Raw genomic sequence first — 72089 nt, 5'->3', positions numbered from 1 at the left:
TACTTAATTTAAGTATTGTTCACAACTTCTAAGTCCTACACTACGTAATCTTTAACCTAAGATACTCACGAGCGTGAGAGAAAGTACTCACTGAAGTGAGTTTATAATTTAAAGACGATTGTAATATTTGATATCAAATAAAAGCGAAGTTTCACAAATGTGTACAAGATCGTCCAATGAAGAGATTTTTCAAATAGAGTTTACATTCAATCTTGATTCGCTAAAAGTTTTTTTTTTCTAACTTCTTCAAGTATTCATTATATAAACTTGAGTGAAAAATCTATTGAGATTTTTCTTCTCGTTTGAAGTGCATTAAAGAATAGATGAATCTTTACATAACTTTTGAGGAAAGAGAGTCTAACACAACAACTTTATGCCTAAAAAGTATTCTTTCTCTTGATTTGCAGAAAACATGTCTATTCTTTTAATACAATTTGCTTATTTTTCTCTATAGATGATAGGCATTTTTGAACATTGTGCTTTAAGGTTAGCAAACTTATTCTTCTCGATAAATGCACAAATATTTTAAAATATATTACACGTAAATTTGTGAGTATATCTTAGAGAATTTGACTAATACTATATAAATGTTTTCCAAAGATAAAAACATTGCCTGATTGATACGAAGTAAACTACTTATTACAACAAAACTTATATATATATATATATATATATATATATATAAAGAATATTCATTGAATTACATTAGAAACTTTATCTATAAAAGATGTTTGGGAGTTTGAACATTTTGATTTTATTATGAAGTAATTATATGTTAGACTCTTGAGATTAAGGAGACATTTGTTTATTTTTTTTGGAAATCACATACTTAAGAATATTATAATTTGAATATTATTTTGAGAATATTTAAAAATGTATTTGTGGAATTTTAACATTCTTAAGAATATTATAAAATTTTAAATTGATTAAAATTGAGTTAAAAAAGTGGGTTAAAATATAACTTTTCACATTTTCATGGAAATACAACTTTCCCATCTTCCATTAAGAGAATCAAAATGAAACAAATTTTGTTGTGACTACTTTCTTGAAAATGAATTAATACAACTTTCCCATCTTCCATTAAGAGAATCAAAATGAAACAAATTTTGTTGTGACTACTTTCTTGAAAATGAATTATAGTGTGTGTGTGTGTGTGTGTGTGTGTGTGTGTGTGTGTGTGTGTGTGTGTGTGTGTGTGTGTGTGTGTGTGTGTGTGTGTGTGTGTGTGTGTGTGTGTGTGTGTGTGTGTGTGTGTGTGTGTGTGTGTGTGTGTGTGTGTGTGTGTGTGTGTGTGTGTGTGTGTGTGTGTGTGTGTGTGTGTGTGTGTGTGTGTGTGTGTGTGTGTGTGTGTGTGTGTGTGTGTGTGTGTGTGTGTGTGTGTGTGTGTGTGTGTGTGTGTGTGTGTGTGTGTGTGTGTGTGTGTGTGTGTGTGTGTGTGTGTGTGTGTGTGTGTGTGTGTGTGTGTGTGTGTGTGTGTGTGTGTGTGTGTGTGTGTGTGTGTGTGTGTGTGTGTGTGTGTGTGTGTGTGTGTGTGTGTAAACATGATTTTCTCGGAACATGTTGTCTCTAGTAAAACAAGTTGTGTCATCGAGATCAGTGGTTGAGGAGGCAATGCCTCGTTTGATGGCACAACTAATGCTTCAGCTCCATCTTGTTGGGATAAAATTTCTTAAGCCAAATAGAAATTTTCCATTAATCAAAAATTAAGAACCGTTATCTTAGATTCCAGAGTTAATGATAATAACACGTACCTATATCCATTGACGGTGATCAAAAGGTTGCAGCGGAATAGTCTTTTGGTGCAATGATCTTCCTCAGCCAAATCACTGGATTCCTTGATGAGACTTGATGTTACTCTTCTGATGGGAAGACAGAGAGACATGTGTTTCTGATTTGGCATATTGGGGACCATGACCATCTTTATGATTTTAAACCTATTAGGGTTCCCATTAACTCCTAACGGGCCAAATCTGGTTTCCACTTATTTGGGCCCATATCAGTTTTTCCTGTTGGCAGTCTAAAGGCTCACTAAAATTAGATCACTTTTATTGAGCCCAACCAAATGTAAATAACTAATATAAATACTACAAATAATATATATAGCCCACAATAATTATTAGAAATAAAATTTCTAACAATCTCCCACTTGAGCTTCATATTCATTTAAGTATTTATATTACAAAATTCTTTAGGCGCGCAACCGTATGCTATTTACTTTTAGACTCCCCTTAAACAATCTGGTCCATCTCATACAACAACAAGGAACCACTGCAGCTTTCATCATTATCTAATGTGACTAAACCACAATGATCACCACAATTGTATGCACTCAATGACATAGATCAAATATGGATAAGTGGCATGGAAATTACATGCAACGTGATCTTAATCATGTCTATTTCCAACTGGTCCAAATTTTATTCTTTATAGAGATCCATTCAAAACGCAATATATATATATTGCACAAAAACAAGCTCAGAATAAAATTATGAACATCAACTTTATTTCTGTAGAAAATCCAAATAATACAAATATCTGGAAAAATTAAAAAAAATAAAGAAGACACAAAACATAAATGAGACTCCCACTAAACTAAGGTACTATAAGGAATTACACCCATATGAGCAGTGTGCTCATGAAAGACTTTAGGCACCAAACCCTTAGTAAGTGGATCAGCTAGCATAAAATTAGTCCATATATGTTCTATAGAAATTTGCTTATTCTGAACTCTTTCCTTAACAACCAGAAACTTTATATCAATGAATTTTGACTTGGTTGTACTCCTATTGTTATTGGAATAAAGAACTGCAGAGTTATTATCACAATAGATTTTCAATGGCCTTTCAATGCCATTAACCACACGTAAATTAGTGATAAAATTTCGCAGCCATATCCCATGGTTGGATGCCTCAAAATAAGCAATGAACTCCGCAGCCATGGTTGATGAAGCTATAATAGTCTGTTTAATAGACTTCCAAGAGATAGCTCCTCCAGCCAACATAAAGATGTATCCAGATGTGGAGCGTTTACTGTCTTGACATTTGGCAAAATCAAAGTCTGAGTATCCAATGATCTCTAAACTGTCAGACTTCTGATAAGTGAGCATATATCCTTTTGTTCTCTTCAAATAGCGCATTACACGCTTTACTGCTTTCCCATGTTGCATCCCAGGATTACTTAAGTATCTTCCCAAAACTCCAACTATAAATGCAATATCGGGACGAGTACAAACTTGAGCATACATTAGACTTCCCACAGCTGAAGCATAGGGAATCTTTTGCATCTCATTTCTTTCAAGGTCATTATTAGGGCATTGTTTGAGGCTAAATGTGTCTCCCTTGGCTATAGGGGTATCTCCTGGTTTACTATCTTTCATGCCGAATCTATCTAAAACTTTATCGATATAGTTCTCTTGTGATAACCTTATGATACCATGAGAACGATCTCTTAGTATCTTAATACCTAATACAAAAGAGGCTTCACCAAGATCTTTCATTTCAAAATTCTTTGTTAAAAATCTCTTGGTTTCGTGCAATAAGCCTATATCGCTGCTGGCAAGCAGTATATCATCGACATATAACACCAATAATATATATTTACTCCCACTAAACTTATGATAAACACAATCATCAACTATATTTGCCTCAAAACCATATGAGGTAATAACTTGATGGAACTTGTGATACCATTGACGGGAAGCTTGTTTGAGACCATAAATGGATTTCTTTAGTTTGCATACCATGGACTTTGAGTCACCAGACACAAAATTTTCTGGTTGCATCATATAAATCGTTTCTTCAATATCACCATTTAGAAACGCAGTTTTAACATCCATCTGATGGAGCTCTAAATCATAATGAGCTACGAGTGCCATTATTATTCTAAAAGAATCCTTTGAAGAAACTGGAGAAAAGGTTTCTTTGTAATCAATGTCTTCCTTTTGAGTGAAACCTTTAGCAACTAAACGAGCCTTATATCTCTCAATATTACCTTTTGAATCCCTCTTGGTTTTAAATATCCATTTACAACCAATAGGTTTCACACCTTCAGGTAATTCAACGAGATCCCAAATATCGTTGTCTTGCATAGATTTCATCTCATCCTTCATGGCATCAATCCACTTTTGAGAGCTAGAACTTTGCATAGTTTGACAGAAGTTGATTGGATCATCCTCTGTTAAGCCAATACCATCCTCATGTTCTTGAAGAAACACAATGTAATAATCTGGAATTGCACTTTTCCTTACTCTAGTGGATCTCCTTAATGGTACTTCTTGAGATTGTTGAGCTTGCTCTATAGTTTGAGGGAGAACCTCAATATTGTCTTGTGTAGGGACAATGTCAGGAATAACTCCATGATTGTCACCTATTACTGGGGTAGGTACTGGAATAGTAATAGGCACGAGGACTTGATCACTGTTAATCACAGGTTCTTCCTCAAAGACAACATTTCTTATGTTCTCTTCCTTCCCAAACTCAACATCCTCAAGGAATCTCGCATTCCCCGTCTCAAAGAATGATCTAGTAGTGGGATTGTAAAATTTATAGCCTCGAGAGCGTTCAGGATAACCAACAAAATAACAGCTAACAGTCCTTGACTCCAACTTACTTTCATGCGGCCTATAAGGACGCACTTCAGCCGGACAACCCCAAATGTGTAAATGTTTTAGACTTGGCCTTTTACCCGTCCATAGCTCATAAGGAGTTTTGTTAACTGCTTTACTTGGTACCCTATTTAGGATGTAGACTGCAGTCTTAAGCGCTTCTCCCCACAATGACTCTGGTAAGGAAGAATGACTAATCATACTTCTCACCATATCCTTAAGAGTCCTGTTTCTACGTTCTGCAACACCGTTCATGCTTGGTTTCCCAGGCATAGTATACTGAGGAACGATGCCACATTCCCTTAGGAAAAGCGCAAAAGGCCCTGGACGTTGTTCACCTGATCCGTCATATCTACCGTAATATTCACCACCACGATCAGATTTGACGACCTTAATTTTCTTTCCAAGTTGAAGCTCAACTTCAGTTTTAAAAGATTTGAAAACATCTAGGGATTGAGACTTCTCATGAATTAAAAATAGGTAGCCGTACCTTGAATAATTATCTATAAACGTAATGAAATATTGTTGCCCATTCCAAGATGCCGTAGGGAATGGTCCACAAATATCTGTGTGAATTAATTCCAAAACGTCCTTAGCCCTTTCGACACCTAATTTTCTAGAATTTGTTTGTTTACCCTTAATACATTCAACGCAAACCTCAAAGTTTGACAAGTCAAAGGGTTCAAGAATCTCATCCGACACAAGCCTCTGAATTCTCTGTTTAGAGATATGGCCTAAACGCTTATGCCATAAAGTGGCTGAGTTCTCATTTATTTTACGCTTCGTACCACGAGAATCAATGTGAAAATTTTCTTTATTGGAACTAACTACATCTAGTAAGTATAAATTATCAATTAAAGAACCAGAACCAACAACATTTGAATTTTGATAGAGGCTAAATTTATTATTTCCAAATGAACAAGAAAAACCAAATTTGTCCAAACTAGAAATAAAAATTAAATTCGGCCTAAAAGACGGTACAACAAAAGTCTCAAATAAATCCAAATGAAATCCAGTTTTTAACTGTAATCTAAATGTTCCAATAGCCTCCACTGTGACCTTGTTGCCATCACCCACATATATAAATCTTTCATTATCACTTGGTGGTCGGCTCCAAAGGCAACCCTACATGGATACACTAATGTGAGTAGTAGCACCAGAATCTACCCACCAAGTATCACGTGGTACAAAAGCTAAATTAACTTCAGAACAAACAAAAGAGAGAAAATTACCTTTCTTTACACGCCAAGAGGCGTACTTGGGACACTTTTTCTTCATGTGCCCAGGCTTCTTGCAGAAGAAGCAAGTAGGTGTGTTCTCATCCTTTTTGACTTTCTTTGGCTGAGAAGTCCTTTCTACAACATCCTTATTATTCTTTCTCTTCCTACTCTGAGAGCTTGACGCTAAATGAGCACTTTCAGTCTTTTCTCTTTGTTGTCTTTCCTCCTCTTGCACACAGTGAGAAATCAAGTCATTCAAGGTCCATTTATCTTTCTGAGTATTATAACTCACCTTGAATTGTCCAAAGTGTGAAGGAAGGGAAATCAAAACTAGATGCACGAGCAAGTCATCAAACAGCTCTAACTTTAGTGCTTTTAGTTTTGACGCGAGATTAGACATTTCTATAATGTACTCCCTTATGTTTCCTTTACCTTTGTATCTCATAGAGGTAAGTTTAGCAAGCAAACTGCTTGCATCAGCTTTCTCATTACTGGTGAAATACTGCTCAACAGCATCAAGGAAACCTTTAGCATTTTGGCTTTTAGAAATAGAGCCCCAAAAAACTTCTGGAACAGATCGCTTCATGATCATCAAACACATTCGGTTTGAGCGTTCCCACTTTTCAACCTTATCCTCATCCGGGTTTTCCGGATTTGGAGTGGGTTTCTCAGCCCGAAGTGCAAGATCAAGATCCATGCAGCCAAGAATTATCTCAACTACTTCCTTCCAGGCCTTAAAGTTTGTCCCATTAAGCATAGGTATACAATTAATGTGAGCAGATAAGTTAACAGCACTAGCAACAGCAACTGTAATAGAACATAAAAAAAAATTAATTTAATTACATGCTCATAAAGTAAAATAAAATAAATAAAACATGCAAATTATTTACATAATAGACCCATTACAAGATACCGAGCACAACATTAATTCTTTGTCTTTGGACATACAAATCAACTTGTTAGTGGTACTCTCAATGCAACGATCAAATATTGACAATTAATTCTGTCAAATAATAGCCTTTCTTTGGACCGACTATTATTCACATGATTGTAACTTTATAATTGTCACATATTTATCATCACAGACATGTTATTATTTGGCCAAATTGTGTCTTCCTTTGGGATGAGCACAAATCGCATAAATAATCTCATACTAACATCTATCGTAATTTTTAATCAAATTAATTTCTATAATAGGGATTGCTTTGACAATATATTACATCAATTTATTTAATTAAAAATTACCAGACAAATTAATTAATAAAGAGGGTCTATAATCTGCCAACATTCGCACTCAAATTTGATATAAAAAAAATATCAATTTAAATTTGAACATAATATCAATCAAATTTCAAGAAAATAATTCTTACGCGAATGCCATTAAAATTCGATAATGTGGAATTCAATATATTAATCATATAATTTTCCCCAAATATCATTTAATATAACAACAATGATTTTGACAAAAACAAAAAAAAAATCCCACTTCTGGTGGTACTCAAAGGATCAACCATAATATTATTTTCCCACTTCCGGTGAGAAAAATATTCTTTTATTTCATTGTTGCACAATTAACTCACTTCTGGTGAGAAAATATTTCTTTATTGCATTGTCGCACAATTAACTCACTTCTGGTGAGAGAATATTTCTTTATTGCATTGTTGCACAATTAACTCTGGTGAGAAAATATTCCTTTATTGCATTGTTGCACAATTAACTCACTTCTGGTGAGAAAATATTCTTTTACTGCATTGTTGCACAATTATCTCACTTCCGGTGAGAAAATTAAAAAAAATTCAAAAAATTTCTACATTTGACAATGTCTTCAGGATCATTGCAAAATTGTTACATATACAAATCTATAACATTCACAGAAAATTATACAATTTCACAAAAATTCTCTTTAATAAAAATTCAATTTTTAATCGATCTCTTTATCCGTATAATCAATTAAACCAAATTGAAGAGAGAAAAAATGACCAACGCATTCAAATACACGTATTATCAATGAAGAGAAAAAAAAATTGTAACAATACGCTTTAGAACCCCATAACCTAATAACAACGGCGACTCTGATACCACTTGTTGGGATAAAATTTCTTAAGCTAAATAGAAATTTTTCATTAATCAAAAATTAAGAACCGTTGTCTCAGATTACAGAGTTAATGATAATAACACGTACCTGTATCCATTGATGGTGATCAAAAGGTTACAGCGGAATAGTCTTTTGGTGCAATGATCTTCCTCAGCCAAATCATTGGATTCCTTGATGGGACTTGATGTTACTCTTCTGATGGGGAGACAGAGAGACGTGTATTTCTGATTTGACATATTGGGGACCATGACCATCTTTATGATTTTAAACCTATTAGGGTTCCCATTAACCCCTAACGGGCCAAATCTGGTTTCCACTTATTTGGGCCCATATCAGTAGAAATAAAATTTCTAACACATCAATCTATGTTGAAGCTAGTTTTGGTTAACAAGTTTATGATTCCTACCCTCTACTTCACATCCTTAATTCTTCATTATTGAAATTTTTTTTATTTATTATATTTACAGTATTATGATTACCAGCTCTGATCCAATTTTTAACATTGGAATGCAAGTATTTAACAATTAGACTCATCAAATTAGTTAAATAATTTATTATTATAAACTCTTTTATAACAACAATAATAAAATTTAAGCATAAAATCTTGTATATATTATGACAGACAGTCTTATATGTCGATATGATAGATTTGCAAACATAGTGTTAAAACTATACGTAGTAAAGTCATTAAATGGATGCACTAAGTTATTTATTTATTTTAACGCGCTAAATCTTGATCTGTCATTTGTGTCTCTTACATGGTGTCTTAGTCATTAGTTCATTGATAAAGATCAAGATCTAAGTTGTTCAATTGTTTCCATTTGTCTTAAATTAATGAATTTGAAGGAACACCCAGAAAATAGTTTTGCTGCCTCTATGTGGCTCTGTCATGTGATTGAACTTTTGGAAGTGTTTATACAACCATAATCTCGATCACAAGCTTCAAGTACAATATATGCTCTTTTTTATTATTCATTTCAGCCGGAGTTTTGGCCCTATTCTAGTGGACACTCACAAACATGTCCCTTCTTTATTCATAAAACAGCTGTATTAATTGGCAAAAATATTCTCTTCATTATATATATACTCAAAAGTGGTTATACATATATAGGAAGCCTTAACGGACCCCTAATATTTAAATACAAAAGGAAATTATAATCCTTAATACAACTCAAACAAGTTTACCCTCACAATAACAATTTTTTTTTTAAATTCAATTACATAATAAACAAAGATTAGATAATTAAAGAATATATAAGTAAAGAATAATATTTATTTTACAAATTAATTTTATAGAATTGAATTAGGTTTATAATCTACATTTTAATAACAGTTTATTAATTAATGTGTTATTATTATTATAATTGTTGCAATTAAGGTTAAAGAATTAAAAATAAATTCTTTTTATGTAATATATATATATATATATATATATCATTTATACAATTTTCTTATTTTTAATTAAATTTTTATTTATAAATTTCTCAACCATTACAATAATGAAGAATTAAGGTTGTGAAGTAGAGGGTAGGAATCACAAACTTGTTAATTATAATAGGGGGAAAAATAGTCACTAAAAACTAAATTTGCATTTTATTTTCTCTAATAAGGATGTGATTTTATATTTTGGTTTGCACGCGAAGAGAGTGAAAGCAAAAAGGGGAACGTGCAATGTTAAGTATGTAAGCATAGAATAAAATTAAAGAAGGAAAAGATATAATTTGCAGGAGGAAGAGATTGAAAGAGAAGTGGTAAAAGGCTGCATATTTTGCTCTTCTGTGATGGGGATTACGTATATCTGAGCTGTTGTTAATTTGTGCAAGTATTGACAAGTGGGGTTCAATATTCCAACCACACAGATTTCGTGTAACAATATACCTAACCCCAATTTCAAACGAAATTTCACGTACTAGCTGTACCATATATATATTGTTCAAAACGATTTGCATATATAATTTCTTCAACTCGGGGTTGTATAATTTTGTATGTCAATTAAAGATTATATGCCACTTTTGTCAAGTATAAAAGGGTATATAAATATAACTATATAAAGTTGTTACGAAAAATAGTTTGATATATGTGTTTTTTAATTAAGATGAGGGTTCGATTCTCAATTTGAGAATGAAATGGTAATTGTAAGTATTATTTTATTTCTATGAGAATCAATTAAGTGAAAAGAAATTACACTTTCTTTTATTAGATAAAAAAGTATATAACTTGTTATATATATGGATCTCACATGTTTATTTTTTATTTTATTTTTTTAATTATGACATTAATATAAAATATCTATTTTAAAAAATAATACTAATTTCTATAAAAAATTGTGAATGTATTAAGATGAGTATTTTATTCTCAGCATAATTTATTTTATATTCAAAATCAAAATTCAAACTCTAAACAACTTAATTAAAATATACAAGAAATATCAGGCTTCTGTGAGGCAAATCATCAGCTAAAAATAAGAAGATTTTACTTAATTTAGAGGGTTACTGTTGTGTATCTGTATGTGAAAAACAAATTATTTTCTCCTCCTATTGCATAATATTGTACAATGCCCTTTAAAACAAGTTATTGACTTGAAGCATTTTAGCTATTTTATGGTGGAAGGGGCTATTGAATTGGCATATATAGTATATATTGAGATCATACCCTTAACATATAATTCTGCAAGTACTTTGAAGGATTGATTCCACCCAATGACACTGGCGGGTGTTGGTGGCTGGATTTCAAGATGAAAGAACAATTTAACAACGAAGCCTATGTACCTTATTATATATATATATATATATATATATATATATATATATATATATATATATATATATATATATATATATATATATATATATATAATATGGCTTACTAAGGATGAATATTTACTTGATAAATTAATTAGTCTCACGCTACAGTAATGATAACTTAATCCCACTGGTTAATTAATCACACTATATGTTGTAAAAAAGACTAAATTATTTATATAAATTTATTAATATCTGAATATTATGTTAAATATTTAACTAATCTAATCTATTAATTTTTTAAATTAATTATATAATAATGAATGGTTTTCATTAGACTCTCATGGTGGCAGCTGGATTTTAGATAGTCTTTTAATTTATTTATTTTTTTATACAATTTTAGCTATTGCTAAGATATACAACTCACAGTAATAATAGGGATATTAATTTACACATTTTTTATTAATTACATTATTTTTATATCATTTCCATTTCCACGGTAAAACTGGAAAATTAAGTACATCTCCAGAACTTTAGCCTCAAAACATGTAATAATTTATAACCCTTTCCTCCCTCAATAATACAGCTAGTTATCCGACAGATTATGGAGAGAAAAATCAATTTGTCTTTTCCTATATTCATTCTTGACCCACTATTTTTATCTATTTTCCATCTTAGAATTAAATTAGTATCTTCATCGAGTTGATAATCATTAAAAAAATAATAATAATTATGATTGATAGTACAAGTAATTTAATTTTCTTTAATTCAAGAGTAACATTTGCATCTACGCGGAATGCTATGGTCATTTCAGGGAAGGCAATTGATTAGGAAAAAATGTGTCCACATCCATTCTCCCTCCCTCAAGGTACGATATACATAAACAAATAAAATAAAGTCATTCATTCAATTTAAATTAATTTAAATCGATAGGAATCATATTCTAGCTACTTAATTAAGTAGTTAATCAAGTAGTTGAATTTCAAATCATAACTTTTAAATATATTTAAAAAAACTCAAACTAAAATAGAATGTCTATCTATTCTGTATATGTCAAATTTTGAATGAAGATTAATTTTTAAAGAAGATATTTTTTAATAAAAAAAAAAAAAAAACATATACATAGTCATGATTGTATAATAATGAAAAGTGGGAGATAAGGGGACCATTACCATTGAGTTCCGATTACTTTATTGACTCTCTCTATGCATTTGTCAGACCAGGATTCATCTAATCCTTGCTCCCAACAGACACCTTCATATTATTGTTTTGTTCCCTTTTTCATTTGTTTTCTCTGTCCTTTCAAATCCCCTATAAATATGTGATTCTCTTTCTTCTTTCATTTTAACAATCACACAAATTATTAACCAAACCCCACTTCCAATTTCTCTAGTATCTATGTGCCTCTTGTTTTGATTTGACATGGAAAACATGATGAGGCTAAGGAAGCAACACACACACCACTCATCATCATGCATAGCCAAATCACACACACCTTCCCTAGCCATGCACAAAGATTCCCACATGGTGGCCAAGGCCAAACCCAAGATTCGCATAATCCACATATTCGCACCCGAGATCATAAAGACCGACGTGGAGAATTTCAGAGAACTTGTGCAGAAGCTAACTGGGAAACCAAGTGGAGAAAGGTGTTGCAATAAGAAGAAGAACAAGAAGAAGGAGAAATATTCAAGCAGCACTAGTGGGAGTGGCATGTCAGAGGATCACACAGTGATGAAGACAATCAAAAGTAGTAATAATAATAACTTTTGGGGGTTGGATGTGATGATGACAAGGGATCACAAAGTCAAAGAAGAGGTTGTTGGGGTTTGTAGCAGTGATGAAAGTTCTGGTGGCTACTTGGGGGGGTTCTCTGATTTGGAAGGGTTTATTTCTGAGATTGGTGGCTTTCCACTGCTTCCTATGGATGGAAATCACATGATCATGCAAGGGTTTGAGGAACCTCAACTTTTATAGGATAGATATTATTATGTGTTAATTAGATCATATCATATATATAGAGAGATATCTTTCTTCAATTTGCTGGTTCATATATAGCTTTGTGTTTGATAATGAAATGTTTTGGGTTTCTTATGATGACATAAAGAATGACTGACTTATTAGTTTCATTTCCATCTTCTTCTCCAAAGTTTGATCTCTCCCATGCTTATACTTATTTCAATTTTGTGAGATAGAAAAATCAAAAGTTGCAAAATTCGATTCTCTTAAATAATATCTCGAATTATTCAAGTCTTGTAAATAGAAAATATGTGATTAAGAAAAGAAATTGGAGTAAAGATATATTTTAGTCTAATAACAATGTTAATATCATTAACATTAATTTGATTCAATTTTCTGAGGAAGAAGAATACTAATGAGTGAAATTGTACTGTTTTGTGTTATCTTGAGCATCGGAGCCTGCTCAGGCATTGAACGACACCAGCACATATACTAGCTAGACTTTCCTCTAATTAATTAAGATTTAAAGGATTCACAACATTAATTCGAATTCATTTCTACTCAAAATCTCTCCTCTGATGAAAAGAAAACAAAATAGTGAGATCCCCAACAATTTTTAATATTATTGCACATTAGAAATCTCTAATCTTCATTGAACTTTTCTGGGTCACACATCTTTCCATTTAAAATTCTTGAAAGAAAACAATGGATAAGATTTGGATTAATTACTTAGCAAGCTAAAGAAGGAGGAACGACAAATATTTGGTACATATGTATTTTTATATTGCTTTTCTTGCTAGAATTAATAATGATTATTAGGGATAATATTACGTTATTTTTACACTCTACTTATTAGAGGGCAAAAGAAATAGGAAAAAGTTAAATATTATTAAGAAAAAACTCAAGTCTCACATCGACTAGAGATTAGATAATAATATAAGTGAAAAGTAATTAATTCTCACCTTACAAGCTAGTTTTGTAAGTTGAGTTAGATTCAAATCCATTAGAAATGGTATCAAATTTATCCTAAATTATTAAAAAATGTTACTCACTATTTATTCACGTACCAAACCCAGCCCAATAGTACTAGACGTGAGAGAGTGTATTGAAAAAAAATTCAAGTTCCACAAATCCACTATTCTAAGAAACATACACCCAAATTTATAAAATATTACAATGTTTTGGGGGTGTATGGGGGAAAGGAAAAGAGATAAAAGAAAAAATAAATAATTAAAAGAAGAAAGGAAAAAACTGATGAGTGCAGCAAATAATATGATAAGAAATTAATGAAGAGAAAATTGGAAGAAAAAAATATAGGTTAAAATAAGATGGAAGAGAAGCTGAATGTACGAGGAAAATATAATAATCCAAAAAAAAGTAACAGAGTGCAGTAATGTATTTTTTTTTAGGTGTTTCCTTATTTTATTATCTAAAGAATAATATAAGAAAGATTTGAAAGTTCTTATGAACAAATATCATTTCTAAATTAAAAAACTAGACATGTACCTCTGGTAAGCAAGCTATTCCAGTTAAGTAAGCATTCTCTAATCGTACGCATCTATATCCAATCGTAACCAAGTTAAAATATTAGAATTTTGAAACACCAACTAGGGTTTTAAAACTTAAAAGGAGTGTATATGGCTGAAGTACATCACATCGATCATTTTTAAATGACTTTGTTCTAAAGCCTTCTTAATATATGTTAATATAGCACATTGGGAGGGCGTTGAATTTGATTTTTCTAAAATAAGAAAGTATGTACAAAAGAGAGCTAAAGATATATCTATTTTAATTTAAAGTGAGTTAAACTAATGAAGTGTTTTAATTAAAAAATGCATTAAATTTCTTTTTTATTGAATGCATTTCTTCACCATATAGAAGTTAAAAATCTGAAGAGATATATGTTGTACAAAAACAACATTAAAAGGGATGGTTTTAGATTGATATCATGTCGTTATCTAACTTGCTCCTAGGATCAAATTTCATTAATAAATTGGTATAAATGAAGGAAAGTATTCGTTGTCTTCCGATTAATAAATGATCGATCGAAGCCGAATATTACCAATTTACCATGAATCTTCAATACAAATGAAGTATTCGTTGTCTTCCGATTAATAAATGATCGAAGCCAAATATTACCAATTTACCATGAATCTTCAATATCTATACTATCTATATTAATATATAAAAAAATAACTTTTTTAATAATTATCTTTATCTCCATCCTTTTATTATTTAAAAAATATATATAAAAAGATAATATATTTATAAAATTTAAGACTTGAACTCAAAATCTTAAACTTTTAAGATCAATCACAATACTAATTAAACTAACATACTTTTATTATTTAATTTCATTTTTATTTTATTTTTAATAGAGACAAGAAATGTCTCAATTCCACTAGTATATATACACACATATATATAGAGAAAGAGAGAGGAGGGATCCACTTACTCTACTCAATAACTCTTATTCTACAACAAATTTCAATGGTTTAACCTTTGAATTAAAAATTCTTAACAAATAGATCAAATTTGTAAAGTTTTAAAATTTTGAAAACTTTTTACTACTTCATTTCATTAATTTAAATCAATGAATAATCGTAAAAATATTTTATATGTTGATTTAAATTAATAAAATAAGTACAAAATAATTTTTAAATTTTTAAAAATTTTGCAGACTTAATTTATGTATTAATAAGAATTTTTAATTCAACAATTGAAACGTTAAAATTTGATGTGGAATATGAGTTATTGAGTAGAGTAAAGAGATTTATCCCCATAATATGTGTATGTATGTATATATATATATAGAGAGAGAGAGAGAGAGAGAGAGAGAGACAGAGAGACAAAGAGAGAGGAGGAATCTCTGTTTACTCTAGGAGTAAGTTTACCTAGACTTATTTCGTTCAATAATTCATGTTCTACATCAAATTTTAACGATCCAATCGTTGAAATTAAAGTTTTTAATGCAAAGATCGAATTTGTAAATTTTTAAAATATTTGAAAATTATTTGATACTTCATTTCATCAATTCAAAATGACGGATAATCATAAAATCATTTTATACATTGATTTACATTAATGAAACAAAGTATCAAATGATTTTCAAATTTTTTAAAAATTTACAGACTTGATCTATCCATTAAGAACTTTAAATTCAACGATCGGTAAAATTTGATGTAAAACATAAGTTATTGAACAAAGTAAGTCTAGGTAAATTTGTGATATCAATTTAGCGCTCAAATAATAATTACTCTTCGTCTCATAATAAGTGTTGTTCTATATTATTTTACATAAATTAAGAGAAACTAATATAATTAATATATGATTAACTTTCTTCATTAGAAACAACACTATACAATAATCATATGATTAACCTTATTTACTAGAAACAATACAATACAATAACCATTTTAAAAGAATATATTACAAAAAAAATGAAAAAAAAGGAAATTAATATTATATTAAAAAGCTAACATGACACTTATTTTAAGACTTAATTTTTCTTCAAACATAATACTTATTATGGGATGAAGGAAATATTTATTATCAAATAAAATCAATTTAGTTTCATTAAACAGTAACTTTAAATCTTTTTTATGTAAGAACTACATTTTGATGGGTAAACTAATGTAATAATCTAACATGTTGACATAATAGTTAGACATTATGTGCTCATACATGGAGGCAATGGTTATTTAGCAAGAAGTTAGTGTTTGATCACGGCTATGTGCAAAAACTCGTCAAGTTAGCAACAATCACAATATTAAGGATGTGTTGGATTTCAAGTGTGAAGTAAATCTCACATCGATTATGATTGGGTATATTGAGTACTATATAAGTGAGAAAGATCTATCAACCTAATGCTTATTTTGGATTATGATATGGTGTTAAAGTCACTTGTATATTACTCAACATGTCCAATTTTTATGCATGTGGGACTCAATTCACGCTTGAGGGATTGGACTTCAAGTGTGAAGTGAGTTCCTTGTCGGTTAGAATTAGGTATATTAAATAATATATAAGTGAGAAAGACCTACCAATCTAATGCCTTAAGATTTTAAGTTATGATGTGATGTCAGGCTCACTTATACATTACTAAACATGTAATCATAACTACTAATATAAGAAATATTACATACAACATACAAAAAAGTGTCCTATAGGTATATATCTATTTGATATATAGTTACACATAATTTTAGTATTGATTTTGAATGAGATTTAACAACATAATGTATATTACTATAGCCTATACCCACACTTTTTTAATAATATATCAACATATATTATATTTTTTTATATAGGTAAAAGTAGTTTTTAGTGACAATTTTTGTATCACTATATATAGGGTACGTGTCACTCAATGATAATTTTCTTGTAGTGTGTTATGTAAATAAATTGTTGTGAGATTGTTACATGCATGTCATTTGATTTATCCCCTATATACATATATATATATATATATATATATGGGAGTCTAGCTAGGAACTTTTCTTTCCGGAATGGTTGGTTACTGTCATCTCGGGTGTAGACCCTAGTGAGAAAGGTGTCCTTATACCACCTAAAATCCCCTAACGTTCTACACTTAAGATTGGATAGGAGCTCACCAAATCTGTCTTTCCAAATACTAGGATCTCCGATAAAATGTTTAACAATGGCCATGATAAGGGTATTAATAGCATCAGGGATGGGAGCTGCAGGGATAGAACCTTCTTTCATGTTCAGCCCATGCAATCTGATGTTTAAAAATAATGAATCTAAGACATTTCTGTCTAAAAGACTCATAGTTTTGTTTGGAAAACAATTGAAATAAACAGGTTCTGGATCTATTAACTATGCTTTCCCCTTTTTTATCTAGCCCTTCAGGATTGTGGGCTTTATGGCTGGATCTAAGTTTACCTTTACTATTAAAATTATTATATAAGGATGTTATGTTCTGGATCTATTAACTATGCTTTCCCCTTTTTTATCTGTCTTTCAATTCTGTTTTGTAATTATTTTGTGAACTTTTTGTTCTGATTAAGTAAGGATTCATGGTGTTTCTGGAATGGGGCGTGAGGCAGTAAGACCTAGTGAGAGGCAGTAAGTCCAGGAGTTTAAACGCTAACCGTAGATCACCATGAATAGTTGCTTGATCTGGAAAACTTTGTAAAGATCGCTTAAATGGTTTATTGGCTGGAAAACTCTGGATCTTCTGGTTCAGAAGAGTGTATTTCGAACACACCCAGAGAGACTTGTCACTAAGTCACCAACAACGCCACGAACTAAAAAAAAAGAGTTTTTTTCCGGAAAAAATGGTTCATAGACCTTAACTTTTGAATAACCTTATATGATGGTTTTGTAGTAATCCTGACTTAGATCCTACTATAACTTCTTATGAACCCAAGTGAGGGTAATGATACTGGATTTTATTAAACCATGAGTTTCCTTCGCTCCCTTTCCCGACGCCTTGCTGTTAAAGCATCCTCTTCCTCCTCCTCATCTTCCAAAAATCTGCTCACTAAGCAAAGCCAATCAATGGAAGAAATTCCTCCCAAAAACAACATCTTCGAAGAAGAAGTTTGCTTTGAAGATATCAATCAAGCTATCGATAACTGGGAAATCCCCAAAATCCCTCAGGATGAGCTCTGCATCCCTGATGAAAACAAACATGTCCGCAGTTCTGACTATATTATCAAGACTGCTGAAAACAACATCCCTCTAGACCCCCAAGCTGGTGAAGAATTCCACTTTCTCACTAAACAATTTGTTACTGAACATTCTAGGAAGTACAAATACCTCCATATAGGATGTGTTCAAGTAGCTGTCAAACCCCTTATTAGGGAAAGTCTAAATGCCTCAATCCTTATGTGTCTTAGAAATATTCGACACAACGAATTCCACGACTCCCTATGAGGAATGTTAAATCTTTGAAATCGTAGATGCTGAATTATCTTATGAACATTAAAATTTGATAATATTAAATTAAATTATTCTTTTATATTAAATTAGTCTGAAGTCAAAAGATTATTTGATATGCAGATTTTGAGGATGTAGCTTTTCTCTAATCAAATTGATAGTTAGAGTACTTTATACCATATCATTAATAATTTTTAAATTATATTTATATAATTTTTAAACAATATATTTATATTTCATAAGTACTTTTTAAATATTATATTATAATTTAAATATATGCCAAGTCATAAACATATAAATTTAGAATAGTTATAAATACAATAGCTAAATATATATGTCATATCATTATTAAATAATATCAAAACTAATGAAATTATCTTATAAAAAATTAAAATATATTTAACTATTTTTAAAAAAAAAATATTTTAATCAACTTTAATACCTATAATATTTAATGATTTTGTACAATTTGATAAAATATCAATTATTTGAATCAAGTCAATAAATTAGTCGGTAGTTTTATTTTAATGTATAATATAACATTTAAAATATATGTAAATATTTATTTTTTTTATAACATATCTTGAAAAGTTTACATCATGTGGAAGTTGATATACATGATATTAAACATAATATTATACAATTCAATAATTGTAATAGAGAAATTGTTATTATACAAAAAATTATTGAAAGTATAAGATTTTAGTCTTACACATGGTGTTAAAAGATGACTATATATATATATATATATATATATATATATATATATATAGAGAGAGAGAGAGAGAGAGAGAGAGAGAGAGGAGGGTTCAAACGACACCGGTGTAACTTTAACTAAGCGTTGCACCGCTCAATAACTTTATATTAAATGTGAATTTTGTAAATCCAACCGTTAGATTGAAAGTTCATATCTCTTAGATCATATCTATCAAATTTTATATTAATCTAAGATGATTTGATACTTCATTCTCATAAAACAAAATTGACGTAATATATACATTTCAAAATATACTAAAATATGAACACTTTGATTACCTTCAAGTTGTTGTTCAATTTTAACAAAATTTGACATATATGATCTAAGAGATATGAACTTTCCATCTAACGGCTAGATTTACAAAATTCACATTTAATATAAAGTTATTGAGCGGTGTAACACTTAGTAAAAGTTACACCGGTGTCGTTTGAACCTTCCTCATATATATATATATATATATATATATATATATATATATATATATATATATATATATATATATATATATATATATATATATATATATATATATATTCCAAACAAAACTGTGAGTCTTTTAGACAGAAATGTCTTAGATTCATTATTTTTAAACATTAGATTGCATGGGCTGAACATGAAAGAAGGTTCTATCCCTGCAGCTCTCCTTTATAGGATTCAATACAAAGTCATGAACACCTGCAACTCAAGGGTTTTACTCAAAACTACTGATAGGGAAACCACCTTGTTTGTCACGGACATGACAAAAGCCGATGTGGTTGTTCCCAAACTCATCAAGTGGGATGAGGTTGAATTACCTACATCTTGGCAAATCGACAGGGCAACACCAACCCTTCCTAGACAAGCCCCTGAATTCCAAGAAATCAGGCAATCTGAGGCTGGCAAAGTTGAAATCATTTTTGATCGAAGAAATTCTTTCTCTTCAAGATCAGAAGCTACTAGATCTGAGTATACTAGTGCTAGGAGATCTTTTTCTGTAGCATCTCACTCTAGTACGAATTTTGTTCCTAGGATCATTATTCCAGAAACCAATCTTCATGGATTAGACAACTCATCGTTCATTCCTAGAACTATTTATAGTAGGGCTGAAGAAGAAACTTTATCCGAGATTCACTCCCCTACTCAATCAGAAATGCAGTATGGTCACTTATGAATAGTTACACCATAGAAAAGCCCTCCCTTCAAAAGGAATTCTACTTTGACGTTTGGACACCTTAGAGAAAGTGGTTCCTTAGCAATTTTAAGAGTGATCATAGATCAAAAATCATAGATTTATTCTATACTTTCCTTAACAATGTTCAAACCCATGTTTGTTTCTTTGACTGGCTTAATGCATACCTTCTCAGAAACAAAATCGTAAAGATGGTAAGTTAATTAAATCTGATCTTCCTCCGAACAGTAGTTATTTCATCCCAAACTTAGAAGACAAATATCTAGCCTCGCCCTTTAAGTACAAATCGGACGAAACCATAGGAGCTCAGGATATTAAAGCCCTTATGGAACAAAACAACTATACCAACAAGTATCTCCAAGTTTTAGGAGAAAGCCTTGTAGGAAAAGCTTCATCCTCTGAAACCAAGGATGATGAAACTCAATCGATGACCAAACCTTTATTCAAGCCTTTTAGTCTAACTAGCCAGACTAGAAACAAGTTTAGAGCCATCCACCAAAATTGGAAAAAGACCTTAGAAGACTCCAATAAGGTTAAAGATAGCTCAATCATTATCCCTGATACCCCTAGTTCTTCTCATGTTGGATCTGTTAAAACAGGACCGATTACTAGGAGTATCTCCCAGAAAGATCAATCCCTTAGGATTAACAAATTAGGAACTTCCTCTATAGGTCCTGATTCTGAAGAAACTGAGCCTAGTAGTAAATCTGTTCTTCAAGTTAATCCTGTTATCAATAAGGCTCTTAATTGGAGGCAGCCTTCTAAGCTCTATTATAATCGGGCCACTGCCCCTGATCTCTTGCTAGAAGAAAAGAATGATCAAAGTTTTCGGTCATTCAACGCTACTAACATCTATGAATGGAACATAGATGGTTTAACGGAGTATAACATTCTCAATACTCTCCAACATATGACAATGGTTTCTACAGCTTATCAAACTGCTCTTGATAGTGCTGACGAGGCTATTATTGAAATCTTGACGTCTAGATTTTCTAGACAACTCAAAGGTTGGTGGGATAATTATGTTTTTGAAGAAGAGAAACATGAAATCCTTACGGCTGTCAAAACTGATACTGAGGGTAACATCATCACCACTGCCAAAGGAGAATCCATCCCTGATGCTGTTAATACCCTTATCATGGCCATTGTTAAACATTTTATCGGAGATCCTAGTATTTGGAAAGACAGATCTGGTGAGCTCCTATCCAATCTTAAGTGTAGAACGTTAGGGGATTTTAGGTGGTATAAGGACACCTTTCTCACTAGGGTCTACACCCGAGATGACAGTAACCAACCATTCTGGAAAGAAAAGTTCCTAGCTGGACTCCCAAAATCTTTAGGAGATAAAGTTAGGGAAAAAATCAGATCCCAGTTTAATGGCGATATCCCTTACAACCAGTTAAGTTATGGAAATCTCATAGCCTATGTTCAAAGGGTAGCCCTCAAAATCTGTCAGGATGACAAAATCCAGAAACAATTAGCCAAAGAAAAGGCACAGAATCGCAAAGATTTAGGAAACTTTTGCCATCAATTCGGTCTTCCCTGTTCTAAGGAACCTGTTAAAACTAAACATAGGAAATCTTCTCAGCCACAGCTGAAGAAACACCAAAAACCTAGAACCAGGATCTCTATATTTAAGCCTAGGCGAATCACCACTAGGCCTCCTGCAACGAAGACCACTCCTTCGGGCCCTAATCCTGTTAACAATTCTAGAGAAACTAGGACTTGTTTCAAATGTGGCCACCGTGGTCACCTAGCCAAATTCTGTAGAATCTCCTCTAAGGTTAGAGAACTCAATCTGGATCCTACCATTCAGGATCAGCTTAATAATCTTCTGATAAATTCTTCTGGCAGTAGCGATGAAGAAGAAGAAGAGCAAATGTCTTTTGAAGACATTCAAGCAGATGACGATCTTTCCTCCTCTAGTGAAGAAAGCTCTGATTCTCCTCTCATCAATGTCATTCACAATGATGAGCAAAATCTTCTTCTTGATGCCCTTAAAACTATTCAGGATCCTCATGAAAGGGAAGAGTATCTGGAAAAACTCAAAACAATCCTTCACAAGCCTAACAAGTCACAACTTAATAATAGGTTTGTTAGTAACAAGTTTGACCTTACTCAAACCCTTAAACGACTTGAAAAATCTGCAGCTAAACCTGTTACTATTCAGGACCTGCAGGTTGAAATCAACTCCCTTAAATCTGAGGTCCGAGACCTCAAAAAGAAGCAGCAGTTGCATGAGACTTTTATATCCCAGATAACTGAAGCTTTTTCTGATAACATGGTTCAGCATGACCATGACAATCATAGTGATGACCATGATTCCGATCATAATTCTATTGATGAGGACGCTCTCTTCAATGCCTTGATTAATCAGTGTAGCATCCAGAAATTCTATATTGATGTTACCATTCTTATCGAAGACTTTGTCTTAAATACAATTGCTCTTTTTGATACTGGAGCTGATTCCAACTGTATATTGGAAGGAATTATTCCGACCAAATACTTTCATAAAACCTCTGAGAAGCTTAGGACTGCCAATGGTTCACGGCTTGAGATCCAGTATAAGCTTCCTTCGGCAATCATCAAAAATGAAAACCTCCAGGTTGAAACTCCATTTCTCTTGGTAAAAAATCTTAAGAATGAAGTAATCTTAGGAACACCATTCATCAAATCTATTTTCCCTATTAATATTTCTAGTGAGGGCATCTCTACCCAGCACTTAGGGAAAACAGTTACCTTTAGATTCCTCAACAAACCTCTCCATCGGAGTCTCAATCAAATCGACCAAAAACTCAATCAGATCAATTTTCTTAAAGAAGAAATATCCTTCAAACACATCGAAAGTCAGCTTTCCCAAACTCAAATCAAACAAAGAATTATGAGTCTTCATGATCGTTTTCAGAATAACGTATGCTCTGACCTCCCTAATGCCTTCTGGGATAGGAAAAGGCATATGGTTAGTCTTCCTTACGAAAAGGATTTTACCGATAGACAGATCCCGACCAAAGCTCGGCCTATCCAGATGAGTCATGAACTTGTCAACCATTGCCAAAAGGAGATTAAAGATCTTCTTTCTAAAGGATTAATTATAAAGAGCAAGAGTCCTTGGTCTTGTGCAGCCTTTTATGTCAATAAGGCTTCTAAAATCGAACGAGGTGCCCCAAGGTTGGTCATCAACTACAAACCACTCAATCAAGCTCTTCAATGGATTAGATATCCAATCCCCAATAAGAAAGATCTGCTTGCCCGTTTGCACACTGCAAAGATCTTTTCAAAATTTGATATGAAGTCTGGATTCTGGCAAATCCAAATCAACCCTAGTGATCGCTATAAGACAGCTTTCACTGTTCCTTTTGGGCAATACGAGTGGAATGTAATGCCCTTCGGTCTTAAAAATGCTCCTTCAGAGTTTCAGAATATCATGAATGATATTTTCAATCCTTATTCAAATTATTTCATTGTCTATATTGATGATGTTCTTATTTTTTCTACATCCATTGATCAACATTTCAAACATCTTGAAATATTTTTCAATGTTATCAAACGTAACGGTCTTGCTGTTTCTAAAACCAAAATCTGTCTCTTTCAAACGAAGATCAAATTTCTTGGTCATATCATCTTTCAGGGGACTATCCGGCCTATTTGTAGAGTCATCGAGTTTGCTGATAAATTTCCTAACCAAATTCTTGAAAAAACGCAACTCCAGAGATTTTTAGGTTGCCTTGATTATGTTGTTGATTTCTTCCCCCCAGCTCAATAACCTTATTCAACCCCTTCATGAAAGGCTTAAAAAATCTCCCCCTCCATGGACCGATGTCCATACCAATATTGTCAAACAAATTAGACAGCAGGTTAAAGTTTTACCCTGTCTTTATCTGCCTAATCCCAATCTCCCAAAGATTGTTGAAACGGACGCCTCTGACATTGGTTATGGTGGTGTCCTTAAACAACGCATGCATAATACAGAAAATTGCATTTCATTTACATCAAAGCATTGGAACAAGGCACAACAAAACTATTCTACTATCAAAAAGGAAGTTTTGGCCATTGTTCTATGTATTTCGAAATTTCAATCTGATTTACTAAATCAAAAATTTTTAGTAAGGGTTGATTGTAAATCAGCCAAAGAAATTTTACAAAAGGATGTTAAAAATTTAGCATCAAAACAAATTTTTGTCAGATGGCAAGCAATCTTAAGTGTTTTTGATTTTGAAATAGAATACATCAATGGCTACCCTTTGAACATAGGCTATGAGATTTCCATAACTTAACTGGTTGTAAGGGATATCGCCATTAAACTGGGATCTGATTTTTTCCCTAACTTTATCTCCTAAAGATTTTGGGAGTCCAGCTAGGAACTTTTCTTTCCAGAATGGTTGGTTACTGTCATCTCGGGTGTAGACCCTAGTGAGAAAGGTGTCCTTATACCACCTAAAATCCCCTAACGTTCTACACTTAAGATTGGATAGGAGCTCACCAGATCTGTCTTTCCAAATACTAGGATCTCCGATAAAATGTTTAACAATGGCCATGATAAGGGTATTAACAGCATCAGGGATGGATTCTCCTTTGGCAGTGGTGATGATGTTACCCTCAGTATTAGTTTTGACAGCCGTAAGGATTTCATGTTTCTCTTCTTCAAAAACATAATTATCCCACCAACCTTTGAGTTGTCTAGAAAATCTAGACGTCTGGATTTCAATAATAGCCTCGTCAGCACTATCAAGAGCAGTTTGATAAGCTGTAGAAACCATTGTCATATGTTGGAGAGTATTGAGAATGTTATACTCCGTTAAACCATCTATGTTCCATTCATAGATGTTAGTGGCGTTGAATGACCGAAAACTTTGATCATTCTTTTCTTCTAGCAAGAGATCAGGGGCAGTGGCCCAATTATAATAGAGCTTAGAAGGCTGCCTCCAATTAAGAGCCTTATTGATAATAGGATTAACTTGAAGAACAGATTTACTACTAGGCTCAGTTTCTTCAGAATCAGGACCTATAGAGGAAGTTCCTAATTTGTTAATCCTAAGGGATTGATCTTTCTGGGAGATACTCCTAGTAATCGGTCCTGTTTTAACAGATCCAACATGAGAAGAACTAGGGGTATCAGGGATAATGATTGAGCTATCTTTAACCTTATTGGAGTCTTCTAAGGTCTTTGTCCAATTTTGGTGGATGGCTCTAAACTTGTTTCTAGTTTGGCTAGTTAGACTAAAAGGCTTGAATAAAGGTTTGGTCATCGATTGAGTTTCATCATCCTTGGTTTCAGAGGATGAAGCTTTTCCTACAAGGCTTTCTCCTAAAACTTGGAGATACTTGTTGGTATAGTTGTTTTGTTCCATAAGGGCTTTAATATCCTGAGCTCCTATGGTTTCGTCCGATTTGTACTTAAAGGGCGAGGCTAGATATTTGTCTTCTAAGTTTGGGATGAAATAACCACTGTTCGGAGGAAGATCAGATTTAATTAACTTACCATCTTTACAATTTTGTTTCTGAGAAGGTATGCATTAAGCCAGTCAAAGAAACAAACATGGGTTTGAACATTGTTAAGGAAAGTATAGAATAAATCTATGATTTTTGATCTATCATCACTCTTAAAATTGCTAAGGAACCACTTTCTCTAAGGTGTCCAAACGTCAAAGTAGAATTCCTTTTGAAGGGAGGGCTTGTCTATGGTGTAACTATTCATAAGTGACCATACTGCATTTCTGATTGAGTAGGGGAGTGAATCTCGGATAAAGTTTCTTCTTCAGCCCTACTATAGATAGTTCTAGGAATGGACGATGAGTTGTCTAATCCTTGAAGATTGGTTTCTGGAATAATGATCCTAGGAACAAAATTCGTACTAGAGTGAGATGCTACAGAAAAAGATCTCCTAGCACTAGTATACTCAGATCTAGTAGCTTCTGATCTTGAAGAGAAAGAATTTCTCCGATCAAAAATGATTTCAACTTTGCCAGCCTCAGATTGCCTGATTTCTTGGAATTCAGGGGCTTGTCTAGGAAGGGTTGGTGTTGCCCTGTCGATTTGCCAAGATGTAGGTAATTCAACCTCATCCCACTTGATGAGTTTGGGAACAACCACATTGGCTTTTGTCATGTCCGTGACAAACAAGGTGGTTTCCCTATCAGTAGTTTTGAGTAGAACCCTTGAGTTGCAGGTGTTCATGACTTTGTATTGAATCCTATAAAGGAGAGCTGCAGGGATAGAACCTTCTTTCATGTTCAGCCCATGCAATCTGATGTTTAAAAATAATGAATCTAAGACATTTCTGTCTAAAAGACTCACAGTTTTGTTTGGAATATATATATATATATATATATATATATATATAGTCATCTTTTAACAGCATGTGTAAGACTAAAATCTTATACTTTCAATAATTTTTTGTATAATAACAATTTCTCTATTACAATTATTGAATTGTATAATATTATGTTTAATATCATGTATATCAACTTCCACATGATGTAAACTTTTCAAGATATGTTATAAAAAAAAAATTACATATATTTTAAATGTTATATTATACATTAAAATAAAACTACCGACTAATCTATTGACTTGATTCAAATAATTGATATTTTATCAAATTGTACAAAATCATTAAATATTATAGGTATTAAAGTTGATTAAAATATTTTTTCTTTAAAAATAGTTAAATATATTTTAATTTTTTATAAGATAATTTCATTAGTTTTGATATTATTTAATAATGATATGACATATATATTTAGCTATTGTATTTATAACTATTCTAAATTTATATGTTTATGACTTGGCATATATTTAAATTATAATATAATATTTAAAAAGTACTTATGAAATATAAATATATTGTTTAAAAATTATATAAATATAATTTAAAAATTATTAATGATATGGTATAAAGTACTCTAACTATCAATTTGATTAGAGAAAAGCTACATCCTCAAAATCTGCATATCAAATAATCTTTTGACTTCAGACTAATTTAATATAAAAGAATAATTTAATTTAATATTATCAAATTTAAATGTTCATAAGATAATTCAGCATCTACGATTTCAAAGATTTAACATTCCTCATTTGAGTATAAAATTGAACTGTAACTAGTTAATTAAGTATCTTATTCATGATGGATCAACTTTTCACAGTATCCAATATGATGCTTTTTGTTGAATAATAATAATAATAATAATAGTTTGACCTTCAAAACAACTGTATTTTATTGTTGAAAATATTTTCAAAGAAAAAAATTTCTAAAATTCAATCAAACATATTTTTCACATTATTTTGAGTTTTCACTAAAAATAAAAATAGGAAAAGAGTAAACCAAACAAGCCCTAACATGACACTTATTTTGCGACTTAGTTTTTCTTAAATTACTACTTATTATGGGATAGGAGAAATATTTATTATTACATAAAATCAATTTAATTTTATTAAACAGTAACTTTAAAACTTTTTTATGTAAGAACTAGATTTTGATGGTTAAACTAATGTAATAATCTAACATGTTAGCCTAATAGTTAGACATTCTTGGCTTATACATTGTGGAGGCAGTTATTTAGCAAGAAATTAGTGTTTGATTACCGTTGTGTGCAAAAACTCATCAAGTTAGCAATAGTCACAATACTAAAAATGAGATTAGTCTCAAACACAATGAACTGTAAATGCTTGTAACTGTTGGAGTTAACTTGAGTGTGAAGTGAATCCCTCATTGGTTAGAATTGGGCTTATTGAGTAATATATAAGTCTCTCCAGGCTCAAACTCAAGTATTCTTTCACCAAGCCTCTCCAAGCTCAAAACTAAGTATTCTTTTAAACAAGTCTCTCCAAGCTCAACCTTTACAAATACAATTAATAAGAGTCACTAAAATAGCTCTGTCTCTTCTAGATGTGATGCTATACAAATACAACACAAAAAGTCTACAAAGAACTAGATACAAGATTTGCAAATGAGATCTTCTTTGTAGTGCTTCAGCTTTGCTCTTTTATGTATAGCGTTTTTCTTCGTGTATGTTATTCTATTGCTTTTTGATTCTCTCTTTTGTAGTGTGAAGGCTTAATCCTTATATAGTAGCTTTAGAGAAGATGATCATTGCAACAACGTTCAAATTTAAACGTTCATATTCTTCATATGTTGTTTCGTTTGTCTTCCTAACTGATCTTAGAGAGTACTATTGGTGAATTTAATGTGAGCATTAAATGCTTATCAGGATGTGTGTACCTCTTATTTGATCCAGACAACTACTTATCATCATTTCCTTCAACTTTTGAATGCAATAGAAAATGCTAGCACAAAGCAATCTTTTTCAGTCTCTATTTTTTGATATCTAGGATTGTGCTTTTTGGCTATTTACGGAGATTTTGTCTTTTTTCTCATTAATGCTCTTCGAGACTTTTTTGTTCAATTTGCTAAGGAATAATACATTAAATTAAAACTTAAGGGTCCGTCTATTGTATTAAAGATGATATTTTTTATTTAATAATTTGAAATATAATTATTTGTTTGTTGACATCAATTGTCCTGTGGTAGAGGTCTATAGGTTGGTCAAGTCACAATTGACACATGACACTTGGGTTGCTACGGTTAAGTAAAAAGAACGCTTGATCCAACAATTGGTATTGGAGTCAAGGTCGCATACTCGATTCCTAGTGGCAGCAATTGCTAAGAGAGATAATTCAACCTCCATGATTTAGAGGTTGTAGCATTCCTCATTTGATTATAAAATTGAACCATAACTAGTTAATTAAGTATCTAATTCATGATGGAACAACTTTTAGCAATATGCAATATGGTGTCATTTATTTGAAAGAAAAAGGTATAACAATAATAGTTTGGCCTTTAAAACAACTATTTAAAGTGATCAATGAAATCAATAGGTTTGGTAATATCTTTAATTGTTTATTGTCAATTACATTATTGGCTTATATGGTCTCTTGTACTATTCAGATGAAGCTTGAAAGTGTTACATAAATACTATAATTGAAATAAATGGCAAATAGTTTCAACGTTTATTGATAAAAGTTGTAACAAATTGTATCCTTTAATCATGTTGTTGAGAGCAGAATATTTATCTTGTGTACATTTATGATCTCTAGCGAATATTAATCACTATTTTCAATGATAAGTATTTTATACCAATACTATAATTAAAAAAATGAAAAATAGCATAGCATATGGGAATTTTTCTTTTAAAAGTCATTCTTTTCCTATAATCAACTATTAGTTTTGTTGTCTAGATACTTTAGAGCAACAATTATCGTATATTTAGAAAGTGATTTGTAATTATCAAGTTAATGCTCAAAATATAATTACTCTTCGTCTCATAATAAGTATTGTTCTATATTATTTTATATAAACTAAGAAAAACTAATATAATTAACATATGATTAACCTTTTTTATTAGAAATAATATAATACGATAATCATATGATTAACCTTCTTTAATAGAAACAATGCAATACAATAACCATTTTAAAAAATAATATTACGAAAGAATCAAATGAAAAATAGATAATTAATATTATATTGAAAAACTAACATGACACTTATTTTGGGACTTAATTTTTCTTTAAACACAATATTTGTTATGGAACGGAGGAAATATTTATTATCAAATAAAATCAATTTAATTTCGATAAACAATAACTTTAAAATCTTTATTACATCATAACTAGATTTTGATGGTTAAACTAATGTAATAATCTAACATGTTGGTATAGTAGTTGGACATTCTAGACTCATACATTGCAGAGGTGGTTATTTAGCAAGAAATTAGTATTTGATCATCGATGTGTACAAAAACTCGTCAAGTCAACAATAGTCACAATACCAAGAATGAGATTAATCTTAGACAAAATGAATTGTAATTGCTTGTAACTATTGGAGTTCGAGTATGAAGTGAATCCCTCATCCGTTAAAATTAGACATGTTGAGTAATATATAAGTAAGAAAAACCTACCAACCTTAATGGCTTAAGATTTTAGGTTATGATGTAGTGTCAAACTCAATATTACTCAACATGCCTAATTCTAATTGATGTGGGACTCACTTCATACTTGAGGGGGAGTGTTGGAGTTCAAGTGTGAAGTGAGTCCCTCATGAGTTAGTATTTGGCATCTTGAGTAATGTAGAAGTGAGAAAAACCTACCAATGTTGTGAGATTGTTACATCCATGTCATTTGATTTATTCCTTATATCATATCATTTGATTTCTCCTCTATAGTTATCTTTTAACACAGGTGTAAGTTTAAAAACTTGTACCCTTAATAACTTTTTGTATAATAAAAATTTAACTTTTTTAACTATTGAATTATATAATATTATACTCAAGATCATGTATATCAAATTTTATATGACTTAAACATTTCTGGATATGTTATCCAAAATTAAATATTTACATATATTTTAAAAGTTATATCATACATTAATATAAAACTACTAACCAATTAATTGATTTGATATGGACAATTGATATTTTTTTGAATTGTTCAAAATCATCATAGTTGAGTAAATATATAAGTAAAAAAGACTTACCAACTTAATGTCTCCAAGTTTTGGATTATAATGTAAGATTAAGTTTACTTGTATATTACTTAGCATGTCTAATTATAATCAATGTGAGACTTACTTCACACTTAAACTCCAACACTCTCTTTCAAATATAAAGTGAGATTGTTCGGTTTATTTGGTGATTGGAGTTACATTATTAAGTATGTAATTACATTATATACTAAGAGTAAAAATTTTGTCATTTAAATAGTTTTACTATTATGGAACATAATTTTTTAACCCAAATGTAAAGCAATATTTTCAAAACATTTGTTAAGGATTTAAAAAATAACACTAAAATTTTCAAACCATTATATTTACATTAAACAATTTCTAATCTCTTAACTAGTACCACTTTCATATGGGGTGGCTATCATCGTATTTTTAAATGTCATCGGTTGAGTATTCTTTGAGAGTTGGTTGAGACTCGACTTGACTTTTAGACTTTAGAGCAACTTGAGGCTCTAGGTAAAATATGACAATTGACAATTTATTTATTTATTTTGGCAAAGGACGTGTTATTATTATTAGTTGTCAAAAATGTTCACATTGCATAAAAATTTGAATGCAAAATCAGAATGGCTCTCCCAATAAACTATGAAGTAGTTGAGCAACTTGCCACGGAGTGACGTGGTACTAGAAAATTATAAGACATTCTCCCATTAACCTACGCAGGAGCATCTTTCACATTTTAAAAATTATAAGTAGAACACTTTAAATAAAAAGTAAGATTAAAAAATATTATGACTTCTATAAAAATTTATCTAAAAAAATGGATTAAAAATTATGTTTACTAACATTTTTTTTATCAGGTTTTAGAAATATACCATCATTTTATTTTATAATCATTAGCATAAAGAAGACACTTCATGACTTCATAAATTTTTTTAAAAATAATACAATAGGTTGTTACTTAAAAGAGTGTGTGAAAAAGTTCATCTGAGAAGTATATAGTAAAGTAGAAAGAAATAAAAAAGAAGTAGTTATATGAATAAAATATTTCAAAGAAATGTGTATACCAAAAACAAGTATTTTCTTTATTATTAGTAGATGTTATTGTTATAGAATATTCATCTATGTCAATAAATTTCTGAACTTAACTAACTACTTTCATTGAGATCACCCTTTTCAATCATGACTTTTTAAGAATATTTATGAATCAAATTCTTAAAATTTCAAACAGATTGGGTTGATTAACTAAGTCATTTGTTATAAAACAGATCAGATTAATTTTTTTAAAATTGTATCAATATTTTTAATTAGATTGATTCTATACGGTTTAGTTCAAATATAATTTGTATTAGATTGATTTAGATTTTCTGCATACTCTTATTTTATTATACACAAAAACTTCAATTCAAAATTTTATTAAAGAAAATGGAGTTTAGCACCCAATTCAATCCACTTATTTGTAAACTCAATTCAACCACTTAATTATAAACATACCTTCACTCAAACTTGATAAAAAAAATAAAATTTATTATTCTTTTAATACTCTTGTACTTTTTTTAATATAACTAGTTAAGAGATATAATTTTTTACTTATTAAGTCAATATAAATTAAAAATAAAGTAATATTTTTAATTATAATTTCATATTTAATGTAGAGATCAATCATGCTCCTAATTTAAAGAACATGTGTATCAAACAACAACACTTTTTTCTTTTTCAAATAAGCATATTGTGTCAACCATACCGTGTCTGCAAAGTGTCAACTTTTGTACTGGCTTTAAAGAGGGATAGAGGGAGTGACGGTCTTCTTTGGAAGTTTGTGTGGTAGATATCAAATTCATAATGTTATTTTTGTTTTTTATAACTCTTTTAGAAAAGTTCATTTCTTTTTACCAAAAAAAGTCAAATAAAAAGAATAATAATAGTCTTTGCTTTTTCACGTTTTCATACACCACGAGTACATGACTTGTATTTAACGTGTTCAGATGCTATGGTCTGAACCCAGTTTTGTAATAATAGAGAGCCATGGACCTGGGTTCCAGTCTTCCACTTCACTTGAATATAAAAAGTCTAAATCTTCATATCCATGAGAAGAAAATAGGGATAAGGTTGTTAGTATTTTAGTTATAAAGAATTTTCCAATTTTGATTTTAGTCTTCACTTTTAAAAATAATAAATTGAATTAAATTTTTTAAAGATTTTAAAAGACAATTATTTTAATAAAACTTTGATTTTAATCTTGACTTTTAAAATAAATAAATTAAGCATTGAATTAAAATTTCAAAATATTTTAAAAGATATTTTTCTAATAAAAAATTCTTGTGATATTTAATCAAGATTCATTTTTAATATAATTTTTTTTTGTAATATTCAATCAAGACAATTAAAATATTTTTAAGAGTATGTTAAAATTTAATGGTATTCAATTTAAAATCATATAAATCTTGATAAATTATTTTGTAAGATGAATTTCGTGAAATTTTTAAAGATACATTATATATAATGCATCCATCTAACAATCCAACCCAAATTCTTAAGATTTTGAGTGACCTTTTTATTTATCCTTATTCTCGATATCTTTTTCTTCTATCTCTTCAATAGCCTTTATCGGTTCTCTCCCTTCTCTTTCTTTCTTCTCTATCCTCCCAAATCTTATAAATTCTTAAGATATAAATTTATTAAAATCCAAATTACAAAATATTAATTATAAAAGTCTTTAAAAACAATTTAAAAATCATTACTTTCCTTTAATAAAGTCTTTTAAAATTTACAAACCTTTTTTCCCTTATTATAATCTAAATCCAATAATCTCTAAAGACATCCTTTAAAATTTCGTAAAATTCGACACTTTATTTTTTTTTAATATTTACCGTAACCCCTTACAGGGAGTCAAACTCATAACCTGTTATTTTTAAATAATTAAGAAATTAATATAATTATTAAAAAAATATTAATGTAATATTTTTTTAAAAATAATTAAGAGAGTTGTTATAGAAATAAAAAAAATTAGGAATATTGTTCAATCTCATATAACAACATAAAAGTGTTTGTGTAATTTATTCAAATTAATTTTATCCCCGTACTTTTAGATACACCCAAAATTCAATACCTAAAACTAACACTTTCCCCCTTATACAGGATCTAATTAGATATTAAAAAAAGACTAAAACCAATGTTTTAATAAAATAAGACTATGACCAAAATTTAATTTTTCAAAAACTTAAAATACCATTAACCCAAAATAAAAATATATAGCAACGCACCAACTTCGTTTTTGTTTTGGTTCCTCTTGGATTTGGATTCCATTCAATGCTGATAGTGATCCAAATGAGCATTTCATAATTCATACGATAGACATATCATGGGTAGGCTAGCATATGAAGAGAGGACAAACAAAATAAATGCTATCACAAAATTGTGTAATTTTAATTTTCTAGAATCATCAGATATTTTGCATTTTATTTCACTATTGCTAGTTGTATTGTATGAGTAGCATTTTGCAATTTCTACATCAAAGAACCATTTTGTTGTGAAACTAAGGAAATACAAGGTTTTGTAAGAATTTGTGTCAGTTTCAACCCATATTCACATTTCTACCCTCTGTAGAAAAACCAAAAGGGATTTTACTTTTCAGTGAAAAAGAGGCCAAGAGGAACAGGAATTTGTTTCATACCCATGATTAAGGAGGGGCAAATTCACTTTCCATGCATATATAGAATTCCTAGCTTACATACTCTGGATTTGAATCACCCAAGGAAGATGGTGCTGCATCCAACCTTGTTAAAACTTCAGGAATCCCTGCTGTGTTCCTTATTATCTGCATCAAAACCAGCATAAACATTCAGATATAACCACGGTTTGATTTAACTATTTAATAGGTAAAAATGGCATTATATACATTGCATCTAAAGCTACCCTTCAATTGACTTACAATGACCAATTAATTTTATTTTTTTTTAAAAAAGGTAAAATGTAAAATGTAAAGAACCACATTTGAATCGTATCCCCCTTTTTTTTTTTCCTCCATGTTACTGTGACATTCACAACCGGTAGATATATAGAGACAAACACAAAACTTGAAGTAAAAACTAATTCAGATTAGTTCCTATCACTATAATTTAGAAACTTCAATCACGCTATAAATATTAAGAGGATATTGATGAGAAGAATTGTCTCTGTCAAACAATTTGAGTACATATATAAAGCACCACAAATTCATGCAACTAGCATATCATTTGATAATGATATAATAGCATACTATCATTATTTTCCTTCAGGGACTGAATACACCCTGAGCTGCATTTGGCTCTCAGCTTTAATCATGCAAATGTCAGTGAGGAAAAGTAACCCTACCAAATTGTGAAGATGTTCACAATATATGCTAGAATTTCTTCCTTTTTCTGGCGAATTAGTACGTGTTACATGTCACGTAAAAGCATAAGACATGTTGGAAACCAAGGTCATAACCCCCAGTATTATCAAAAGTTTAAAGCACATCTTATTCTTTACCACATTATAACAATACGTATCACCATACTCTAATTTGAAAGTCAAATATATCCAAAAATTAATTTATGCCCATACATATATAACAACTTTAACAATGTGTATTTGGAAAAATTAATTCCAAAACAGGTCATAACTCATATCCCATTTTCATATTTATATCAGTTGTAATAGTACTCATATATATGCTACTTAGTGTATGCATCAAAATTTGAGATTTCACATTAGCTCTTACAGCATTGTCATCTACAAGGGCACACATGCATCAATTTTTTCTAAAATTGATTCCTGAGAATGTGTATTAAACTTACAAGTATCTCCTCATCGAGATAAGAAATCATGAAGAGTCTCTGAAAGCTGCCACCTTCACACACAATAAAATTAAGTGAGGTTTTCTCATTGAAAACTGAATAAAAGAGCAAGTTGAATATACATTTGTCTACACATTACAATCATGAGTCAATTACATAAATGCTTGCATATGCTATCTTTCTTTACATATATTTTGAGTAAAATCATCAGATAATATTACAGTTAACATCTAGAATACCAGCACAAGAGATTTCACAATTATTCTCAGATATCTAACCTTCTATTTTTTTCTTCTGGAAATAAGCAACATGTATCTTTAACAAGTCAAAAAAAGTTAACTACTAGACATTCATTATTGGAAAATGCCATGCTTTAGCTGCAGAAAAATGGATTGTAAACGTGGCATTAACACATTTTTATTATCTGGAATGATAGAAACATGCATGAAGTTCAGGTTTCACATAGATAAGCCATTTCCCAACAAGTACTGCTTCTACAGATTTCAGGCTTTCAGCATATTATATTGGCAGTGCAAAGTGAAATAAAACCAAAATCCAACAATTAAGCATATCAGCTAGAAAACTTGAGTTAAAGGACTTGTATAGGGGTGAATATAGAAAATTAGCAGTAGCTTACTTAGAGGAACTTTCAGCCCACTGGCAACAGGATCGCGTATAGGGGCAGGAAGTTGTTGTAAAGCATTAGTTGCCTGCCCAAGTGCGCCTTTAAACTGTTCTGGGACACTCTCTTCAATAATTGTTGGTGACACAAGAACCCCTTCAACGTATTCCTCTTTCATTCTAAGTGGCCCCTCCACAGATAACTTGGTTGAGAGAATGACTTTGCTTTCTATCTACACTTGATCACAGTGTTAATTGTCGATTACTAATGAATGATTATGACACAAACAATCAGCAAAAACACAATTTTAAACATGACATAGAAAGTGTATAATAATATTTTGTGTAGGCATTATCATGGCTTTTAAGAAAAATACCAGCTAAAAATAAATTGAACTTAAAGTTGTTTAGATGGATTCTCAAATTAGCTTTACTTACTACTATTGAGAACACAAGATGAGCCTCTTTCAAGTGTGTCCGAAAGAGAAAGGAAAAAATAATTTAAATTTCTGGACTAATAGTAGAATATGGTAAACAGAAAAGCAAAGTTCTATTCAATACATAGCATAAAGAAAGCAGTTTTCTCTTCTATGAGTATTTGGTGCATCTATTATTGTGTAAAATAATGGTAATTTTCCATCTTTTTGACTAAAAATATCCAGGAATTCTTTGCCATGTTTAATTGTTAAAATTAATAAAAGTTTAGGTTTTAATTGTAATTCTTTTTATATTAAGAATGTGTAGCCATAAGTGTAACTAAGATCATTTCTCCCAATTCCTCCTTTTTCTTGGTCTTTAATATTTTCCCACTTCCCATAGACAAATTTTTCTTTTAAATATTTATGGACTAACATTTAGTGCATGACTATCATTTTTTCCCAAACATGTGCTGCCAGGCTCATATCAGTTATGGATCTCTTGGCAATATCAATGTCATCAGAGAAATGATAGAAAACATCATAATGCCGTGATTGAGAGATATGCAAATGACCTTCAAGTCTTCAACCATTTGATTTTCACTTTAACTGAAGTGAATACAAAAGGAATTTTAGAGACATCACTCAGGCTTTAAAGAAGGTTTTAGGAACCAATTACTAGAATCACCAACACAAAACGTCATTGTTGTATTTCAGCCACTTAAGGTACTGGTAATATATTTATGCTCCTTTTGCTGAGACATAGTGTTTCCTCCCATGGCATTCATTGCCTAGTGCCATAGCCCATTTTTCCCTAAAACCTTCTCCAAGTATATACAACATTACCAAGTCACTACCACAGAATTTACTTTTTACTTGATCTTTTCATGATTGCAGCATCAAGACCAAGTTAATAGAAGTAAAATATCTGAGTGTCAGATCAGGCAGTACGATAATAGTAGTTGACTAACTGCTATTCAAAATAAAAATATGTATCTGAAAGACACCAGTATCTAATGCATATGATTTGTCAAAAGAATTTAATCACTTTCATGTTCTTTTTCAAAATCACCTAGGTATGAAATGAATATAAAGGTAGCTTCTAGCCTACTAGGGATAACCACTGAGTCAAGATGTAAGCTAAAAATTAAAGCACAACACAGTTGGCAAAGCATCACAGATGCTAGTTGCTACAAGAAACCCATAGCTTAGTCATTTTGCATCATGCAGATAGCAGCTACAATGGCAGTGGAATAGCACTCAAATCACAGTCACAGTCACAGAGGACGATGCAGCCCATTGGTATACGCTGTTCACATCTCAGCTCCTCCATTTCCCAGCCCAACCTTGACAGATCACACATATTTCAGCCAAACTCAACCCATTTTTGCCCAACCCACTCCTTTTCTAGCCAATGTAACAGGGAATTTCATAACTGCTGCAACTCAATTATAACATATATGACATATTTTGTATTTTAGGTGTAGTGTGTTCTTCACACTTCAGAGTTCATCACATTATACTAATTTTTCTATTGTGGCCTTTATTTTATTTTATTTATTTTTAATAAACTCCATCATCTTCATTTTGATGTTCTCACTTCTTTGATTGTTAGTATTAATTATAACTTTTAATGGTGAATAGGTGTTATACTATGACTTTTTATTATTAATAATATTGAATATATTTATAATTTTGGATAATATTTTATTTTTAAGCATGTGTATGCATATAGAATAAATTATATATCTTGGATCTATAATTTATTTTACTATCCAGCTATAGCAGTTTGGGGTTGACTTCCTTGTGCCACTATATGGTATTGATAGCAATGGAATATTATAACTGAATAATGCTCACCCACAAGCATCAAGAGCTGAAAATGAATGATTGCTATGACCTGGCTGAATAATTAGACAGCGATGCTAAGTTATCGAAAAATCTTACTTCTCCACCCAAATATATATATAGCAGATATATATAGCGAGAGGGTCCTTATCATGTGAGACTGAGAAGAATAAGTATTAACCGTTTAAAAATGACTTTCTCACTAAATGCATCTCCTTTATTAGTTGGTAAACCTAACGTAAAAAAATACTTTGTAGTTTGTACCATGTAATTCGAATGATAGCATAATCCCCTTGATAGTTGGCGTTAAAGATGTAATATAAAATATCCATGTATCTTCACCTAACAGTTTAAATTTTTGGGATATATAACCAAATAGTCTAGAATTTGATCTTCTCCGTCTAGCGTCTACATTCTTCTGATAAAAAATTAAATTTGGGCCTGTGCATTGTCAACGTCTCTAGCTCCAAGGTCTTTATGTGAGGGAGTGTATAAGGGATGTAATGAAACCACTCATATGTATTCACCTGACAACTTATGCTTTCCTAGATAGTTGGTGCATGACGATTGGAAAGGGAAAAGGGCTTAAATTAAATACAGAAAATTACAAAATAAGCTTGCAATGCTTCATGAATGGTAAATTAAGATTTGTACATGCATAAAAAAAATTGCAAACTCAGAAATATACCGAGTTCAATAATCTCATGTTTGCAGTAATCTTTGCATTTCCATCCTTAATAAAGACATCCATTTTCGACAAATTAGCCAAACTCGAAGGAAAGATTCTGCATGGATATAAAGCACACGAGCATTGTTACTCACCAATGAGATCAATCCAAATTTAATAGCAGATAAAAAAAATTATATTCTTATAACCAATCTGAAGTCCCAAGAGGAAACAAGATAATTGACAAGATAAAAGCAAATCTTCAAAGAGAAAACTCACTCAAATATAAACCTAGCAGCAAACAAGCCTGGACTTCCAGAACCAAACCACTCAAAGTTCCATCGCCCCTCCAAGAAGGGTGACCTGTAGCACAAATTTTCATGAACATCTTATACAGAAGCAAGGAAATGGATACATTTAGAGTCTGTTTGAATACAAATTTAGAAAAACTTTTGAGAACTTCTCTATTAAAAAAACTATTTATTTCCAATAGAAAAACTTCCAAAAACTCTTATAAATTTGTATTCAAACATGCAATCAGACTCTTACGTTGTGGGACGAGGTGTTGGATTGAGACGCTCAAGACCAGTTATCCTTTCATTCACGTCAATCTTCTGCCATTCAGTAGTCTTCCCAGAGACCAAGGCCTCAAAACCCCCTGCATCTTTAAACTGACAGGATGTCTCCAGAGTAAGTATGTTTGAGTCCAAGCACGATGAATGCAAAAACAACATTAGCAAAATACCCGGTTTGCACACTTAACGTAAATTGTATCATTGTTTCATTTTTTGTTCGCTACTTTCTCTCTAGCAAGTAACCAGGTTCCTCAGCATAAGCAATTCCCTAGTAAAATCTATTTTGCCCGACTCTTTGCTCTCCAAAATCAAGTATCAAACAAGAAAATGGGAAACATAAGCAAAAGCGAAACACCATCTTCTAATTTTCCACTAACACACTAGCACAGCAACAAAATTTCCCTTTTATTCTTATAGAATAAATAACTGTAAAGCAAATATGAACCACAAAAGCATTGTTTGGGAATCAAAAAGAAAGGAAAGGAAATTGTCAACAAACCTAAGCCTAATCCCAAAACATATAAACCATGATGCACAATAAACACCCATCCAGTATCCAGTATCCACATGTTGATAATTTTCACTCCCCAAATTATTCCCCCAAGGTCCTAAAAACCTGCCTACAACCACAATTGTAGCCACAACATCATGGTTTTCGGGTCTCCACAACAAATTTTTCAGCAAAACCGCAACGGCGACCACAATTCAAAACCTCGTACCCCCAAAGAGAGAACAATAAAAGTAAACAAACATGGAAAGGGGTCCCATACGATACAGAGCCATGCCCATTATCCAAAACCGAAGCAAGTTCGTTTATTTACTACCAAAGGGGCAAAAGAAAGGGCGAAAACGAAATGGGTAGGTCCCAGAAAACGCAAAGAAGCAAAGGGAAAGAGCCTCACAGCGAGAAGAAGCGACTCTTTGGCGGAAAGGCGTTCCATTTCCTTGGCGTACGCGGCGGGGGCACCCTGAACGGTTTGCTGAACCATGGCTCTGCAACTCCATCTCCTGGTTGAGCCTCTCTGGGGTGGAAACAGTGTCACCGAAGAAGAGGAAGCATAAGAGGATTTGGAAGAGGAAGATGGGACGCACGTGGCGATGGCGGAAATGCAAGAAGCTGAAGCAGCCATTGACATTGCTTGAAGGAACGAATGAGTGGGATGTGTGTGTTAAGTGTTAAAGAGTGCTCCAATTTGTCATGACTCATGAATGGTTGAAAAATAGTAAATAAATGACTGAGAAACAACACAAATGGGGTTTTTACTCCAAAGTTTCCAATTTCAACTTCTTTTGTCCTAATCCTAACCTCACTCCCGAGACACAGGGCCACGTTGGTTTCTGTTTTCGGAGAGTCTGGTATTAACGTGTTTGTAAACGACACATAGATATGTGAAATGGATCTGGCAGACCGGTTTAGCCTTACCTAAACAGAGTGTTAGGATAAGTTGATTTAGTGTATTTTTCTTTAAAAAATTATACATCCTCCGAAAGTAACCTCCGAAAAGCATTTTGAAAATTAAAATATTAATTTAAATTATAAAATATTAAATTATATAATTATTTTATAATAAATTTATTAAAAAATATTAATAAAATATTATTCGAAACATGATTCGGCCTCCATTTTCGGAGGCTGGAGCAATGTTTTTTTTCTTTTTTTGGATGGTCATTTTATTTACCTATTTTATGTCCGAGCATCGAGTTATCGGCACAAATTAGTCTAATTAAATAAAATATATTTAAAGTTAAATATGTTTTATAATGAAAATTTTTTTTAAAAAAATTATAACATGATTAATTGATATTAAATACTATTATGAAATACTTAATAGTTTTATACAATTTCTTGCGATGATTGCATTTGTATTTATTCATTTCATCAATTAGACTAACTTTCTTCTTTATAGTTTCATATCTTAGCGATATTATATTTAGATTTAGTTTTTTTAGCCTTCTTGATATTTTGGTCTTGCTTAATAATAAATCTAATATTATTTTTATTATCGATAATAATATCAGAAGGAATAATAACACAATAATAGGCTCTTTCTTTGTATTAGGTGGAGTTGATGGAGATTCATTATATCTAAATCATTATCCATGTTATCAAAAATGTCATCAATATTAATGCCTATGATATTCAAAATTAAACAAGTTAACTTATTTAGTTTAAAGATACCACAATGGGTTATAAAGTAAAAACAAACAAACATGATTTTTAGTTCAATTCACAAACAACAACAATAATCTATAAAGCAGCACCAAACCAAAAAGTAACAAGTTAAACTTTATTACACAATTCTCGGTCCATAATTTCACACAACACAAGTCTTAAAAGAGATGACAAGTTATGAGATCAAACCATCAAGGGTGTAAGGAGAGTAGTAAAACTAATGACGAATCCAATAAGTTAAAGTTATGTGAGCAACTCAACCAAATGTATAAATGCGTAATACCAAAAATCTTATAAAAATTGGAAACTGAAACGTGATATTTTTTTATTATAGTTATAAATATATAATTGAACAATCATTTAATTATTTATTTCTCGTGCATTTTCTCATTTTATTTTTTATGATATTTATAAAGAATATTGAACAAAAGAAGTGAAGCATGGCATGAATCTTGTGGTGAACAATTATTTTTTTTTATATTTTTTAATTACATATTATCTTCATGTGATAATTATTATATTCATTATTTATATTATGAAACAATTAATTTGATAATTTTTTAACTAAAATATGAAACATTAAAAAAAATATAGCAACAAGTATAACATACAAGATTAAAATTTTCAAAAATTAAAATTAAAAAAAACAAAAAAGAAACTCAAAGCAATTTTTTTAATAAATTAAATTATGTTATCTTTAATTATTACAAAAAGCAAGGATTTTTCATTAAAAAAATGTAGTATATTAATAGCAAAATTTAAAGATAATTTTGAGAAAAAAAAAGTGAAGACAATTGTTTAATAGAATAAAAAGCAAATAAAAAAGTAAAATACCAATATAGTATATATATATATATATATTATAGTAGGACAATTAAATATAATAACACATGTAAAAGATAAAGGAGATGTGAAATCGTAGTGGGGACATTTGTCTTCATTGTACTTGTTGTACAATCGTCTTTGGGCTAAATTCTCACGACGACTAACTCAAACTTTAAGTTTTTAATCATAACTTTGTAGGCAAACACAAAAGAGTGAAATATTATTACTATTACTATATTTTATTTTATTCTATTATTTTTAATACATTGCAAATTTACAAATTGACATTAGTTTATATTATTTCATTTATTAGTTTAACAGGTCAGTTTATAAGTTTACGGGCTAGCTTGACCTAAGATGACTTGGCTTGTCAGATTTAACAAGTCAGGTCAAAATAATCCGATTCTATTTATCATTTTTAAGGCTCAGTCTGGCCTTATTTGTGGGTTGGTCAAATCAACCCATCGAGTCAAACCCAAATTGAAAGGCCTACTCACATCGATAACATTAATTTCCATTTATATATGTATTGAAATACTAGCATATAATAATAATTGTTAGGTCAAAAGATAAATTCAAGAGACGATCTTATATCTCTTAGGCTATAAGTTTTAATGATAATAAACTTGGACATTTTTTGAGAGAAAAGGTTTTAAGATCATACTATAAGACAAATAGTAATAAGACAATAAGTTATTATGACATTAACTCTCTTAAACGAAGCACTTCATTTGTAATACAAAAGCTTTATATTTATATATCATTTATGATGTATGATAATCAAATCATCTTTGTCTATGTTATTTCTTAATAAATCGAAAGGAATAAAGAGCTTCTTTAGTACTCACACTTCACAAAAGAACATAACCATGCTTTGCGTAAGAAAAAAGGACTAGCATATCCCTAAAAATATGTGAAAGGTAAAAGAAAAGTTATTTTTGAATGACACGCATGTAGTTCCTCTTTTTTGGTACCAAAAAGGTGATAAGTAATTTTTTTGATTAGATAAGAAGTGACAATTTAATAAAAATGCTTTTAATACTCACATTTAATGCACCAACGGACATTTCTCTCCACAAGAAATGAAGATGAAGACAAACAAAGCAAACTTGTGAGAGGTTCCCAAGGATTTGCAGTGATCATCTTCACGAATCACCTATATAAAGAAATTTAAAGATTTAGAAAGAATAAAAATAACAAATGTAAAACAAAAAAAAATTATTCATTTTTTTTAAAAAAAATTGTACTACTTAATTAGTTATATCACGTCTTGATAGTAAGACGAAACAACATAGTTATTTCTCAGCTTTAACTTTGTGTTATTACTTTGAGCTTGAAGAGGTTTAATTGCACTACTAGAAAAATGGAAATTAGAGACAGAAAGAATCCGTCACAAAATTAAAGAAAATCCGTCACAAAATTATTAGTGACGGAATTTGTGACGGATTTTGGGTCGTCACAAAAAATGGCGTCACAAAATATTTAGTGACGGAAAAATTCAATCCGTCACAATTAGTGACGGAAATATGTCGTCACTAACTAATAAATTTTTCGTCGCAATTTGTGAGGGAAAGCATTCGTCACAAACTGGATTCAAAATCCGTCACAAAATCCTAATTTTTTATTTTTACAAATTTTTAAATAAAAAACAATTAAATTATTCCAGATTTATTAATTATACAATATATATTATTTTCACTTTTTTTTTCTACTCTACAAGTATTAATTATTAATTTTCAGATAATTGGCAGTGGTAAGATTCGAACCCCTTACCTTCTACTCATTCTAACCTTAACACTCCTTCTCCAGCCATCTGAGCTACCTTATCAGTTCAGTACTTATTTAACAATATATATATAAATATGAAAGAATATCAATTTTTATCACAATAATATCAAACATCATTAAACATCAAACTAATAAATTTAAAATAGATTCATAATTAAAATCATAATATAATTTATTTTAGAATTTTTATTTTATTAAATTAATTAAAAATTAATTTTATTTTACCACTTTTTAATCAAGTGAATGAATGATAATGAATTAACAAAATTTTTAAAGTATATTTTAATTGAAAGTATATTTTTAGTAAATATTTGAATATAAAAGTATTTTTATAAATAATTAAATGAAAAATATATTTTAAAATTTATTTCTCTCATAACACTACTTAAGTAAAAATTTTCAGAAAAAACTAAACTTATATTTGTTTGCGTTATTTTCCCAAAAAAAATAAAATAAAAAGAAAAGATCAAACCTTTTGATAATTAAGTCATCCAAAAATTAAGACAAAAAAATAATGTTGATTGGACCAAACTACCCAATACGCACGGACTGAGTTCAGTGTGATATACTCCACCAAAAAGAAAAGGACAATAGACTCCGAAACTGTAATGCATAAATATAATTTGAAAATTAAAACAATTTATTCGAAACGGTTACACGAGGAAAAACGAAAAGAATAAATAGTTGTTTAGATTGTGAAACTTGTAATCAATTACTAAAACCTTATATTCGATTACCAGATGATTTTATAAATTTAACTTTAATTCCAATACTTATAATCCTTTAACTAATTTTTTAATTAATAAAAAATATTATAAATAATGATTTTTTTATAATATTTAATAAAATTATAAATTTTACACTTAAATCCAAAATAATAATCAAGCGTCATAAATTCTCCAGCATCAACCATATATATATATATATATATATATATATATATATATATATATATATATATATATATATATATATATATATTATTTTTACATTACTTGCATTCACAGATATTGATCTGCTATAATAGATTCACATCTTTATTAATTTATTAACGAGTGTTTTTACTTTCATATATTATTATAAAAATTATATATTATAAATTATCATAAATATTTTTTAAACTAATTATAAAAATTAAAAGAAGTTTAAATAAATGCAAATGACAAAATTCTAATTTTTTATTTTTACGAATTTTTAAATAAAAAATAATTAAATTATTCCAGATTTATAATTATAAAATATATATTATTTTCACCTTTTTTTTCTTCTAATATACAAGTATTAATTATAAAGTGTATTATATAATATATAAAATACATTTTATAATTAATTATATATATATTTTCTAATATATATATATTTTCACCTTTTATTAATTATATAATATATATTAAATTATTCCATTTAGGTGTATTATAAAGTATGATGATAATATTTTTATATATTTATTGATAGGCTTAATTGTACTTTTTATTAAATGATCAAACACAATGAATTTTCTAGCGTCAACCATTATATATATATATATATATATAATTATATATCATTTATAAATATACTTTTATATATTTATTTTTAGTTTTTTAGTTAAAATGGAAATTAATATTGTATTTTTTATAATTTCATAAGTATTTTTAAATTAAAAGTTTTTTCCTAATTCATATTTTAATTTCTTATACTTCAAAATGACAACTTATTATTTAAATTAATTAATTTCTCATGTTTTAATTTTTAATCTTTTGATGAAAAAAATATTTTAGTTTCATAATTTTTTAATTATTTTTTTAGCAAAATATGATTTATTTATACAGAATTCTTAAATATAATAATTGTGCAGTAAAATTTTCTATTTTGAGAGGGATATGTAATCCCTCACAGATTGTGACGAAATTTGTGACGGAATACAATTTTTAAAAATATTCCGTCATAGAATCCGTCACAAATTGTGAGGGATTCAAAATCCGTCACAAAATCTTAATTTTTTATTTTTATAAATTTTTAATTAAAAAATAATTAACTTATATCAGATTTATTAATTATATAATAGATATTATTTTCACTTTTTTTCTAATATACAAGTGTTAATTATAAAGTGTATTATATAATATATATATAATACACTTTATAATTAATTATATATATATTTTTACCTTTTATTAATTATATAATATATATTAAATTATTCCATTTAAGTGTATTATAAAGTATGATGATAATATTTGTATATATTTATTGATAGACTTAATTGTACTTTTTATTAAATGATCAAGTACAATGAATTTTCTAGCATCAACCATTATATATATATATATATATAGTTATATAATTATATATAATTTATAAATATACTTTCTTATATTTATTTTTAACTTTTTAGTTAAAATGCAAATTAATATTGTCTTTTGATGAAAAAATATTTTAGTTTCATAATTTTTTAATTATTTTTTTAGCAAAATATTTTTTATATATACATAATTCTTAAATATAATAATTATGCAATAAAATTTTATATTTTGAGAGGGATACATAATCCCTCACAAATTGTGACGGAATTTGTGACGGGATACAATTTTTAAAAATTTTCCGTCACAGAATCCGTCACAAATTGTGAGGGATTCAATTCCGTCACAAAATCCTAATTTTTTATTTTTATGAATTTTTAAATAAAAAATAATTAAATTATTCCAGATTTATTAATTATATAATATATATTATTTCCACCTTTTTTTCTAATATACAAGTATTAATTATAAAGTGTATTATATAATATATATAATACACTTTATAATTAATTATATATATATATATATATTTTTTTTTTCACCTTTTATTAATTATATAATATATATTAAATTATTCCATTTAAGTATATTATAAAGTATGATGATAATATTTTTATATATTTATTGATAGAATTAATTGTACTTTTATTAAATGATCAAGCACAATGAATTTTCTAGCGTCAACCATTATATATATATATATATATATATATATATCTATATATATATATAACTATATATATATAGTTATATATAATTATATATAATTTATAAATATACTTTAATATATTTATTTTTAGCTTTTTTAGTTAAAATGCAAAATAATATTGTCTTTTTATAATTTCATAAGTATTTTTAAATTAAAAGTTTTTTCCTAATTCATATTTTAATTTCTTATACTTCACTTATTATTTAAATTAATTCATTTCTTATGTTTTAATTTTTAATCTTTTGATGAAAAAAATATTTTAGTTTCATAATTTTTTAATTATTTTTTTAGCAAAATATTTTTTATTTATACATAATTCTTAAATATAATAATTGTACAATAAAATTTTCTATTTTGAGAGGGATACATAATCCCTCACAGATTGTGACGGAATTTGTGACGAAATATTTAGAGAGGAATCAAAATCCGTCACTAAATCCGTCGCAATTTTTTTTTTATTAGTGACCCCGTTTGTGACGGAATTGTTAGAGACGAAAAATTTTCCGTCACAAAATCCGTCACAAACTCTAAAAATAAGTAGTCCGTCATAAAAATAAAATTTTCGTCACAAAAGTCGTCACTATTAGTGATGACATTTTATCCGTCACAAATTTTAATTTTTTTAGTAGTGTTGTATAATAATACTTGTTTGTTGAAGCTTTGAGAGGTTTTTTATTGAAAGACTACTTGGGTTGTTGATTAAAGAGACAGGTCAGAGAACACTTAGGTTGAGTCAAAAATGGCTCGTGAAAGAATATTTGTATCTTTATTAAAGATAATGAAACTTGATCGGGTTGATCAAGAACTAAATTTAGTCTCAGTGATTGAGACAAACTAGTATAAAATATTATATTCTTTTTACTTAACTCTTCATTCACACTCTTAAAGTTTTGATACTACTTTGTTATTTTGAAAAAGTGAGTTTTTGATTAACACTATTCAAACCCCCTTCTAATGTCTTTCTTTTCTCCATAGTTTAGTATCAAAGCTCAGCCTTTGACAAGGTTGAGCATTTAACCATGCTAAAGAAAAATATCATAAAATGGGAAGTTGTGAAGGTCAACACCTACTTGAAAGAGCTTCTCTTACAACGACACCAGCCTTTAATGAAGAAGACAATCCATATTGGAAAAACAGGATGAAGATGTTCATCAAGCCCACCAAATATCATCTTTGGAAGATCATCATAATAAGTGATGTTGAAGTAACTAAGGCAGAGAGAGAATACACCCAGGATGACTATAACACCTTACAACCCAACACCAAATCTAGATACATTTTGGCTTCCTCTTTGTCTAAAATAGAGTACAATAAATTTTGTAGCTACAAAATTGCCAAAGAAATGTGGGAAGTTATTAAGGTAACTCATGAAAGTACTAAAGACATGAGGGTATTGAAGATGATAGGCTCATATGAGTTGCCACTCTTTAGAGGCACTATGAGTTGCTCTCTATGAAGAAGAATAAAACCATTGATGAGATGTTTGGAAGATTCCAAACTATCCTTAATGGGTTAAAATCCTTGAGAATTGAGTTTTCTAAAGCTTAGAACCGATGAAAATCTACTTCCCAAGGTTTCTTTTGAAAGAGATAAAACCAAGAAGGGTGAAGGTTAATGGAGGACCATCCATAGGAAGCTCACACTTGAAGGTCATTGGACCTTTAACTAGGTCCATGGTTAGGAGGCTTCTATAGAGGAGGTACTTCTTAGACGTATGCTCTATATGAGCATTGAGTATGATTCCTCTTTTTTTAGTCTCATAGGAAATTTGATATTAAATGAGTTTTTAGTAGTCTTGTAAAGATTCATTTGGTAGTGTTTCACATATTATAGGTTCTCTTTATTAGATATTGACTTTACAGTTAACTTTTTACTTTTTGTATTGACTTTTATCAATTTATTTTGTTTAGTATTGTTAGTCTTGATTCTGTTTTAAATTTTGATTTTAGACTTGTTACTATTGTTAGATACTTGTGGATTATGTTTTGACTAAGTTGAACTCCTTAGTCCAACAATTAGTGGTTCATGGTAATATTGTTGGAACTTATTACGATTCTCCACAACAACAATATTATGTTTCATACTTTGGTTAGCAATATGAACCTCCACAATAATATTATGATCCGCTACAACAACACTATTTATGATCCATATTATGAGAGGTATAGTTCAAGCTTGATAGCTCGCCACTAGATCATATTGAGGATTATGTGCAATCATCATCTGTACAGAGTAGTGGAGTTACATTAGGGTCCAACTCAAATTTCCTCTCTCCACCTACAACCTTTTTCTTTTATTTTATTAGATAAAGATATTTTAAGGCTTAAATATGTTTTTAGTCTATCAAATTTAAGATAAATTTATTTTTAGTCATTGTAATTTTAAAAAATTTTGTTTTAATCATTGTACACAAATTTTGTTAGAAAATTTGTCAAATACTGTTGTATATATAGAATCTTTTTTGTTAGTGAAACTATCACATTAAACTAATGTTACATAATTATCTCACTTTGTCACTTTTAGATATGTTATTAGTGAATTGAAGGATTAAAACAAAATTTTTGAAAATTACAAGACTAAAAAAATAGTTTTAAATTTGAGAGATAAAAAATAAATTTACCTTATATTTAAAAAACTTATTTAATTCATATTTTAATTATAATACTAATTCAATTAATTAAGTCAAAAAATATAAATATTTTATTAAACATTTATTTTATTTTATTTACAAAAGTCAAGATATTACACTAGTTTCACCTAAGAGTTTAATATTCAAATAAATATACATGCACAATGCATCAAGAGTACATTTTTTTTTATACATTATCATTTAAATAAAAACTATCCTAAATAATTTATTAATTTTATAATAGTTATGTTAAAAAAAATGTTACCAAAAATAATTTTTAATTAATTAACTGTTTAATTCAATTAAACTTACTTTGTATAATTATTAAACTCATGTATTTAAATTGAATCCTTTATGAAAAGCAAATGCACACAAAATTTTTTTAACAAAAACAACCACAACTGCAACACAATACCAATAATCAAAAAGATTTGGAGATGCGGGGGATCGAACCCCGTGCCTCTCGCATGCAAAGCGAGCGCTCTACCATTTGAGCTACATCCCCTTATTGACAATAATAACCAGTTACTAGTCTATTACACTTAATAGTTATGTTCTTCTTTTTTTCCTCTTCTCTCACCTGTTTCGTTGGCTTCAAACCCCAAAAATACCTGCGAAAAGAAAAGAAATTATAGGAACAATTTTTCAATATAAAGTTTAATTAATCCCCACTCTTGTAAAGTGGAAAGTTGTTTTTGGATTAGTGCATTCACCATAATATTCCATGTTATTCTGGGCTGTTCTTCAATTTTTGTAAGATCTTATACAAATAAAAAAATATGATCCTTTCAATTATTTAAATATTTTTTGTGTAAAATTATTAAGATACTAAAAGTATTTTTAGAATTATTCATAATAGACATATTTTATTTAGATATCATTTTTTTAAGTAATTTATCTTGTAAATAATTTTTAAGGTTATTTCGTATTATTAGATCGTAAGTGTTTAATGAAATATACCAACTAAATTAATTAGTGTAAATATGTTAATTTTTATCAATAAATATTCATTTTCATTATAATAAACATCTTCATTTATATTATTTTCAACTTAAATTTTAGATTCTTTATTATTTTTATATAGTTTTTCATTTTCAAAATTTTTAGCTTTGGAGTATAAGTTATCTAAATTTGCATCATTTCAAATAAAAATTATAGGATGTTTAATAAAAGATTATCAAAAACACTATTTTGATAATCAATATCAATTTGTTTATTTCTTTTTCATTTTAGATGATTAGATGGTTATTTTCTATACAACATGTTTAAACTCAAACAATTAGACAAGTATAGACAAAAAAATTAAATTATAATCTATGATTCAAATTATGGGCCTTTGATAAGTAAATGACAATGAGATAAAACAATAGTATTTGATTTCTTATTTTTAAACCTTCACATTAAACTCTCAATTTTTGTTGTAATGGAAGAAAAAAATTAATAATTATGACACGTCACAAGAAATTTTTCATGATTAACAAATAGAACTTTTCAATTTAATTAAAAGATTTTAATAGAATATAAGAGATCACAATTAAAATAATAAAGAAAAAATCAAAAAATTATATATATATATATATATATATATATATATATATATATAATATAAAAGAGAAATTTTAAGGTAATCCTTATTTATTAACAATAACAATAAAAGAAATTAAAGAAAATAATTCAATAATATATTATATTATATATTACACTTTTCGTTTTATATTTGACATCATCGATTTATTTTTCAAAAATTACAAATATATTTTTTATCAAAAAATAGAAATATTACATATCAATTGATTAATTGTTATTGATTAATTTATCTTTATATAATAATTTTTTTTATATAATTTAATTATGTAAATTTTACTTTTATATTTATATAAATTGAAAAAAATTGATGTCCCATGAACGATTGTCCATCTTGATCGCGCTCAGGTTGTCATTGGTGTTAGATTCAGATGCAGCATGTTCCTTAGGCTACCCCAAAAGACCAACCTCTTGATTGCATTGATAAAGGACACCCATGAGGTAGTTATCAAGGTAAATTTATAGAGAGTGGATTCGGATAATATATAAATCTTTGTTTTGGTATGATTCATGAGTAGAGTGGAATTTAGAAGATAGATTATAGGAGTATAATTCAGTTCAATACTTAAACCACATAATTTAAAATTATCAAATATTCATTATATATACATTTATATTTTTAACTTTATAAAAAAAATTAATAACACTTAATTAAATTCATCATATATGGTGTTTAATTAAGTGTTATTAATTTTTTTATATATAAATTTAAAAACATAAATGCATATGTATATGTAATTGAATGATATAATGAATATTTGATAATTTTAAGCTATCTAATAATTTATTGAGTATAAGAGAGTGAATGTGGGAAACATACGTAAGTAAAATAAGGGACTATAAGAAGGTATTTAGAGCACATCCAAAGGCTCTTATTTCACTTTTTATTAAGGAACATTGCTTATTAAAACTTCTTACTAGAGTATAGACACTTCTCAAACAACACATACTTATATAAACACTTCTCAAAACGTAGGTTCTTAAAAATTGTGAGTTGTTATAAAAGGAAGAAAAAGTAGAGAGAAGAAATAAGATAGTATGAGATAGAGAAAAGATTTTGACTGGTGTATTATCTTTAAGAGAGGAGTAACCTATTTATAAGTACATGTGGTAACTGAACAATTACACAATAAAAGAAATAATACATAAAGGAAATATAAATGGTAATGATTGATAATGAATATTGGCATCCACTAATTAAGCCACTAATTATTATTCATAACACTTCCCCTTGGATGTCCAATATTTAGAATGTGCCTCGTTAAAACCTTACTAGGAAAAACCCTGTGGGATAAGAACCTAGTGAAGGAAAAAGAGTACATCATTCATAAATATTTATTTCTCCCCCTTATGCATACAATCTTTAAGACGACAGAGTCCAATCTTGTGTATCAACTGTTCAAAAAATTTTCTTAGATGTGACTTTGTAAAGAGATCTGCTAGGTTGTCACTTGAGCGGACTTGTTGAACATTTATATCAACATTCCTTTGAAGATCATGAGTACGTAAAAAAGAATTTTGGTAGAATATGCTTTGTTCTATCTCCCTCTATGTATCAATCTTTCAATTGTACAATACATGCAACATTAGCTTCATATATAATTGTCGATGTCATTTTTCCAGAAGATAAACCACAAGTTTCCCGTATGTGTTGAATCACAAATCTTAGCCAAACACATTCACGACTTGCCTCATGTAATGCTAAAAGTTTAGCATGATTAGATGAAGTGGCTGATATGGTTTGTTTTACAGATCGCCATGAAATGGCTGTACCAACACTTATGAACAAATATCCTGTTTGTGATTTACCATTATGAGGATCTGACAAATAACCTGCATCTGCACAACCATTTAGTTCTGGTTTGGGAACATTTGAATATAATAACCCCATATCTATTGTACCTCTAAGATAACGAAGGATTTGTTTAACTCCATTCCAATGTCTTCGTGTAGGTGAAGAACTATATCATGCTAACAAATTAATAGCAAATGCTATATCAGGTTGTGTATAATTAGCAAGGTACATTAGTGCTCCTATAGCACTAAGATATGGTACTTCGGGACCAAGTATTTCTTCATCCTTTTCTTGGGGTCTAAATGAATCTTTGTTAACACCTAAAGATATTACAACCATGGGAGTGCACAATGGATGTGATTTGTCCATATAAAACCTTTCAAGCACCTTTGTTATATAAGCTTCTTGATGCACAAGAATTCCATTTTCTAAGTATTCAACTTGCAGTCCTAGACAAAACTTTGTCCTTCCTAGATCCTTCATTTCAAATTCTTTCTTTAAGCAATCTATTGCCTTTGAAAGCTCTTCAAGAGTTCCAATAATGTTTATGTCATCTACATAAATTACAATTATGACAAATCCATTTTCAGATCTTTTTATAAATATACACAGAAAAATTGGATCATTTTTATATCTATCTTGTAACAAGTATTCACTTAATCGATTATACCACATACGATCTGATTGCTTTAGCCCATATAGGGACTTATTTAATTTAATCAAATAATCTTCTCTAGAAATTGCATCGTTAGGCAAATTAAATCCTTCTGGGAGTTTCATATAAATGTCAGCATCAAGAGAGCCATATAAATATGCTGTAACTACATCCATTAGATGTAAATTAAGTTTTTCATGTACAACCAAACTAATTAAATATCGAAAAGTACTTGCATCCACTACAGGTGAATATGTCTCTTCAAAATCAATATCGAGTCTTTGTGAAAAACCTTGAGCAACTAGTCTTGCTTTGTATTTCACAATTTCACCATTTTCATTTCATTTTTGCACAAAAACCCATTTGTATCCAATTAGTTTTACACCTTTTGGTGTACGTAGTACTGGTCCAAAAACTTTTTCGCTTAACAAGTGAGTCTAATTCTGCCTCAATTGCATCTTTCCATTTTGGCCAATCATTTCTTTGTCGAAAATCGTTGATGGACTTTGGTTCTTGATCCTCAATATCATTTATTTCTTTTAACACTATATTATATGCGAACACGTCATCAATATTGACATTGTTTCGATTCCATTGTATTTCATTCATGACATAAGTTATTGAGATCTCTTCATTTTCAATAATTTCAGGTACCTGAGTTTCTTCTGGAACTGGAATATGAGTTATGTCAAAGGAATCTTTTTGAGTTTTTATATCCTCAATTTGGTCATTTTTCTATTTAGCTCCTTTTTTTATTTGAGGATTCTTATCCTTGGAACCAATTGGTCTACCACGCTTCAGGCGTATTTATGACTCGTTTGTAGTATTAAATTGTCCAACAGGGACTTCGACTCTTATTGGAGCATTAGCTGCTGGTACATATGACTTAGTCACCCTTTTTGGATCTGTGAATACATTTGGTAATTGGTTGGCTAGATTTTGCCAATGAATTATCTTTTGAACTTCTAATACACATTGTTTTGTAAGAGGATCAAGATGAGATAGTGATAATTCATTCCAACTAATATCTTTTTCCAACTATTTTTGTTCTCCCCCTAATGTTGGGAAAATCAACTCATTAAAATGGCAATAAGCAAACCTAGCCATAAATAAATCTCCTATTAATGGTTCAAGATATTTTATTATAGATGGAGATTCATACCCAACATATATTCCCAACCTTCTTTGAGGACCCATTTTAGTTCTTTGAGGGGGGCAATTGGAACATATACAACACACCCAAAGATTCTCAAATGAGAAATATTGGGTTGCTCACCAAAAACCAACTATAAAGGAGAGAATTTATGATAACTTGTTGGTCTGATGCGAATTAATATTGCGGCATGTAAGATTGCATGCCCCCAAGTTGACATTGGAAGTTTTGATCTCATAAGTAATGGTCTTGAAATTAGTTTTAAACGTTCGATAAATGATTCTGCAAGTCCATTTTGTGTATGAACATGTGCTACTAGATGTTCAATATCAATTCCAATGGACATACAATACTCATTAAAAGCATGAGATGTGAATTCACCAGAATTATCCAAACAAATTTTCTTAATTGGATAATCAGGAAAATGAGCTCTTAATCTAATTAGTTGAGCTAATAATCTCGCAAACGCCTGATTGCGAGTTGATAATAAACAAACATGTGACCATCTTGTTGATGCATCAATTAAAACCATAAAATATCTAAATGGTCCACATGGGGGGTGTATTGGTCCACAAATATCACCTTGTATTCGTTCTAAAAATAAGATAGATTCATGCCCAATTTTTGCTGGTGATGGTCTAATTATTAACTTTCCTTGGGAACAAGTGGTACATGAAAAAATATTTGATTGAAGAATCTCCCGGCTCTTCAATAAATGTCCGCATGAATTTTCAATTATTTTTCGCATCATGATAGTCCCAGGATGACCCAATCGATCATGCCAAACCTCAAATTTATTTTGATTTGTAAACTTTTGGTTTACAATAATATTTGTTTCAACTGTATTAACATACGTGCAATACAGTCCATAAGAGAAAGCAGGTAATTTTTCCAATACTTCATTTTTATTCAAGTGAATTTTCGTGATATAAAGATATTCTACATTCCCTTCATTGTTTGTTTCAATATGAAACCCATTTAAACGAATATCCTTGAAACTTAATAAGTTTCTATAAGACTTAGAAGAATATAATGCATTTTTAATATGCAACTTCGTTCCTCCCGATAACAATATATTAGCTCTTCCGGAGCCTTCAATTATATTTTTAGTACCAGATATGGTACTAACTTTGATTTCTTGCATCACTAAATTTGAAAAGAATTTATTATTCTTGAGAATTGTGTGAGTCGTTGCACTATCAGCGAGACACATATCTTCAATATTGATGCTATGGTCAATATCCATTCTTCATAAAATTAAAAAAAATTGTAAATAAACAATATGATAAAAGACAAGAAGACAATAATTTATGGAAAAAAAATTTAACAATAATTTGTATATTAAAAAAAAATTCATAATCCAATAACATCAAAACATAAGAAATACCCAAAATCCAATAAATAAAATATCGAAAAAAATTATTTCTGAACACTCCCATCACCAATAAGGTGATCAATTTTTCCATTTGGATCAGCAAAGAAATCAGCAACATCCAAGTGAGTAGCATCCATATGACCATAATCTGAATCACCGTCTTCTTGAGCAAAATGTGTCTCTATGTTTTTCTTCTTATTAATTGATTCTTGGTAAAGTTCAACAAGATGCTTTGGTGTACGACAAGTATGTGACCAGTGACCATTGGCACCACAATGATAACATTTGTTTTTCTCGTGTTTGTTACCATGTCCATCCATTTCCTTCTTATTTTTCCCATTATTTTTCCACTTCTGGTGTGAAAAATTGTTTTTTACCTCATAAATGTGACACCCTTCTACCCCATAATAGATAAGTAACAACAATAAGAATAATTCAATAAATATAACATCAAGAAGGGTCCACATATTTTAATAAAAACTCATAGGTTCACAAGTCTTGAAATAAATAGAAATAATAATAATAATGATAATAAAGTTTTACTCTTAAAAGAAAATTATCAAGGTCTCTAAAGAAAAATGAAAGGGATCCAGAATTTACAAATATAAGGTGAATATAAAACTCCTAAAAATAAGTCTCCTCAAACGACAAATAAAAATTCATAACTAAAGCATCCTAAATTCATGCCCCAATGTCACATCCTATCAGAGCAGAACCCTTTCCCTTTAGAACTCAACACTATGAGTGCCTTCATCTTCACCTAAAAGAAAACCACATAAAAACAGGACGGTGAGAGATAGATAACATCATATATGAACATAGAGCTACCCAATTCCCACCCCACACCGTGCACCAAAATATCATCATTAACTATAAATAACAAATACATCTCATATAATTACCAAACATCATTTTTTTTTAATCATACAAGCTTTCATACACATGCTCACTATATGCTCATACACATCTCCTCTCCTAAGAGTCTCAACTTGGCACTCCGCACAATGGGCGTACCTCGTCAATTCCCTTAGTTGTTGCCAATGCGGGCATACCGTTCTCACACCCTCCCAGGGCCGGTATGTTGCACGGTTAAACACCCAGCGGCCCGTGCAAAGGCAATCCACCCACCGTTAAACCCTCTGTGGCCAGTGAGCTGCGCAGTTAAACACCCCACGGCCCATGCATGGAATGCCTCCCGTCATGGTCCCCCTGTCTCAACCCCTCTCTGGGCCCAAGGTCCAATGCAATATAGCCACGTCTGGCTTCTCAAGCACCACATGCAACTCATAAGTCTCATGCAACTCATGCATCCCACGTAACTCATAATTAATGCATCTCCATTATATAACATCATCACATGTCAATAACAATCCATGCAATATCATCCTCACATGCTAGGTACCTATCATTAAGTTATCAACATCATAGACCACAAATTTCACATAATTCTTCACACACATCACAATATCTATGACATTCAGTTAATAATTTAACCATAACTCGAGATATACATATCCTTTCTAAGTGATCCCAACTTCATTAGAATCCTAACATCAATATCTACAACTTTCATGAAGAACACAAATCCTAATAAAGTCGTTTAGGTTACCATTCAGGGCTCACAAAAATTGATGTTGTGGTTCGCACACAGATTGGAAGGCTCAAATTGCAACTCACATAACTTGATCAAATATTAATATTTTTACACGATTCTTGTGTCTAAATGGTAGCCCCAGATGTCTAGTTTCTAACAAAACAAACGACACTCGATTTGGATAACTACACAGAAAGATATCGCAAAATTACAAACGTATGTCGGGGTCCCGACGCCCGACGCCCAAAACTGGCGCTGAGCGCCCAAATCTCTGCCCAGACTCCCCTCTGTGAAATTAAACCTGCGTTTTACGAGTTTCAACAAGTTTTTTACCAATTTTCACTACTTCTACACCCCGTTGGTTCAGTTTAACTCCATTTATATTCTTCATACGTTCCAAATCAATCCATACACATCTCAAGCCTCAAAAATTGGTTTCCATTGGTTTTACAAAAAAAAATCTAAACTCTTCTTAACACATAAAATTCAAGTCATCAAATTTAAGGATAAAGAATTAACAAGAAAGCCCCAATGGAATTCAAAGACAATTCAAGAAATAAGTTCTTCCAAATGAATTAAGAATTTAGAACATCGATTGCACAGATAATCGCTCAGAATTTTAAATAGAGTTCCTAGAGGGACTTAAGGATTGCCCTCACTACCCGAACACCCCTATATTCACATATGAAGAAACCCATCTCCCCCGTACCTGGATGAGCAGAAGATGAATGGTCTTGGTGTGATCTAAGATCGTTCCTGAGTACTCTTCATTAGAGCTCTTTGTTTCTCCTCTTTTTTTCCCTAACCCTTCAGAACGCAAATGAGGCAGATAGGGTTAACACCACCTGACTCCTTTCTTAAAATTAATCTATTGGACTGGGTCAACCCAACCCATTTTCCTTCTCTTCTAACCCACTTCTAATTTTCCTCAAAATAATTAAATAAAATAAATACATGTATATTATAAAATATTTTTTCTCTATAATAATAATATATTTCTGACCCTAAATATAATAATATAATTTCAATAACAAAATATCATATAAAATCAACCTTCTCTTAAAACATATAAATATTTATTTAAAAATGCTAATAAAAATACTTATTTAATACGTACAAAATAATTGTCCAAAATAATAATTATTTAAAACGTACAAAATAATATTCCTCTATAATTATTAAAATAATTATGACCAAATACCATCTAATAATAATAATAATAATAATAATAACCTTTTTGAAAATTGGGGTGTTACAATAAACATGACCACGACCGCCTTTACTACCACGACCACGACCATGACCACGGCCACGACCACGGCCACAATTATTTCCACGGTTGTGACCATAGCCTTGACCACTAGTTTCTTTATCATGGGTTGCAACATTCACTTCTGGGAATGGAGCAGAGCCAGTTGGTCGAACCTCATGATTTTTTAATAAAAGCTCATTATTTTGCTCAGCCACAAGGAGGCAGGAAATTAATTCAGCATATTTCTTAAACCCTTTTTCTCGATATTGCTGCTGCAGGAGCACATTCGATGCATAAAAAGTGGAGAATGTTTTTTCTAACATATCTTCATCATTAATTTTTTTTTCCACACAATTTCAATTTAGAAGTAATTCTAAATATTGCAGAATTATATTCACTTACAGATTTAAAATCTTGTAACCGTAAATGCATCCAATCATAACGAGCTTTTGGGAGAATCACAGTTTTTTGGTGGTCATATCTTTCTTTTAAATTATTCCAAAGAACAAGTGGGTCTTTTATGGTAAGATATTCAGCTTTTAACCCTTCATGAAGGTGATGACGAAGAAAAATCATAGCTTTAGCCTTATCTTGGTTAGATGCTTTGTTTTCTTCTTTAATAGAGTCTCCAAGACCCATTGCATCTAAATGTATTTCAGCATCTAATATCCAAGATAAATAATTCTTTCCCGTAATGTCAAGAGCAACAAATTCGAGTTTCGCAATATTTGACATGTTCAATACTATCATAAAAGAGAGACAAAATTAGGGAAAAAAATAATAATAATAAAGGAATCATAAATACCCATAAATTTATAAATTAATACTGCTTTAATTATGGAAATCAAATCGTCTCTAATTTAATATATATTATCGCAAAAAATAAATAAAATATATAGTATATATATATATATATTGACATGACATAAAAAAAAAATTTATTACAGAATATTTAAATTGATAACATGAACAGAAAATGTGTCATAATGATAATATTATTAGGCAGAATAAATATATTCATCATTCCATATATATTAGGCAAAATAAATGTATGTAATATGTAGAATGTATCGCATCAATAAAACATGGATTTTTCTCACTTCTGGTGAAAAATAAATAAATTAATAAAATAATAGAGTTTAAACATTCTTCTTTGATAATGTCTTCTTTCAAAAATGTATGAAGAATTTCTTTATTTCATAGTGTCTTCAGGACTACTATAATGTCTTCAAGACTACTTTGATTCATAATAATGTAAACAATATAAATATTTGATAAAGTTCTTATTATAAAAGATGAATAACTAACCTTAAAATATTTGTCTTGAAAAATATGACCTTCTTGAAAAAAAATCTTCACAGCTTTCTCTTGTAATTACAAGACCAATAGATAAAAGACTATCGTGCTGATAACGTGTTATAAAAAGAAGAAAAAGTATAGAGAAGAAATAAGACAGTATAAGATAGAGAAAAAATTCTGACTGGTGTATTATCTTTAGGAGAGAAGTAACCTATTTATAAGTACATGTGGTAACTGAACAATTACACAATAAAGGAAATAATACATAACGGAAATATAAATGGTAATGATTGATAATGAATATTGACATCCACTAATTAAGCCACTAATTATTATTCATAACATGAGCTATATTTTATACGTATTTTTAATAAAATAAAAATATAAATATGGATACGACATTGTTCATAATACCCATTCAGTAAAAACTTTAGAATTACAGGATTAGAGAAATGGGTCGCTTAAATTATAAAAATAAAATAAATATGAACAATGTGTAATTGTTGGGCCATTTAAGAACTTAAAAATGAAAAATAAAAAATGGAATGCTAACCTCATATGTAAATAACCTTTGGCGTAGAGAATCAGACAACGTAAGAGTTGGAAGAGGTGTTAAACAATGTAAGAGGAAGGAGAAGATAATTGTTGGATTTAGGGATATAAGAGAATTAAGACTAACAAAAATAAGTTAAAAAAAGTTATTTGAGAATATGTAAGCGAGAAGAATTTCATTAATCGAAACATAAATAACTTTTTTTTAAAATCGTTTTAAGATTGAATTTTTTTTAACTTAACACCACTAAGCACCAAGTATATATTCATATTAATAACATTATATTATTATTATTAGGTTGGTATTTTTGTATCATTGCTCTCTGCAAATCACATGCTATGCACAGTACACAGGTACACATGCACAATCTCACTTCATTAAGATCCATATTGTGAAATAATTAACCCCAATTAACACCCCCCAACGGCTCTATTTTCTTCTCTCCCACAAATCACAATCATTTCATTTCAAATTTCAATTGGTTCCCGCAACGGTCCAATTTCAACAACATTCTCTCACAATAAAATCACCAAAATTCACAATCATATGTCATTCTGAATTTCTAAATTTTCTTAGCTAGCTCTGTCTCCACGCGTTATGGATGTGGACGCTGCCATAGGGGATGATGCAAAGAAGGTTCAGCACGTGACCAAGAAAAGTTCCGATGAACTGCTGAGGAAGTTTGCTGAAGTGGGTGGTTCTAGCAATGCCCCAAAGAGGAAAAAGAAGAGGGACAGTGGCGGTGGTGGCAGCGCCGCTTTCGTGGAACGGAGGTGGCTTCTTCCGGCAGAGCGGAAGACGGCGTTGCTCCAGCGGGTTGGGATTGGTAGAGCTCACGTGACGAGGACAAGGGATTTCAGAAACAAGTTGCTGTTGGGAACTCTTGAGAAGGTTAGGATTCAAATTTTTTACTGACATAATATTATTTTAAATTTTTTTTACTAAAATAACATCCGTGCTAATTTATTTATAAAACTAGCATTGTTTACTGTTTAAACTTAGAATTTGGTTTCCGGAGAACCGAATTCTGAGCTTATTCATTGCAAGTCGTGGTCATTTTTGCTGCAGGAATTCGGTTCTTAGAGAACCGAATTCTGAGCAGTGTTATATATATATATATTATTTTATTTTATTTTTTGCGTTTTAGGTTTAGGTCATGTGTTAATTTTGCATCTGGAACGACTCGTTCTTAAGCCAGAATGACCCGTTTTGCTTGCACTCATCGTGTGTTAATTTTGCATCTGGAATGACCCGTTCTTAAACTAGAACGAGCCGTTCTTAAACTAGAACGGCCGTTCTAGAGTTGAGTTTTAACTCTTAACCTTAATGTTGGAAAGACCCGTTCCAAACTAGGGTTTTAGGCCTTTTTAGTAGTTTGGAACGGGCCGTTCTGGTTTTGGAACGGCCCGTTCTGGGCTATTGATGCGTGGGCCCAAGGAATCCAATGCTTCTATTATAAATACGCCCTCTACCCTTCATTCTCTTCATTCACCTTCACCTTACCTTCACTCCTTCATTCGTTCCCTCTACCCCTACTAAGTCTTTCCTCTGAATCACGTTCATTTTCTTTCAACCCTTCATAAAATGACTTCTCCAATCTACGTTATTGTTCACTCAGATGGTTTCATTAACCAATGTCCGAATGAAGGAGTCACCTTCTCCTCCCCATCTGCAAAATTAGTTCGTATTTAGAGGGGAATTACTCTAAAAGGCTACAGAGAGTCATCCACACAAAGTTACACCAACAAGATTCTGAGAGGGTGGCTAGCATACAGTTTTGCTACCCTATTAGACTTGGCCCAGGGGTTAGTAACTACACTTGTGTTGAGTCGACTGATGATGAAGACATTGAGACATTTTTCAATGTTCACGATTCTAATGAACTTCAATCAGGTATTAAATTATATGCTACTTTTACTACAATTGAATCACATCCACCACAAGTTTCACCTTCACTTTCACCTTATGAAATTTACCAAAGTTACCGAAACACTAACCCATCTGGCCCTTCTTATGATATTCCCTCCGACCACGACATTGAGTCATACACACAACTTTTAACTTGTCCATTCATGGACCTTAATCAAATACCTTTTCAGCCATTTGACCAAGCTACACCTTCTGCCTCTCAACCCAATGTTCAAACTAACATCGAAGATCATCTTCTTGTTGGTCTCCCAACAGAAAATGTCTTTGATCCTTTTAGTGAGGACACAATCCTCTCTGAACATCAAGATGATGATGAAGAAGAAAGCCTCCCAGTTCCAAATAATCCACCACTAGAACCAGTACCCATACACAACCCACCTCCACACTTTTTAGACTTTCCTAATGAAATCCAACAAGACACTGAGTATAGCCATTTGTTGGAACGTGAAATGGTTGTGTATCCACTTGGAACACTATATGTTGGCCAACGTTTCCAAACAAAAGAACAAATGCAAGACGCCATAAACAAATTTCACATTGTCAACCATTGCACTTACAAGGTCTACTAGGCTTCTCATGGAATGCATTCACCACGACTGTGCCTAGAGATGTCGTGCTATATTGCGCACCAGGGAACAACATTGGGAAATCATGATCCTTAAAGGCCCCCACCATGTGTTTCCCCACTCATCTCCCAAGATCATAATAAATTGGGATCAAAAATGATTTCTCAAACCATTCGTGAAATTATTAAGCTTGATCCATCCACACCCATTTCAACCATCATAGCCCACATCAAGTTGACCATGGGTTATACAATCAGTTACAGAAAGGGATGGCTGGCCAAGCAACATGCCATTGAAAACATCTTTGGAAACTAGGAGGAATCGTACAATAATTTACCAGGTATGTTGCAAGCAATGCAAATGTATGTTCCAGGCTTTATTTGGAAATTAAATACGTAACCGGCTTACCAAAGTGGCTTATTGGACGAGGGGAGTGTTATATTCAAAAGGTTATTTTGGACCTTTAAACCATGTATTGATGGTTTTGCCTTCTACAAACCAATTGTTCAAGTCGATGGAACCTTTTTATATAGGAAATACAAAGGTACGCTATTGGTCGCAGTTGCACAAGATGGACGCAACAACATAATTCCTATTGCATTTGCTGTTGTTGAAGGTGAAACTAGCGATGCATGATTTTTTTTTCTTAAGAACTTAAGGCGGTATGTAACACCGCAAGACGGGTTGTGCCTAATTCTGATCGTCATGAGGCTATTCAAAGTGCATACTCAAGAAATGGAAGTTGTTGGACAGAAAACAATTCTGTCCATGTCTATTGTATTCGACGCATTGCACAAAACTTCATGCAACGATTCAAAAATGTAGCACTAAAGAAGGATGTCGTCAACATGGGTAATTTTATCATTACTTTTTTTTAAACATTTGATAATTAGTTTTCATTATTTAATTATGTTTTCTCTCCAGCCTATGGGATGACTGAACCTAGATTCTTTTACTATTACAACATAGTAAGAGATACTAATGTTGAAGCAGCCCAATGGTTAGACAACATTCCTAAGGAAAAATGGACACTGACATGGGACAATGGACGACGTTGGGGACACATGACAACAAACCTAGCTAAGTCTATTAATTTCGTATTGAAGAAAACATGAAATCTGCCAATTTGTTCCATGGTAATGGCCACATACACTCGTTGCAACAAGTTCTTTGTTCAAAGAGGCAGGGAAGTGGATGCAATGATTAATGCTGGACATGTCTACTCAGAAATTGCAAGTAAAACTGTTCAAGATGTACAGTCCAAGGTAAATACTCATAGAGTTATCACCTTTGACAGATCAAACACTAGATTTCTAGTGGAAGAAACACAACATCCGAGAGAAGTTCGACCCTCTAGGAGATTTACTGTAAGGCTGGATGAAATGTGGTGTGATTGTGGCAAGTTCCAGAAAGTTCAAATCCCTTGCTCGCATGTACTCGCTTCATGCTTACATGCACATCACGACTATCAAACCTACATATCTCCCATATATACCTTACAACAAGTTGCAAAGGTATACAAGGAGAGTTTGGAGAGCTCCGACATGAAGATTATTGGCCTACTTACACTGGTCCAACTTTGTGGCCAAATCCAAAACTCAAGAGAACTTTTAAGGGTCGACCAAAGTCCAGCAGGATTAGAACAAAGATGGACATTAGAGAAGAATATAATCGTGTAAAAAATTGTTCCTATTGTCACACCCTTGGTCACACTAGGGAGATGTCCAAATATTGGTCATGGATTTAGTTCCCGCCACCATTGATCTTTATTGTTATAATGAGTTTTAATAAATTTAATTAGTTATATTTATAATGTTAATAAATAATAAATTTAATTAGTTATATTTATAATAAATATTATATTTAATAAATTATATTTATAATGAATTTTTTTTTGTTAAATTGAAATTCAATAAATAATAATTATAATAAGTTATATAATAATGTATAATTATAACAGTTTAAAAATTTAATAATGCACCATGTTAATAATTTCTAATAATTATAATATATAATTTAATAATTTATAATGAAAATAAATTTAAAAGTAAAAATGTATAACATTAAAATTCATATTACATTGATAAAGAGACATATTGCATTAAAAGTAAAAAAAGGATAACATTAAGATAGAGTGAATTATATAAGCTTTTTAATTTCTGTAATGGTGTCCAGTTCCACAACGAGGGCGACGTCTGTTACGGCCTGGATTACGTCGTGGAGGTTGTTGCTCAGAAGGATTTGGTTCATCATCAAGCACTGGTTGTTGAAATGCTGCTAAAGAACTACCATGTTTATTAGCGAATTCCGGTTGGTAAAGAGATTGCATGTATGATTGTGCTGAAGTTGGAGTTCTAAAATCTACTCCAAATAAATTTGTAAAAAAATCCTCTGAAGTTGTTGCAAACGAATGTCTTCGGTTAATTATGTTTTCTTGTGGGGTGATGTTGTGTGGAGGATTTGATACATGCTAATGAGTCTCTTCATACGATCTCATGGAAGTTGCACAAGTTTCAAATGTTGTGGAAGTCCTTCGTTATTGATGGGTCCTTGGATCTTGTAGTAGTCGTGGCACAGATAGGAAATAAATGGAATTGGCCATGTACCATTTCATGTATTCTCGTGTGTGAAACAATGGGCCTTGCATTGGATGACCCATTAATGTGTGCTCATGTCTATTGTTCCATATGTCGATTCATTGAGCATGTCTTGTAACCCAATTTTCATCTTGTCTTCCCCTCATGTCAATTTTGTGTAGGTTATCCAAATTATTGGCTGGTGAAGGGACATCCTGGAAGAGACAAAATTGTAATTTCACTCTATCAGATTGGTGCCATTCAACAATTGCAAAACAAATGATGGGGGTACATGATGTACATAGTTGGGCATCTATATATGCTTGCATGGGTATTGTTGTTTGCAAGACTTGATATGGAGCCCATAAAAACTACAAAAAATTTTAAACTTTGTTAGTTAAGATAATATGCTAAACAAAAGAAAATAAGAAACAAATTAAACTTTGTTTTGAAGAGTTACCTGATCAGCCTGAATGTGATCATACCTTGATCTGTATCTGACAACATCATTATGAGGTACACTTTAAAAGTTCAGTACTCTACCCCCGCTCCATTTACAGACCAAATGGCATGTTGGTGGTACTCTAGAAATAGGTGCAATATATGGCATGCGATGCCATGCCCAGGACTGTAACAAAGATGCACAACCACCCATTGTTTTGCTGGTAACATTTGTGGCATTACACATTTCCCTGTATAACATAGCCAAACAAGAAGACCCCCAACTATATCGTCTTGTTCTTCTAAGATTTATTAATAAAGATAAATACATAAGATGTACCTTATTGCCTATTTTGTTAGGCATCAAAACACCTCCTATTAAACCTAATACATATGTCCTACAATGTGCATGAAGTTCTTCTTGAGATGGTTCCTCTGGTAATTCCAACATATTTTCTCTCAACCACTTTAGCTTGATCATAGAGCCAATTAGTGACTCTCCTTTAAGTGGCACGATTCCAAGATACGTGGAACATATATCCTCCCAGTCATATAATGTTGGGCCAATGACTGGTAAACCATCAACTCTTAGGCCAAGTTGAAGTGCAACATCCTCCAGTGTTATCGTGCACTCCCCTATTGGAAAATGGAAGGTGTGAGTCTCAGGTCTCCATCTTTCAACCAAAGTTGTGACCAATGCGTGATCCATCTTGAGATGTCTAAGGTTTGCAAGCCCAGAAAAACCAACTTCCTCTAGTATAGGAACAATTAGAGGGTGGGGTTTTGACATTGAATGATAGTAAGAGTAAATAATATTATCAGTCTCCTGCAATGATTAACAAAATTAGTACTATTATGTGTTAGAATTTCATTAAAATTTAAAGCAAATAACGATGGTTTTCAATGAACTTCTAACACATATAGTACTAATTTTGTTAATCATTGCAGGAGACTGATAATATTATTTACTCTTACTGTCATTCAATGCTAGAAACCCACCCTCTAATTATTTCTATACTAGAGGAAGTTGGTTTTTCTGGGGTTGCAAACCTCAGACACATCAAGGTGGATCACGCATTGGTCACAACTTTGGTTGAAAGTGTTGAAGATTGAAGAATCTACATCTGGAAGATGTTCCCTAGAAGTTTTAGTTTTGATGTTTTGCTCATGTTGCTTTTTATTTTAAGCCTATGTCAAAAGGATAATGTATTGATTGTTTAAAAGATTAGGCTTGTATGTGTTTGTTTGTTATGTGTTAAAAATTAGTAATTAACATGAAGGTGAAAATATCATAATACTCATTTTTTCTTATTTCATTCATTGTTGAGAACATGAAGTATTAATTTACTGAGTGTTTGAGACTTTAAATGAAAACTTGAAAACATCAGAAATTTTCTGAGTTAAGGAATAGATTACCTGAACTGGTAATAGATTACCTGACTCATGTTGAAAAACTGATTGATACTGGAATAATCGATTACCATGTGTGGTAATAGATTACCAAACTGATTCTGATGATTTCAAGAGGAAAAAGGATCGTGTTAATCGATTATCTCTTTAAAGTAATCGATTACCTCTGTTCCAAATGTGAGTTTTGTGTTATTTTGGCATCGTGTTAATCGGTTACCATGTTAGGTAATAGATTAAAACAGGAGCTGAAATAATTAGTTCAGTTATTCTAACTCGTGGTAATAGATTACCATCACAGGTAATAGATTATCTCCGTTATGAATATAACTGAAATAACTGTTTCCTTGCACATGAAAATTGTCTTTAAATAAGATTAAAACTGAAGCTTTTAAAAGAGAATTTTCACACACGGAAAAAAGAGAAATACTTACACGAACAAGAGAGACTTTTTTTTGAATACACATTACTGCAAAAGAGAAAAAGATTTTCTGAAAAAGAAAGAAAGAACATATCTGCTGAAAATCAACTTTTGGAAAAAGAAGTGTGCAAGATCAATTCAAGAAGATGAAGTTCATATAGAAAATTCATTCTAAACTGGTTTACGTTGTTGAAGATCATATCTACACGAACAGGTGTACTCGTTTCTGATCTTTTGTTATTGTTTGAATGGTTTTAACTCTTGAGATTAGAGAATCTCTGGAAGAGTTGTGTAAAGAGAAATCTTGAGATAGGTTTTTCTCAAGTAGGATATTGTGGGATCAATATTCTTGGGTTATATGTTTCTTGTGGAGTCAAGAAATGGTTTGTTAATCTTGTGGGTGTCAAGATTTGCTTGTTAAATTCATTGATTGGATATTGCTTGTGCAGGGTGCATGTAAAGAATATCAATAGTGGATTTGACTGGATTTAGAGGTGTATCTAAATCTGAAACTGGATGTAGGCCTTTGGATGGCTGAACCAGTATATATCTTGGTGCATGATTTTCTTAACTCTTACACTCTTTACATTCTGTATAAGTTTCTTGATTAATGTTGTATGAAGAAAAACATTATCTGCAGAAACTGAACTTTAAAGATTCTTGGTAATTGATAAATTCAATCTTTACATATCTTGTATTAATTGTGTTATTCAAATCTTGTTGGATAAGCTGTGCATATATAACTCTGAATTACTTTTTATGTTTAAAGGTTTGTTTTAAATCAAGATTTGTTTGGTAAAGATTTAGAAAGCAAACAAGAAAAGGAAAACTAACATAGAATCTATTCAACCCCCCCTTCTAGATTCTAACCGTAGGGACCAACAATTGGTACCAGAGCTGTATCTTGTAAAACATTCAAGACTAGATCTTTAGAAAGGTTAGATGGCTGGTAATCAATTACCGTTTGCTGAAGGTGCTTCTATAAACAGACCCCCATTGTTTTGTGGAGATAACTATCCCTTTTGGAAAGTTAGAATGAAAATTTTCATGGAATCTGTTCATAGAAATATTTGGCAGGCTGTAATCACAGATTACAAAATACCCACTAAGATAGAGGGAGGAAAAGAAATTGAGAAACCATATGATAGCTGGGATCAAAGTGAAATTAGAAGAGCAGAGAATGATGCAAAAGCTTTAAATATCATACATTCTGCACTAAATTCTGATGAATTTTTTAGAATTTCAGCTTGTTCTACAGCAAAGGAAGCTTGGGATTTAATCCAAGTAACACATGAAGGAACTCCAGAAGTGAGAAGAGCTAGAAAAAACACACTCATTCAGGAATATGAAACCTTCAGAATGAATCAAGGTGAAACTGTCATGAATATGCAAAAGAGGTTCATTCACATAATAAATCACCTAAAAGGATTAGGGAAAGACTTCGTGGAAGAAGAAGTAAATGTCAAAATCCTGAAGTCACTAAACAGAAGATGGCAACCAACTGTCACAGCAATTACAGAGTCAAAGAACTTAGCTCAGATGACAAGTGCTGAGTTATTTGGAAAGCTAAGAGAATATGAGATGGATCTGTCAAGGATTGCTGATGAAGAACAAAAAGATAAAAAGGCAAAAGGTCTGGCCTTAAAGGTAAAAGAATCCTCAAGTGATGAAGAGGATAGCAGCAATGAAAGTTCTGAACAAGAAGAATTAAATCTAATGGTGAAGAATTTCAGAAAATTCATGAGAAGGAAGAACAACAATAAGAGATTCTCCAGTCAGAAGAAATCCTTCAAGAAGAATGAAAACTCATCTCCAAAGTTCAAATGTTTTGAATGTGGAAAAGCTGGACACATGAGAGCTGACTGTCCAAGCCTGAAAAAGAATGAGGAGACGAAACAAAAGTTCAGATCAAAGAAAAAGAAAGCATACATAGCATGGGAAGAGAATGCCTCAACAACTTCAAGTGATAGTGATGAGGATCAGGAAGCAAATCTCTGTCTCATGACCAAACATAATTCAGATTATGAGGTATATGATTCTGACTCATCTATTGACTCGTATGATGAATTGCAAAATGCATTTGCTGAACTGTATGCTGAAGCAAAGAAATTAGAAAAATCAAATAATGTTTACAAAAAGAAAATGACACACATGAGAGATAAAATTTCTGATTTAGAGAATGATAACAGGAAACTACTTTCAGATATCTCTAAACTAAAGTCACCATGTGAGAACTGTGAAACATTGTATGCTGCATTAAAAGCAAAGGATAAAGAAAAACAGAATGTTAATGTTATGAAATCCATTAATTCCCACTCATGTAACTATTGTATGAAATCTGGTCATAACTACTACAGATGCATGATAAGGAAATTTGGCATTCCTAGTGGAAAATATAAATGGATTAAGAAATTAGATTATGTACTCACTGATTCTCCAGGACCCAAGATCCATTGGGTACCAAAATCAAATTGAATAACTTGTGTTGCAGGTGTGCTTGAGAGCAAAGCAATCAATGTGGTACTTAGACAGCGGCTGCTCAAGACACATGACAGGAGATAAAAGCAAATTTATCTCATTACAGGAAAAAGAAGGAGGATCTGTAACATATGGAGATAACAACAAAGGCAGAATACTAGGCTCAGGCAGTGTTGGTAACAATTCCAATACTCTCATTGAAAATATCCTGTATGTAGAAGGTCTCAAATATAACCTACTTAGTATTAGCCAGCTTTGTGACAAAAATTACAATATCTCTTTTAATAATCAATGCTGTATGGTTTGTGATAAGGAATCAAATGAAGTCCTGCTTATAGGAAAAAAAGTCAATAACATATACATCTTAGACTTAGAGCATTCATCATCCAATTCTTGTCTCACATCACATGATAATATAACATGGTTATGGCATAGACGCATTGCACATATAAATGCAGATCAGTTAAATAGACTTGCATCTAAAGATCTTGTTAGTGGTCTTCCAAAGATCAAGTTCTCTAAACAAGGACTTTGTGATGCATGTCAAAAGGGAAAGCAGACTAGAGCTTCTTTTAAATCAAAGAAAGTTATGTCAACCTCTAGACCGCTGGAACTTTTGCACATGGATCTCTTTGGACCATCAAGAACCAAAAGTCTAGGTGGAAACACTTATGCTTTAGTTCTCATTGATGACTACTCCAGATTCACATGGGTTG

General features: G+C 30.7%; 2 protein-coding genes and 1 non-coding gene across 3 annotated transcripts; 1 reads left to right on the top strand and 2 right to left on the bottom strand.

Annotated features, from left to right (window-relative positions):
• Positions 1-11862: 11862 nt before the first annotated feature.
• On the top strand, positions 11863-12792 carry LOC109795438 (VQ motif-containing protein 17). The gene has a single exon (XM_020354942.3). The coding sequence runs from the start codon at positions 12082-12084 to the stop codon at positions 12634-12636; it is 555 nt and encodes a 184-aa protein (XP_020210531.1). The 5' UTR covers positions 11863-12081; the 3' UTR covers positions 12637-12792.
• A 21576-nt stretch (positions 12793-34368) lies between these two features.
• LOC109790134 (putative plastid-lipid-associated protein 13, chloroplastic) lies at positions 34369-41200 on the bottom strand. Its single transcript, XM_020349247.3, has 7 exons — positions 40792-41200; positions 39864-39985; positions 39594-39677; positions 39336-39432; positions 36400-36616; positions 35763-35815; positions 34369-34762 (listed from the first exon to the last, which is right to left on the bottom strand). The coding sequence occupies exons 1-7, from the start codon at positions 41023-41025 to the stop codon at positions 34667-34669; spliced, it is 903 nt and encodes a 300-aa protein (XP_020204836.1). The 5' UTR covers positions 41026-41200; the 3' UTR covers positions 34369-34666.
• Positions 41201-50727: 9527 nt separating this feature from the next.
• On the bottom strand, positions 50728-50800 carry TRNAA-UGC (transfer RNA alanine (anticodon UGC)). Its single transcript has one exon. It is a non-coding gene; the product is annotated as a tRNA-Ala (tRNA).
• Between the last annotated feature and the right edge of the window lie 21289 nt (positions 50801-72089).

Source organism: Cajanus cajan, chromosome 7 (genome assembly GCF_000230855.2).
Source record: "Cajanus cajan strain Asha chromosome 7, NIPB_CcT2T_4, whole genome shotgun sequence".
Lineage (NCBI taxonomy): Eukaryota > Viridiplantae > Streptophyta > Magnoliopsida > Fabales > Fabaceae > Cajanus > Cajanus cajan.
The sequence above is the reverse complement of the archived record's forward strand: the minus strand, read 5'-3'. Positions and strand labels throughout refer to the sequence as shown.

Bases quoted from the DNA above. Each gene is read 5' to 3' on its own strand.
- LOC109795438 (XM_020354942.3), top strand. From the start codon at position 12,082: ATGGAAAACATGATGAGGCTAAGGAAGCAACACACACACCACTCATCA.
- LOC109790134 (XM_020349247.3), bottom strand. From the start codon at position 41,025: ATGTCAATGGCTGCTTCAGCTTCTTGCATTTCCGCCATCGCCACGTGC. The intron at 39,678-39,863 runs GTAAGAGTCTGA...TTTGTGCTACAG, and splicing joins CCAACACCTCGTCCCACAAC to GTCACCCTTCTTGGAGGGGC. The intron at 34,763-35,762 runs GTAAGTTTAATA...GTTTTGATGCAG, and splicing joins ATCTCGATGAGGAGATACTT to ATAATAAGGAACACAGCAGG.